The sequence below is a fragment of the Lycorma delicatula genome, chromosome 10 (genome assembly GCF_047948215.1).
Source record: "Lycorma delicatula isolate Av1 chromosome 10, ASM4794821v1, whole genome shotgun sequence".
NCBI lineage: Eukaryota > Metazoa > Arthropoda > Insecta > Hemiptera > Fulgoridae > Lycorma > Lycorma delicatula.
In genome coordinates, this window is record NC_134464.1 from 122,110,821 (window position 1) to 122,182,909 (window position 72,089).

General features: G+C 31.4%; 1 protein-coding gene and 1 long non-coding RNA gene across 5 annotated transcripts; one reads left to right on the plus strand and one right to left on the minus strand.

Moving 5' to 3' along the window:
- Positions 1-7,786: 7,786 nt before the first annotated feature.
- LOC142331151 (uncharacterized) lies at positions 7,787-18,159 on the plus strand. The gene is made up of 3 exons (XR_012757900.1): positions 7,787-7,950; positions 8,590-8,667; positions 17,067-18,159. It is a non-coding gene; the product is annotated as an uncharacterized LOC142331151 (long non-coding RNA).
- On the minus strand, positions 13,168-48,268 carry LOC142331150 (low-density lipoprotein receptor-related protein 5-like). Of its 4 annotated transcripts, none has more exons than XM_075376856.1 (5): positions 48,014-48,245; positions 33,471-33,671; positions 19,555-19,683; positions 18,994-19,128; positions 13,168-15,687 (listed from the first exon to the last, which is right to left on the minus strand). In XM_075376856.1, exons 2-5 carry the CDS (start codon positions 33,594-33,596, stop codon positions 14,716-14,718), a joined length of 1,362 nt encoding a protein of 453 aa, XP_075232971.1. In that variant the 5' UTR covers positions 33,597-33,671; positions 48,014-48,245; the 3' UTR covers positions 13,168-14,715. The 4 variants fall into 4 exon arrangements, 3 of the variants coding, with proteins under 3 accessions (XP_075232971.1, XP_075232970.1, XP_075232973.1); XM_075376855.1 differs by lacking the exon at positions 48,014-48,245 and adding an exon at positions 37,511-37,648; XR_012757899.1 differs by lacking the exons at positions 13,168-15,687; positions 33,471-33,671 and adding exons at positions 28,274-28,499; positions 37,511-37,725 and having other exon boundaries at positions 18,995-19,128; positions 48,014-48,247.
- Positions 48,269-72,089: the final 23,821 nt, after the last annotated feature.

Below are 72,089 nucleotides of genomic sequence, written 5' to 3' on the forward strand. Positions count from 1 at the left end.
TTGCCCTTGTAAGATCCGAATATTTTATTAATTAAAATTTTATTTGGCTATAACTCTGGAACCAATGAAAATATAAACTACTTATGATATATCATTGAAAAACTTTCATGAGGGCTTATTATTGCAGTTAAGAAAAATACACCATGATTGCAATCAAAATGGGAGGTGCATAACTAGATGTTATTGTAACATCTAGTCCTAAATCCAAAATTTCAACATCCTACGGCTAATTGTTTTTGAGTTATGCGAGATACATACATATGTACGTACAGACGTCATGCCAAAACTACTCAAAATGGATTCAGGGATGGATATTTCTGTGAAAATCTGAAAACCACAATTTTTTGCCATCGCAATACTTCCTTTACTTTGTACAAGGAAGTAAATATGCCATTTAAAAATTTTTCCCTTCCTTAAAAACCGAAATTTCTTTGAATAATTTTTAAAAGATTTCTTTTTAAATTATTGATTTAAATATAAGTTTTTGAATCTTTTTAACATTTTTCATATATTATTCATTATTAACAGATTTCAAAAAAGAAGGTTATGTATTTGACCTCTATATTTTTTTTGTGTTTGTTCACGTGTAACTTTCTTCCTTTTAATCTGATTCAAATAAATCTTGTTGCAATCAACACAGCTGCTTTTTGCGATTGTACTAAGATGATGGAAAAACTTTTTAGACCCAAAAAATTGGTTTGAAAATTGATAAAAATATTTTTTTTGCCATCTGGTGGACAAGTAGGAACAGTGGAAATCTTGATATTCTATATGTATGCATCACATTAGACGATGTTTTATGGTATTCTGTAGGCCAGGAAATGTGAGTTTCTAAACAAGATATGTAGCACCGTTAATAAAATTATCAAAAATCGACATGTCTTGACAAATCCTTTCAGATCCAATCAATATACATTATATATAATATACAGCATTGGTAGTGACAGGGGGAATCTTATAATTCTGTATACGTGCATCACAGTACATGAACTTTTACGGCCTCTCGCAAGGTTAGACATCTAAATTTCTTCATAATAATCATAACACTATTGACATATCATTAGTAATCAACATATCGATAGCATGAGTGAAGTGTAGATATTATTCAATCCTGTGCAAAGTTTCTAATGTTTCCATCTCAGCAAAAGCCTTTTCATCATGTGGGCTATTAAGGACTCTGATCTAAATCACTCAAAGTTAAACTATCTAAGCTTCTCTATTTAATTTTGTACCTTGCAATTTGTACACTGTTACAGTTAAACATAAAATTAAAGGCAGCATATGTCTTTCTACATCTCCCTATCCTTTAGTAGATTGAAATGTTGTACTTACTGGTGTAATAGGTACAATCCACCTACATCTTTTATATTTGTACCTACTGGTTCATCATTAAATTTTATTAGCATAGTTTTTGGTAACTCACCCCTTTCCAGTTGGTACCTCTATAGGGCAGGCCATTTGAATTTCTTCACAATTCCCATAGAGCTGTTAACTAAACCACAGTTTAACATAACTTTTGAACCCTCTACACTTGTACGTTATGCAACAGGCCACCATAATTATTGATGTCTACCGGAATAACATTCCCAGGGGAGTTTTCCTAATGTTTCAGCTTCTAGCGATTCATCAATAGCTTTTTAATCAGACACAGAAAACTACAAAATAATTATTTTTAAAAAAACTGAACCAACATCAAAATGTGCTAAAATGAAGAAACAGTTATGTCCAAATACTTAATTAATTCCTTGACACTTTTTTAAATTAGCGCCATAATACATACAAACCAAATGCCTTGTTCTGTTTGTCCAAACAGGTGCTGCATAAAGCATAATCACCTCGCATACACCTTTATAAAAATTTTCATTGTTTTAAAATCTAGACCCAACCGAGATGGATCACCCTTCTATTGCAGAAGAAGGCATCACAGGCCTTCTTAGTGACACTCTGAAATGGTCCTTGAATCTGAAATTCTCATCCGTGATTATACCAAAATATTATTGCAACGAAAGATAACGAATAGAGTGGCCGATCATCGAAACACGGGCTCGCTGCGTAACGACCAAACGGCCCTTTAGCAGCATCATGGTAATCTTCTCTGGGCTAAATACAATTTTGTGTTGATTGCTCCATACCTCTAGAACTCTACATGCTTGAGTTGCCCGGAATTCGATCCCGTTCCGTGAGTCTCCTTTAATCAGTAGAAGACCATCATCGGCATAAGCAATAATGACACGACATCCACTGGGCAACCTCAACCGCATGAGAGAGTCAAACTCCTCAACCCAAAGCAGAGGGTCCAGCACACTTCCTTGGGGACATCCTGTTGACAGCATCTTACTTGCCTCAGTGTCACAATCACAAAGCAATACATATCAGTTACAAAAGTAGTTTTGTAGCACCCCGATCTCGTCACGTGAACACGCCCACCGTTGTAATTTATACAAGGCCACCACAAGTTGTTAAATGCCCCGAATATATCCAGGACATACGGAGAATCGGAGTTGGTAATGATGTCAATCGCTTTTAAAACTGCATTCTCTGTACCTTTTCCCGGTCGAAAGCCATACTGGTCTTCCATCAAGAGATTTCGCGAAACCAACCCTCCACATACAGCACCTACTCAAACACCTTACCAAGCACTGGAAGAAGCATCAGAGATCTGTACGACAAACTGACAATAGGATCCTTGTCACCACCTTTAAAGTGAAGCTTAATAACACCTCTTATTGAACCAACAAACCGGAAAATAACCAGCAAAAAACATTCTATTCAGAACCTTCATCATTACATCTACACTTACACCCACTGTGGAACAAGGAGTTCCACAGTGATCCTGTCATAACCAGTAGCCTTATGACTTGCAAAATTGCAAACAACCTGCCTCACCAAAGGCTCAGTAATATTCAAAGAAGCTACACCCAAATGAAAAGAAGCGACCTCACGCAGATAATACTGACACTCACCTCCACATCATCATCTAGCAGTAAATCATTCAACTGAGTGCGCAATATTTTTGTCATGTCAGTCAGTGCCCCTTGCCAGGTCGAGGGAGCAAACCCAAAATCCGACAACCCAGGGAACCTTTTTTCTCTGATCCTGCACAAGAGAACACCAAGGACCACCCTATTTTGATGTTCGAATCATACGAAAATACTGGGTCCTCAAATCCCTACACTCAGAAGTGAGTTCTACTAGTCGCTCAGGTCACCCTGAGAAATTTCCTAAGACGATTCACAGACTGCTTCACATCAGAAAACTCTCTTGTCCACCACGGATTAATTCTCTCCCGCCCAGAACTTCGTGATGTGCAAGCTGAATTGGATAATTGTAGTGTTGAACATTCTGATCAGTTATGTGAATATGTTTTGGTTAATTACTACTATCTCGATTTAGCTAAATTTTAGTGAGTGATACCATTAAAGGTTTGTTTTGTCTAGCTTTGTGCAAAATTATCAAATTATTTTTTATTTTATACATCAAATGCTACTTTTTTATAAATTGGAGATATGAATAAAATGAAATATTATTACATTAAACATGAATTATGTGATAATTAATTTTCTTTAATTCTCCTTGTATATGACTTATTATTTGTAATGGGTGAAACATTTCAACAAGTTTTTATTACTTTTTAATATTAGAAATTAAATTTTTGCTGTTTTTTGAAAGATATTAAATATACTGTAGCAAATAAAAAAAAAAAATTCTTTAAAAATTACATCTTTTCTGAAAAACACATACCTACATTAAGGCACTGTAGAAAGCAATATTCATCACCTTCAATATGACATCCTCCATGTTCATGCCGAGCCAGAAGCCATATTGGCTGTCCATCAATAATTGATCAGTAGTTAACCTACTATGGAGATACAAAACTTTTTCAAAGACCTTTCCAATTACAGGCAAGAGTGTCAAAGGCCAATAAGAAGAACTAATAGGGTCCTTGTTGCCACCTTTAATAAACAATATCAATTCTTCATGCTTCCAACATGCTGGGACATATCCGGCAGAAACCATCCTATTAAAAACCCAATCATGGGACCAAGAATCATGGGCAACAAGCAAACATGGAGTTCCACCATGATACAATCACACCTGGGGGCTTTATATTTTGCCATATTACAGACCACCTTACAAACCTCCGCCACAGTAATCTCAAGAGACTGTACTTCAGTATGGAACTCAGCGATTTCTCGCTAGACATGTTGGTGATACAAAGTCTTACCAGCCTAAGTATCATCAGGAAGCTTATCATTTAACAAAATGTGGAGGACATGACCTTTGTCCATCACAACACTCTTTTTTCCTGTTTAACCTCCGGTAACTACCGTTTAGATAATTCTTCAGAGGATGAATGAGGATGATATGTATGAGTGTAAATGAAGTCTAGTCTTGTACATTCTCAGTTCGACCATTCCTGAGATGTGTGGTTAATTGAAACCCAACCACCAAAGAACATCGGTATCCACGATCTAGTATTCAAATCCGTGTAAAAATAACTGGCTTTACTAGGACGAACGCTGGAACTCTCGTCTTCCAAATCAGCTGATTTGGGAAGACGCGTTCACCACTAGACCAACCCGATGTGGGTTATCCATCACAACACTATTCTGAGCCAAAAGAGCTGATGATAAAAGGACTTCCTTCCTATGCTCATTCATGTCCAAGGACTCTGTACACAACACCCCAAGAGTAAGCTTTATTTCCTTGCTCCTGAACCAAATGAGCACCAGGAATTATGCTTAAAGGATCCAGTAAAAGGTAGATGAGCTAATTAAATATGTATAAGGCACTTCATTGGATGGTAATTTAATATTACTAGATTAGAATGTTATAGCAGAAAAAGTACAAGAGAAAATGCTTGGGGAGTATGGGTTAGATCAGAGAAATAAATGAGGATTTAAGTCTTCAGAATTTTGTATTAAAATAAACTAATGTTTTGAGCAGCATTTTTAAAAATCATAAAAGAAAAACATTTTTGAATCAAGAGATGTAGCAAGGGTTATGCAGGGATTTTGAAACTAAATCCCTAAGATTGTAAAGTGTACCCAAGAGCAGATATTGATTCTGACCATAATTTAATTATAAGAAACTGTAGACTACCAGTTTTTAGAAGATAAAAAAAGTGACTAAGAAATAGAATACAAAAAGACTAAAAGAGAATAACAAGAAGTGAAAATACAATCAAATCATGTATACAGAACTAAATACAAATGTTTATTCAACTAAAAATTAATTGATCAGTTTAAAACGAAATTAAAAGAGAAATTTTTAAGTAGAAATGTAACATTTTGTCAAAAACCTTGGCTAATAAAAGATACAGCATGCTATAAAAAGTATAAAAATGGAGGTAGGAAACTATATCAGCTCTTTAGAAATATAATTAATAAAATGAAAATAACAGCAAAGTAAAACTGGTTGATGTAAGGGTGTAGTAAAGTAGAAAATCTATGATTATTATTAAAGTAGATTCACCTTGTAGGAAAATAAAAAAAAACTGCAGGAAATTTTTTAAAACATTAAGATTATTCCTGGCTTAGAAAACAAAAGAGAAAGGGTGAAAACAAAGAATATATTCTTTGTTATATTTAAAAAAGAATATAGAATCAAAGTCAAGCACACCATCCTTAGATAAAAGGGGAGATATGATAACAGACAAACACATTAAAAGTGAAGCTGTTCATGATCTTCCCTAAGTATCAGTTAACCATAGATCGAGGCTTTAGCACCCTTGGGCATGAAGTTGTGAATTAAAGATAATAATTTAAGAAAAAAATTGGTACTTTTACTTCATTACATTTCTGTCACCATGGCAACAGAAATATAATGAAGTAACAGAATTATTTTTAAGGTAGATTTCATAAGAAAGTTACCTATTGTAATGGGTACCATAATTCGATTTCAGGAAACTTTCGACATATCTTTGCATTTCACATATCCGAGACCCCAGAACCACCGTCAGTTCAAACGTTTATATATACAGGTGATTCAAAGAAACGGGAATTTTGAAAGTTGTATTGGTAACCGTGGGCGATTGGTACCACTTGATAAGTGGCGCCAGCCTCTCTAACCTAATCTGCCATTTAGTTGTCATGGATCCTTGGAGTGGTGCGCAATGTGCATTTGCTATCAAAGCGTTTTACAAAAACAATGACAGTGTGGAGGGAGCGCGTAGAGAATTTCACCGCCATTTTAATCTGGGATGGCACGACCGTGTTCCATCAGCACATGAGAAAAGAAACCTCCAGGCCGTGAGTAAACCGTCCGTTCACCACAGAATTTTCAAGCTTTGCAAGATGCTGTCACACGAAGTCGGTGAATCCGTCGTCTCTCAGCATCTTTACAATTGCACAGTTCAAGTGTTCGAAGAATGTTAGTGAAGGACTTGCAATTACATTCATACAAGTTGCAGATCATTCAGGAACTGAAACCGAACGATGCAGTTGTGCGAGCACAATTCTGTAATGTAATGCTTCAGAAGATAAATGATAACCAAGAGTTTGTTCATGAACTGTGGATGTCAGACGAAGCGCATTTCCACCTCAGTGGATTTGTTAACAAGCAAAATTTCAGATACCGGGCACAAGAAAATCCTACGCAGCTACACCAGCGTCCGTTGCACAGCCAGAAAGTGACCGTGTGGTGTGCTATGTCATCTTACAGTGTTATAGGCCCTTATTTTTTTGAGGATGACAACGGTCTTGCGATTACAGTGACGTCGGCTCGTTACGTAGCCATGCTTGAAACCTTTGTTGTGGAACAACAAAAGAGACTTCTACCGATTCTTAACACAGCCTTGTTTCAACAAGACGGAGCAACATCACATACTGCATGAATATCGATGGCAGCTGTACGCCGATTGTTTGGACAACGTGTCACTTCACGAAACGGTGACATTAGATGGCCTCCCAGATCGCCTGATCTCTCAGCTTGCGATTACTTTTTGTGGGGTCACCTTAAAAGCAAAGTGTTCCACAGTAGATCTGCTACAACAGAAGAACTGAAGGCAAATTCCAGTTGAGATGTTACGTCAAACCACGAACAATTTAACGAAGAGACTTCGTGAGTGTTTACGTAGAAGAGGAGGTCACCTGGAAGATGTCATCTTAAAAAAATAAACTAAAATGTATGTATCCTAAAATGGCAACATTTGTACAATTACATGAAATAAAATTCATTTTCTAAAAAAAATTTTTCATTAACATTTAATTTGTAAATTTCCCGTTTGTTTGAATCACCTGTACAATAAAACTTTAAAGATAACTCATGAAAAGAGACATGGTAAAGAAAAATACCACCAAAATTGAAAATGTAGAAAATAAGAGTGATTATAGAGAAATATGATAAGCACAAGCATTTTAGAATGAATAAATATACTATTATATAATTAATATTTCAATTATACGTGAAATTGTTTGTTTTCAATCAAACTGTTTTGTGCACGTCATTATTCTACTGTAAAATCAACTAAATAGCAACATAATGTATTTGAGTACTACACATGAGCAGCTATTCATAACAATAACAAGGAAGACCTATAACAGTCAGCACTTTAGCTGAAAAAAGTATGTATTACACAACTTGTAAGAGATAAAATATCTAATCCCCATTTTTTATTTATTATTTTGATGTATTAAATTGTACAGATTATAAAATCTGAACATATAATTGGTATTTTATTAACACATGAGCTGAAAGTTTTTTCCTCACAAACTACTGTGACTACTAGTCACTGTACTGTACTGTCTGTTGTGTTTGCATTTTATATACAGATGTGTGATAGTAATCGGATGATGTCATCTAGTCAGATAGTACAACAAACCCCACTCGCCCATCCTGCCTAAACTGATAAACATATAGTATAAGATCTTATGGACAGTAGCGAGTCTGAACCTTCTATTCTTCAAGATTCTGGCTCAGAATATAAATAATCAGAAAATAACAATTCAGGTAAGTTTTTAATAAAATATTTTGACACTAACTTATTCACAAACTGTAAGCACTTTGCTTTACAATCCAATATGTTTTGTTATACAATGTGAGTAAAAAGTTTGTAGCTCTAAAATAATTATTTAACTTGTGAATGCGTTAATGCAGTCGACCTCAAAGATTTTCCTGGCTAATGTTAAACAAAATAGGTTAAATTACTACGCAACTGCACTTCAAATGGCAAAATAAACTGCAAAACAGATTCTCATAATGAACAGTATATTAATAAAGATAATAGTTTTACAGTAATATTATTATAACCATAAAAGTAGGCTATATTTCTGTAGACTAGGACAAATTGGCCCCACCCGTTTGTGTCAATGAAGATATGATAAGAGTTTAAAAGAAAAAAGTTTCAATAACATGCTAAAACTATTAATTTTAAAATATTTTTTTATTACACCAGTATTTTGAGCTAGTAACAGCTTTAAAATATTTTGAGCATCTGTGTACTGTCTTTATTATGGAATAAATCAAGTGCTAATGTGTCAATCTTATAAATTAATCTTTATACCCAAACTACTGTATTTTAATTTTACTAAAATTTATTTATTTAAATAAAAATTCTAACAGCCTTTATGTTAACAATTTTTGTTACAGATAATGTAGATTATCTGAATGTGAAGATCCAAAAGCAGCAAAGCGATATAAATGTCAAATAACAGCGTAAGCGAAAATGTAATTCTGATAAAGAGTATTTTACTTAAAGGAAAATTATTGTGATAAAATATTTTTTAATTCACCATGCCTGCATAAATTAAAGTATGGTGAGAAAATTACTGAAGTGCAGAGAAATTCCATGTTCAATGCATTTTACAAAATGAGAAATTTTCAAGCTCAAACTGCTTACATTACTGAAATTTGTCGTCAAACTGTGCCAAAAATGCATTGTCTAAGAGATGGTAGTAGAGGTACTAAACGGAATCTCCATGACAATATAAATTTTTGTAAAAAACATTTTTTAGAAGCATTTCAAATATCTGATGGCTGGTCACATTGCTTCTTTTTTTCCTTGTTTTCCGTCACACTATACGAGAGCTCATAATTCAAATAGACAATTCCAGCCAGACACTGAAAATTCAGTTGATGCATTATGTACACAAAGAACATATTACACTTGTAATATGCTCAGTGGCTTATACGCCACTGAGTGACACAGCACGTTGTCGTGGTGAAGAAGGAAGCCATTGGTCCATTTTTCTGGTCGCTTTCTTCATATGTCGTTTCGTAAACGTTGCAGTACACCCTTATAAAATTCAGAGTTTACAGTTGTTCCCCTTGGAACGAACTCTGATCGCACTATGCCCTCACCATCGAAAAAACAACGAGCATGACCTTGATGTTGAATTTTGACTGATGTGCATTTTTAGGGCAAGGAGATGAACTGGTTTTCTATTGGGAACTCTGCATTTTGGTCTCAGGGTCGTAGCCATAGACCCAACTTTCATCTCCAGTTACAATTTTGGCCATGAAGTCCGGATCTGCATGAAGATGACCCTTCAACTCCGTGCAAATTGACACATGATTTTCCTTCTGTTCATCACTCAGAAGTCTGGGAACAAATTTTGCACTCGCTCGTCTCATTTGCAATTCATTAGTTAAAATGCTTTGAACGGATCTGTACGAGATGTTAAGGTCTTCTGATAGCTCTCGAATAGTCATTTGTCTGTTTGAACGAACCATTGTTTCCACTTTTTGCACATTTTCAACTGTTTTTGAGGTTACTGGACGTCCTGCACGCTGCTCGTCTTCAACAGACTCATTTCCGTTTTTAAATCGGTCATACCACTTGTACACAGTTTTCAAAGTTACCACATTATCGCCGTACACTGACTCTTAACATTTCGTGAGCTTCTTCGGCACTCTTTTGCAACTTAAAACAAAACTTAATGTTAATGCGTTGTTCAAAATCCATGTTGCGTGACTGACACGATAAACACAACCTCACTCTAGCGGCTCTGGCAGCTGACTGGCAAGCTCGAATGTTACAACTTGTCCCTGCCTGTCTCAGTTGATCAAGCTATTGGACAAATTACAACATATGGATGTAGCGTCGGCAGTTGCCGCTATAAAAATTTATTCACCGTATTTTTTGATCACACCTCGTATGTCTGAGATGAACAAGTAGCCTCAAGAGGGTCTCAAGAAAATAGGTTCCTGCATCGTTAAACATTTACAATCATGTTTAGCGATTGTTGCCATTAAAACTGAAACATTAAAGATAGCACTAACTTAGAACTTAACATCGTCCCATCAGCAAGCAAAAAAAAAAGTTTACATTTCATACCACCAGTTCATGGCAGATTAGGACTGGGATACAGCAGAAGGTCCCCTTTTATGTTTAATTACTGATTAGAAGTATTTTATATTTGTTTACGTTAACTTTATTTGATTATAGTACATTATTCTAAAATTTAATATGTAAGTTATTTTTCCTGCAGTGTTGTTACACGTACATGTGTTGCACCACAAGTACATGTGGTGCAACTTAGTTTTACATTAAAGAAAATTCAAATTTAAAAAAATTAACAAGATAAAACCATTAGTTTGGAAATATTTAAAATAAATAACAATATTCCAAAACAATTTTTTTATTTATAGTATCATTTCTTATAAAGGACTATATATCTCAAAACCATGTAAGCATGACTTTCATCACTTTTCCTTTCACTGGCACATATAAACAGCTTCAGGTGAGGATTCAATAACTGTGCAGCTTATAAAGTATGATCTATTAGAAAAATTATTTGAAAACATTTACAAGACAGAAAAAAATCACACAAAAATGGCAGTCTGTCCTCCTAATTCATCCTCTACCCAAAAAAGGAGAAAATATTATTTAAATAAATACAGAGGAATTTCTTTTCTTTTAGTAACTTATATATCAGGGTGGTTTAGAAAGGGAAGATCTTGTGCGGAACAAATAGTTTGTGTAGAATTAATTATCTGAGATAGAATGGTGAAATGCAAGAATTATGCAATTCTTGCAAATTCAAAGAGGTATATGATTCTGCGGGTAGAAATGAGAATAAATGTTTTAACTGAACAATCAATTTCCAATGCCTTTTCTAAAATTAAATTTATTTGGAATTATTAGAGCCATTAAAATAAACAAAAAAAAAAACAAAAAACAAGGTAACAAGATTATTAAATGTGGTAGAAACAATAAGTTTAGGTTACAAGGAGTAGATTGTTTTGCCTTTATTACATTTCATACATTACAAATTTCCACTTTCATATTCCCATGCACAACCTTCTTTGTAAGCTTCTGTGGTGAATTAATTCATCAGTAAAAAAAAGAATTTGTGTTGGGTAAAGTTAACAAAAAACACACAGCTAGTATTTGCCAAAAGAGATTGGACTTTAATTGGAAATAAAACAAATGAACTTATGTTAAAATCATAACCTTAAAACATAAAGAGAAATTATGAAATTAACATAACTTAATGATACTTAAAATATCAGCTGAATCAACATGAACAATGATGTTAAATGCAAAAATACATGAATATACATTTTTTAAATACACAATGTAACAAAGCCTGAAAACAAGAGAACATAAAACACCTTATTTTCAACTATATACGTAGAAAAACAAAACATCAATAAACATAGTATGACTGGAAAACTATTACATTACTGTCATATGCTGTAATATTGAAAAATTAGCAATGAACAGATGTCATTAACGTAGAAAAATAAATTACAATAATTTCAGTATAAAAAAAGAGTTAATTACAATATAATCACATTAAAGTAAGTAATAATATAAATAGAGTTCATTTTGGTAAATAAGCATTCTTGAAAATATAAAATTACAAAGTCCTAAAACATAACTGCACATCATGAGTAATTTGCTTTAGGTTAATTTAGAGAAGTATTATGAATACAGTTCATGAATAGAAAAGGATTAATCTCGGTGATTAACAAGTTACAAGATTAAATTATACAGTTAATTACCATAACAACAAATTGAAATAATTAAGCACGTAAAGTAGGTTGCAGCTGAACAAGGACACAACCTTATATAAGTCACCTGTTGTGACTGCACTTAAGTGAATAAATGGGGTTTTAAACTAAACATGAAATACAAATTTGAATTTTTGTATGATGAACTGAATGTTCCACAAATTTTAATGATAAAAGAACTGTTTAACGTAATAAATAATGAAAATTGAACTTGCCTGTAGCATACAAATATTAGCAAGAGACGAACTCGTGAATGAAGGTAAATGAATACATACAGTAATCCTGGGCGTAGCCTGCAGTGGTGTATCAGGAATACAGGGGTGAGACGTGTTTTAGAGGTTGAGCAGGACGTGGCGTCCCAAATATGTAGCAGCGAGTTTGGAGAAATTCTGCATCGATGAAATGTAATCAGCAGCTCGAGTAGATTCGGCGTCGATAGAATTGGCAGCTTGTAGTGATTGAAACATTTTCCACAGAGACGTAATGTAGAATTTGAAGAAAAACTTAACGAAGAAACGAGGCAAAAACAAATCATAGAGATCGGTGAAATTACGAGACACTGCCGAGTAGAGCTAGAGAATATTTTGACAGAGAAATACTGCAACGTTTATGCGGGTATGAATGCGATGAAAAATATTATCATAAAGTTTGAGAGAGAATGGCCATAGGCGACTGTACAGGAGGAATGTTGGATCTACTCTGCCGAAAAGATGGCGTGAAAGAAAAGAGGGGGAAACCAAACCTAGGTAGTGGACAGGAGAGAGTGTGTGTAAAAAACAAGAGATGTGTGCATGTATTAGTATGGGAACGAATGAATAACGGGTGTGTGAAAAGTAGCCATAAATAATTCGAGAAATGAATACACACGGTCACTAAGGATGACAGAAGCAGACAGTCTGGCCGGCACCAGAAGTGTCAAACACGAGAACAAATAATCAAACAGGTACAAATGACAAGCCCAAAATACGAAACATAGTAAAATTTATCATGCCTGTAACAAACAACATGACCCAACCCTAGCTTTGAATTCATTGGAAATAACAGAACTTTATGCATGGCGTAAACAATATGAATCTTTTTATTTATATATATATAGAATCTTTTTATTTATATATAAAAATAAAAAGATTGATTTAAAAAATCTATCACAAATACAAGTGACAACAAAGTAGATTTTTCATTTAAAAGATTCTTAATTTTTTTAGAGGCTTTTACCTTCGCAAGTAAAAAAAAGTTTTTTTTTACATTTTGGCGGTATATATTTTCAAAAATATCTTTGTAAATTTTCAAGCATAAATTATATTTGCTCAGTTATAACAACTTAAAGTAGTACAGAATTTCAGAGCACAGTGAGAGACCTGGCATCTCAAGTCGCTGCCCTATATTGTTTAAGGTTTGCAACTCTTACACTTTCCAAAACCTTTTTCTATTGCGAACAGAATATATTACAGAATATATACAGAAAATGTAATAGGACTATTTAAATAATTTGAGACATAAATTTCAAAATATTTACTTTATTTTCAAGTGTATTTGTAAAAAATTAAAAACTAATACAGATTTTGAGGTTAATATTGATAACAGGCACAAATATCAGATTATATATTTCTTGTCTGGTTTTAATATTTGAAAACATTACTAAAATGGTTAGACATGTGATGTTAAGTAAACTTTAACACAAAATCAGAATGTGCTTTAGATTCAAGATCAGCGTTATTTGTGAAAATGTATTTGAGAATCTGACTGAGAAAACCATGTTCAGGAAAAACACATGCAACTTAAGATTTTTACAACATGTCTCACTTGTGAACTTTACACACATTTCTATATAGCACTTTTTCTGAACTCGTGGAATTTCTCACCGCCTACAAATTATCATATTGGCATGGTTGCAAGATAAGATATTTTTGGTTCATAAATATCACCTGCATATTATAACTAGAATAATATATAAATCTAATTTTTTTTTAATGTAGTAATACAAATTAAAAAATTCTATTCAAGTAGTTTGTAGCCTTGACCGGCCTCTGTGGCTTGGGGTGGTAGTGTCTTGGCCTTTCATCTGGATTCCTGGGTTTGAAACCCAATCAGGCGTAATATTTTTCACACGTTACACAAAATTGCCATTTCATCTCATCCTCTGATGCAATACCTAACAATGGTCCTACAGGTTAAAATCACTATAAGCCAAAAAATAGTTTTTTTTATTCCATTCTAATGTATTTTATTTGTTGATGTTTACCTGTTCGATTTTTAATCGAAAAGGTAAACATTACATACAAAAGGTAAATCGATTTTTAATGCAAAACTGCTCGATTTTTAATTTCAGATAATACTTCAATAATTATCCCTTACACCACTGACTACCTACCATTATCACGTTTAGCGATACCTTGACTGATCAGTTTTCCTTACCTTTTTGTGTTGGTCAAAAAACTTAATAGTATTATTTTTACTCAATAAATATATATATCAATTAGATATAAAATTAATTGCACATTTTTATTACTTTTTTAATATATTTTTTTTTAAATTGTCTTCGAGGCGTACAAGGTAGAAACCTCCTTGCAAAGTTGTAATATATACAAAAATGAGATAACGTTAAATTAAAAACATTATATAAATTTGGTTATACTTGTTTTAGTTTATGCATATTTTACACTTTTTTAAAGGTCACGATTTTCTAATATGATATCATTAAGATGTCTTTTTACGATGTAACTCTCGTTAAAAGATTTTTTAAAAAGATTACAAACATTAATTTTTTTCTTTAGTGTGGATATTAATGTGTTTTTTTAAATCATAGATGCGACTAAAAGACTTTTGACAAAATTTACATACATAATTTCTCTCTTTGGTGTGTAAATTAATATGCAACCTTAAACTTGAACGATGATTAAAAACCTTTTGGCAGAAATTACAAACATATTCTCTTTCTTTTGTATGAATATTCAAATGTGATTTCAAAGTAGAACTTTGATTAAAGGACTTCTGACAAAAGTTACAAATGTAACTTTTTTCTTTTGAATGGATATTAAGATGTCTCTTTAAATGGTTTTTACAATTAAATGATTTTTGACAAAAGTTACAAATAAAATTATCCTCCTTAGTATGAATATTTAAATGTACTTTTAAAGTATAATTTTCATTAAAAGATTTCTGACAAAAGTTACAAACATAATTTTTCTCGTTTTTATGAGTCTTAAAATGTCTCTCTAAATCATATTTACGATTATATGACTTTTGACAGAGGTTACAAACATGATTTTTCTCTTTGGTGTGTAAATTAATATGAACCTTTAAATTAGAATAACAGTTAAAAATCTTTTGACAGAAGTTACAAACATAATTTTTCTCCTTAGTATGAATATTTAAATGCATTTTTAAATCAGAACTTTGTTTAAAAGACTTCTGACAAAAATTACAAACATAATTTTTGTCATCTGAATCAATAATAAGATGTCTGATTAAACCGCTTCTGAAATTAAATGACTTCTGACAAAAGTCGCAAATATAATTTTTCTCCTTAGTATGAATATTTAAATGTACTTTTAATGTAGAACTTAGATTAAATGACTTCAGACAAATGTTACAAACATAATTTTTCTCTTTTGAATGAATAATAAGATGTCTCTTTAAACCGCTTTTGAAATTAAATGACTTTTGACAAAAGTTACAAATATAATTTTTCTTGGTACTTCCCTTGATGATTTCTTCATCAATAGTAACCTGTAAAAATTAAAAATAACTAATAATTAAAAGATAATTATGAATTAATGTAATATATCAATTACAACATTAAGTGTTATATCTTGTAAAAAGCCACTAATAAACTATAAGCAACTAAATATACTATATTCATAATCAACATGGTTTTGAATATTAATCATCATTAAAATAAGGAACTTTACATCTCTTGTAGTATGTTTATACACTTGGCTGAAATTATTATCATATCCTTATTTTAAGAAAACCAGCAAAACTATTTAGCAAATTATAACAGCACATAAATATATTTATTAGTTCTATATCCATGTTGATCAGATTTACAAACCCACATATTTTTAAATATGTACATTTTCCATACATATGTACATGTACATTTTCTGGTCTAAAGGTATCCAAAACTAATGGTTTATATTTAGTCATTGTAATTTCTTAAATGTACGCTCAAATGACAGGATATCTCCAAGATTTGTTCAGTATTCTCTTTCAGCTGAATATGCATGTGCAGACATGCTGACTCCAATCCAATTATAATCAGTTAAGGTGTGGACCCCTTAATAAAAAGTTTAGTATGCGTTTTGGTCAGTGGCGTTTCACTTGGTTACACATGTTCAACGCCTTGACGCAGTCTCCTACATCCAAGATTATTCATATTCCAAGGAACACAGATATGTTATCCGTGTTCCTTGGAATCAGTCCTTTTAACCTTGGAACGTCAGCGAGACGTTCTCACTGACATCATCATGGGTTCAGCTACAGGGCTGAACAAACACCAATACTTATCAGCAACAATTAATTCATTATTACCTCAAGGAAGGTTTGACTTGCGTATTCACGGCTTAGTTTACAATTCCTTTCTTAAATAAGGTTTTTTACAGATCTTTAAATTTTCTAACCATTTTTGTTATAGTTTTTACTTTTTTAATTTTTTTCTATTAGAATTTAATATAAGTAGAACATAGGAATATTGAATATAATAAGCTCTTCATTGAAAATCACCCCAGCAATAACATCAAAAAGGGTAAGTTCATCTCCTGATTGTATTTTTTCAATGTTTATTTTAGTATTAATACTAAACAATTTTAATACATAACTCCACATAATCACATATACACTGTTTTGAAACTAATAAAAAATTAAATTTAAAAAATCTGTCACATAATGAGAATAGTTCTTATTTTTATATCACATAAGCATGTACATGATTTCAATTTCTTTGAAAATATTCCTTTATGTTAATTGATTTATCACTTTTACATATTTTTCTTTGAATTCATAAAATGCTTTTTTTTATAAAATCATTTTTTGTAATCATTTCTTATAAAAATATATAAGATTATTTCCTTGTTAACATTCCTGATTATTTCAACTTCTTTTTTTAGAAATATGATGACAATTCTGAGCTCCCAGGCCCTTCAGGAATAAATAAAAGAAACCTGTCCATTACCGCACAAGAAAAAATCTTGTAATCAGAAGAAGTGTTTAATTTCCTAATGAATTCAGGTATCAAAGATAACAGGTGATAAGGGCCATGTAGAAAAGGTAGAGTAAAACACCTGCTCCAGGATTATTTAGATGTAGGGCACAGTGTATAAACGAATAATTTTTATAATAGTGTACCTCTGATGAATTGTTGGGAAGAAAACTTTAAATAACGGGGACCCTGAAGCCAAACCGTAAAGGAAATCCAGTTCATATTAATAAAAAAATTTCAAGGAGAGAAACTGAGCAAGGTTACACCAAAAAAGCTATCTGTGTATTTAAGTGGTTCGACAATGCCAGATAATAATGATTTCTTTTCAACACAGTACACAAATAACAACAGTCAAAATCAGATCTGGAAAACAAAAAGCTAAGCCCAAGGCTATCGCAAAATATAACAAAGTATGGACAGAATTGATCAAGCAGATCAACTCGTGGCTTACTAGTCCCTGGAAAGAAAAACTTTGTGATGGTATGCAAAAGTTGCTATTCATGTGATTATGAATAACGCATATCTACTGTATAAAACATATAGGCCTAACAAGAAAATGACATTGTTAAAATTTTGGGACGTTTTAATGAAAAATTAATTTACATTAACCAACAGAAAATAAAGCCAGAAACAGCAGTTTTAGAGGGACTGGCAAGACCCAAATTCATATTCCACAGAAAATAAAAAAGAATGAATCTGATAGAAAACCACAGAGAATCCCAATGTTATTGTTCGTTGTGTCCTTCGCAATCAGCTTTTTGTTTTGAAATCTCCTTATTTGAAATCTACTATATGTAAACTAGCCTAATTGGCTAGTTTACATTTAATTAAAATTTCTTATTGTTATTATTTCCATTTTAGTATTGTATTATATTTACTACTGTTTATGTTATTCCTTTGGACTGCTTTTTCAGTACTGTGCTGTATTATAATTGCATTTGATAAAATATTAATACTGTTTGATTATAATAAAATTAATAACAATCAATTCTGATATTTGTGTTTTTAATTTACATCTCACCCAGTATAACAATTTACACTCAGTTTTGTCTATAAAATTCATATCTAATATGCTTTTATTACTGTAGATTGTGCAGTATGAATAAAACAAATGAAAATATAACAATAATTTATATTTAATAAACAGGCCTATTATTTTGATAAAGAATATAAATTATTTCAATGCAATAAATATTATTTACAAATAATAGCAGACTATATAACAGAAGAAAGGATGATGTTAGGTCTGTATTCTGTGGCGGGCAACTTCACTACGGTGTCTTAAATATTTCGTCATTTTCTGGCCAAAAAAGCATTACTAAATTTAAAAAAAACCAATATTAGCATTGATAAAGGTCTGAAAGAAGTGAATTTAAAAAAAAAGAGCCACATTGATCGGTTTCTTGATACCCCATTAGCACTGAACGGACGTGTTAATGGAGACTGAAGCTTGGTTTCACAAATTGGAAATCATCCAAACATTTCAGTTAGTGACAGAGACTTAGAGTCTCTGTCACTAACTGAGACTTAGAGTCTCTGTCACTAACTGAAGATGTTTAGTATGTATCGGGGTCTGTTTTAAATTGCTTAACAAATTTTTAATAAATATTCAAATACAATAACCAAATGCAATTAACAACAAATCACCCAAAGCTTATTAAAATGTTAATTCGATGAACAAGATAAAAATGCACACATTTTAGTTATCACTGAAGTTTCAAAACAACACTTTTGCTCTCACACATTGACCATTTATTATTCACACACCTTAGTTAAGTATGAATTAATTAAACAGAACTAAATAGAATTAAAAAAAAAAATTCTTAAACACTTACATGACCTGGATCAAATCTGATCTGTTCTTCTGTGTTCACCGTGTGTAAATGCTTATCATTTATTTGAAGTTCATTCGTTTTCATATTAAAATTAAACGGTGTTGAAACTTCATTATTCAATGAGATCTCAGATTCCTTGAAAAATGTGAAAATTATATACAGTTAATAATTTTTTTTTTTTTATTCTGATAAACTTAATAATACCATTATATAAAAATCACACATCACAAAATAAATTAATAATAGAAACATGCATGCAATTGCGCACACGCACGATTCTGCTGGAACTTTCAAAACCTATTCTATTCTAGTTTGATTCTACATTTATTTATGTATGTATGTTCTTTTTAATTATGTAATGTATATGTTTGTAATATGTACGTTTCTTTTTAAATTTACTGAAATATTTTATTTTTTTTTTTACTTAGAATGTTACCCATTAAAAAATAGAATGATTAGTTCAATATATATGATAAAACCTTTCTAAATTATCCAGATTTTGCCTTGCAAAGGTCCATCTGGATAATTGGGTTCCACTGTATGAAAAATCTAAACCCTTACCTCGTCATTTTCAACTTTTAAATTTTCTGATTTAACTAAATTGGTCTCTTCAATTGCTAAAGGATCTTTTGGAATATCATCATTAATAACATCAAGCGGTTCCTCTTTAAGTTGTACTAAATCTTTTTGCTGCAACACAAAAACAAAAAATGAATCTTTTTGCTGCAACACAAAAACAAAAAATGAATGCTACAAAGTAATTATGTTTATGATTTTTGGATAATTTATGTTACAAAGATAAATTGTATTTCCAATTCACTTACCACATATATTAACAGTACAGCCATAGTTAAATTATTACTATTATTAGGTGACTAATGTGTCAGGTTTTGTATAGGAAAACCTAGAAAATGTTTCTTTTGCTTAATGTTATCCAAATTTAAAAATACTGCTATTCACCTCAAATTTTTCTACAAATTGTTATCTTTTACAATCAAATAAGCTGTTAAACTGTCGCGGTAATTCTCTTGATTTAATCTTACTGACATTAGTGTTAATATTGCTTATGATGAAATTTTTTATCACGATAAATATCATTTACCTTTAGAGATAACATTACCTAAGATTTTGAATTCTACTCTTACATCGGATAAATACATGCCAGACAATAAAAATATTAATTTTGTAAGATTCAGGATTTACTAAAAGAAAGTTTGATTCCAAATAATAGTTATTTATTGGTGGTGACATTCAGATATCAATAATTATTGTCCTATCAGCAAATGGAATGTTTTTGCCAAACTCTTAGATAAGTTAAGTTTGTATGAAAATTAGATCTTGCGTACAGAAATTTATAGTTCTAAAAGAAATGGTTTTTTACAAAGTAAATCTACGCAAATAGAATTTATGTGCACATATGGAAGATATTGTTGATGCGCTAAATGATCTTATATTCATGCAATCTATAAAGATTTTCATTATGCGTTTGATATAGTTAATATAAAATTAATTAGAAAACTTGCAGCGTGTGGATTTAATAATAAATTATTGTCTTAGATACATTCATTTTGTACAAACAGAATTCTCTGAGTTAAAATTGATAATTTCATTTCTAAGCCTATTTATGTTAGATCTGGAGTAAGACAAGGCATGCATTTGGCTTCAACAAATTTCCTACTATTTATAAATGAGTTTAGTCTTGGATGCTGGTTATAAGTCGGTTAAGTGGACTGTATAATAAAATACACATTTTGAATGAAACTGACACTGATTGACATTTTGATTGTATAGACTGACACTATTGTACACCATTACACAAAAGAAACTGTGATTATAACCAATGATGTTATGTCCACTACATGAATCCAACTCAACTACACTGAGCGAGCAACACACATAAACAAGGGAGGGGGAGAACGCCCACCACACCACACACATAAGAAAAATATCTAACAAATTTAATTATAAGCTATTTGCAATTTTTTTATTATTTGCGGATGATATGAAATTGTTTAAGCTTATTACAAATCTAGCTGATATTCAGTTACTTCAAATCGACTTGAGCTCTGTGTATAGAGATAGAAGCAGGAGCTACTATTGGGAGTAATAATGATGATGATATTAAACATGCCCGACTAGTATGGATTTGTTGAGCTGAATTATGCGTTGAACAGAATGGCGGTCACATTAAACAACTGCTTTGAAGAAACGTTGGCAAATTTAGCAAGTTTTCAATAATTTTTAGAAAAAAACCAAAAAATATGTGGTTTTTATTTTTTGAAATCTATTTTTTATTCTTTTTTTCTGTTATTGATAAGTTTTCTATTTGTTTTCATTTACATTATGTTGTCCAAACATTGCTGAAAATTGTTCTATTTAACATCAAATCACTTTCCCAATCAAGACTGTGTGTTTTGTTTCTAATTAAAGTTGAACTTTTCAGATTTGTATTTAAATTTAATAGACATTATTTACATAAATTTTCTCAGACGCAAATTCTCTGCAAAGTTAACTAGAAATCTTTCTTTATTTATTGGTAAATTAACAAAGTTATTTTATTCCAAACCTAAAACAAGTGTACTTTCTGATAAAAATGTTTCATGTTTTACCGCATTCTTCTTAAAAACTAAGTGAAAGAGAGGTGTATTACAATTACCTAATTTCTTACATCAAACACCATAAGGAAGCACAAAAATTTTTGTACAGTTTAATTTCACAAAGGAAGCAGAAAGTACAGCAAAATGTTTGTGAGGCAAATCTCACAAATGAACAGTTTTGTGACCTATGTTTTTATGAACTTTTTTCATATTTTTGGCGATATAATCATCTTCCAAGAGATTGCTGTGCAATTTGTAATCACCTTGCGTATTAAGTGATTTATTTTTAAATGATTTTAGTGATAATACTAATTTGGCACCGATTCTGATGAAAACTCTGAATACGGATCAAAATTTGACAAACCAGATATAAATGAAAGGACAAACAATTAGAGTGATTCAGAGGAAAGTTATGATAGAAATATGAATTTGTCTGATTCTGTTGGTAATTCAGCTGATATAAGTAATGGCAGCAATACTCAAGATTTATTGTATTCCTGATCAAATAGAGTATTTTGAAGTAGACAAGTATGCATCATTGGAGCCTCCAACGCTCCAATGTTTTCAACAATGCACTAGACAATGATAACAGTGAGACAATTAATCTAATCTAACTGCAGTTAATAACTTATATATAAGATGACATTTTATGGGGACCTGCTGCTGAAAACCAGTTATTTTTCCAAATGCCTTTTCATTGTTAGTTAATGATGAAATAACAGCAAAAGTACAGACGCAAACCCCCAAGAATAGTGTAATACACTTTCATCAATTATACCATTTACAATTTATTAGTCAACAAAACAAATTGTTATGCAGACCAAAAGATTCAATACAACCAATATAAATAAAATGAAAATTTCTTTGGGATAATTTTTTGGATGGGTCTTGATAAAAAGGTCTGTTATATTCTACAAGTCTGTTATATTCTAACCAGGATAGTAAGCTAATGCCTCACAACAGATTCGAGATTCTTCTGAGAGTACTTCATGGTTCAAATAATGAGAATGCACCAGAAGGTGACAGACTGTACAAAGTTCAACAACTCATTGACTAGCTTCTCCCAAACATTCAAAATGTAATGAATTCCCAGGAAGAGATGTGAAAATAATTCCTTTCACAGTACAGCTTGTTTTAATCAATACAAGCAAAAGACATCACCATGGGGTGAAACTTTTCAAATTATGCCTTGTCTGTAGCTACACATGGAATCTCATGATAAATGCTGGAAAAGAAGCAATTTCAGGCAAAGGGAATGCAGAAAATTATGTGTTGAAGCTTGCTAGACCATTACTTGAGCTGGAGGAACAATTTATCGTTAACAATTTTTACATAAGTGTATTGTTGGCTTCTCAGGTACTTGACTGATGTACACATGTTGGTACCTTAAGGGTCAATGAAAATGCTAAATCCAAAACAAGTAACAGACCAAACTGAAAAAAGGTAAAGTAGTTACAGTCCAATGTTCAATAGCAAGCCGGCCTCTGTGGAGTGAGTGGTAGCATCTCGGCCTTTCATCCAGAGGTCCCGGGTTCAAATCCCGTCAAGCATGGTATTTTCATACACAATATAAATCATTCATCTCATACTCTGAAGTAATGCCTAACAGTAGACCCGGAGGTTAAAAAAGAAAAAAAATATATATATATATATAGTTTTGAAATGGAAAAAAACAGGGATAACACATCCCTGTTATGATTTCAACATGACAAAGATGAAACAGTAACAAAACAGAAGAGAGGGTTCATTTCCTACAGATGTTTGATCATGGTGTACAGGTAACTGGATCAGTCAAGTTGGATGTACAAAAGACTGCATCAGTACCTAGGCTGATCAATGAAGAGCTAAGAAGTCAACAGCAAGACGGAGGTGCAGTGGCTGCTGTAAAGTAAAGAGGCAAAGATAAAAAAAGCTCAGCAAAAACTGTCAGTGTGACAACAAAGTGTTCTGTGTGCGATGCCTTCTTTCGTCTTGACTGCTTCAGCACAGCACACTCACACTCAAGTTTTGTGAAATGAGATGACTAATTTTGTTATCTCATAAACCTTTGATAGAAACTTCATTATCATGATTTTTCATGATCAATGGTTGCTTCTATTAGCACCATTATTGGTTATGTACATTATAACACGAATCTACTGTTGTCAGTTTTAAACTGTTCATTCTTTGGTTCATTAAGTTTCCTTCCCTGTGTTGTGTTTTTCTAAAATGCCTTGATGGAATGGGTTACTGTAGTGAAAGATTTTTTGTTTTCTGGAATCCTTTCCATTTTCTTTTTTCCTGGGCACACAACAAAGTGTAATTTTCATTCCCTGTTAGGAAATTCATATAGTATGTAAATAAATATTAAAAACCCAAAAGTAAAATAAAACCAGCAGTAGATCTCGACTGTTCCTCGTATTGATTCAGATGTGTGTGTTAGAGAACACTGCATCAAAAGTTAGATGACTTCATTGCTACGTAAGTGTAGATCATTTGGTTTGTCTTCCAAAGTCATCTCACCATTTTCCACAGGGTTTGAATAAAATGCACCTGTAGCAAGACAGATGAATGAATGATAAACTACATCTAGCATTCTAACAGCGGTGGATCAAGTGTATGAATAAGCAACACTGCCGTACTCCAAGCAGGAATGGACTAGAACACAGTAGAAGCGCAACATGCATACTCAATCAACTCCCCATTGAGTATTAGATAAAACTCTCTCTGCATGTCTATCATTTTTTTAAATTCTACTTTCAGCTCCTTTAAATATATTACACGCATTAGTCATTGGTCAAACCACATTCCTAAAAATCTAACCTCTGTATATATTTCAACTGGTTCACCATGCAAACAGTTGAGAGTCAGTATTTTTCCTCAAACATGAAAAGCAGATGTATTTCATCTTCTCCAGAGAAAACGCAAATCCAGTCATTTTACGCCACGATTCTAAATGGGTTATTTTATTTTAAGAGCAGTCTCTCACTAGTACCCATTGGGTTGGTCTAGTGATGAACATGTCTTCCCAATTCAGCTGATTTGGGACAGCTCCAGCATTCAAGCCCTAGTAAAGGCAGTTACTTTTATACAGATTTGAATACTAGATCATGGATACGAGTGTTCTTTGGTGGTTGGGTTTCAATTAACCGCACAACTCAGGAATGGTCAAACTGAGACTACCCACTTCATTTACCCTCATACATATCATCCTCTGAAGTAATACCTGTACAGTAATTCCCAGAGGCTAAACAGGAAAAGAAAGTCTCTCGCTAATAGATAAAAAGTTCTAGATGCTATGTAAACTGAAAAATCATCAACAAATAAAGAACACATGACTAGTTTTCATACTTTTTGTTTTAATATTTATAGCTACGGCAAATAAAAGTAACACTTCGGACACTTCCCTGTAGTATTCAGTTTTCTAGTGTGAAACTTTCGGATATCATATTTCAACTCAAAAGGGCTGACTACTGATGAAACCACTGATAAATTCAAGATTTCCTTGTATACTTCATTCACACAATGTATTTAGGATTCCTCTCCTCCAAGCCATGTCATACTTCTTTTGGACATCAAAAAATACAGCAACCAGGTGATGGCAAAGTAGAAAGATGTTTTGAATAACAGATTCCTGGGCAACTAAATGATCGATAGCTACCTTGCCGGAAACTACATTGTTCAGGGGCAATTAGGGTGTTTATCTCAAGGTACCAGACTAGATGTTGGTTTATTGTTCATCAACTTGCACAGGGTACTGGTCAAGGATATAAGATGGCAACCTGAAAAACAAAATTTATCTTTACCAGGTTTTAGTACAGGAATCACCAATGCTTCTGATCAAGAAGTGGGAAACACCTGGTCAGAGAATATTTTATTGTAAATAGACAAATAGTAAACAGGAGGTTAGATAAGTTATACTAAACATGATATTACCATTTGCAGTGGAAGTATCATGAAAAATATTCAAGGCATACCTCAGGTATTGAAAAGAAAAAGGACATTTAACACATTATGCGATTCTCCGATAATAAAAGGCACACTTTTTACCTGCAACTTATACCTCATAAACTCAGGACAGTATGATGATGTTAAGTGAAACTGACCTAAAAGAGTAATTAAAAATGTCACCACATCAATTGATGCTATAACGAGGATGCCATTGCTTTTCAGTTCAACAGTGGTGACTGTCCTGACCCACACATGGCCTATACTTTTCTCCAAACAACAATGATTGAGTTGTCCGAAAAATGGTATTGACATAATTTAGCCATGATTTCTATTTAGCACACTGCAACATTCGATAGCGCACAGCTTTCACACTGTGGTAGGCGCAAAGCACTTCTATCATAGGCCATGATTGAAATTACATAAAGCCCTGCAACGATCCTTTAATGCACTTCTGCATTCTTTGTTCCACCAATTTCTGTTCTTCTACCATCTGGAAAGTCAAGGCACCTGCTATTATATTCACTTGCACTGTCAAATATCAGGTGTGCAAAATTGGAAAGTTGGTGGATCGCATCACCACTTCAACTGAAATGGCTAATTGTATCTTTGTATCCGATCCAGTCTGCTTACCCAACCACCCATCTGAGGCAAATCCTTACTATCAACCAAGATAACAACCAGTCTGTGATCGCTTCCAAAAATGTTTTTGGAAACATGCCGTTTACGACAGTAAGAATGCTGAACACGACAGATCGATGCACGAATGTGTACCTATTTGCAGAATGCAATCACAGTTTGGTGCCAATTAATGACATAAGAGTATTTAGTAGCTCCAAGCTAAAATTTTGATGCTGTACAAATATCAGGAAATACAATTTTAAAAGATGCACAAATATCTTCACACGAATTTAAGGATAACTTATTTTATACAACATTGAGAACCCACTTAATCTAGGCCTTAGAAACATAGTCTTTTTAAGAAAAAAAAGTAACTTTGTTGTCATTTTGTGTATATGAAATCTAAGATTCAAATATATAATTTGCTGCTGAAATGCTATAACTCTGATCAGAAGATCCAGGCAAAGGACACACAGATGTATCACGACCACTGTTCTCACAACAGATGATCAAAATTTTAGTCCACCGAGTTGAAGTACCACTGGGAGATAAAAATGTTTTCAGTGAAGGCTGGAATTCCTTATCTTAATTATTTCATTATACTGCTTTTCTTTATTGTGCGAAGACAATGCCTTTTGGCCCATATTGCCCAGTCCGAAGATGTTTTTTACACACATTGCAGAAAGCATGATACATATGTCTACCTCTTCTCAACCGACTGAATTCTAGGTGTAAGTTTATATCTAACCACTGTTGATTAAATAGTCTTTTAAGATAAAATTTATAAGCAATTAATAACCAAAACACAAAAAAATTTCAGGGTGGTTTGGGAGAAATTCAAGAAAACAACATATAAATTTTTCAATAACTTTTTGTTAAAATTTCACTGCTGAAAAAATTAACTGCAATTTGGAATATTCCACCTTTAATATAAAGGATAATTGGGGTATGAAAGTAAGAGAACAGAACATGTTAATGGTTGCTTGAAGCATGTAGTTGCAATGTGCTGGGCGATGGGATCACCACTTCCCAATGCCAGGAAAGTATATCAAATATATTTTGGCATAACTAAAAATTAAATTAAAATTTAAATAAAATTAAGATTGTGTTAATTATCAATAGATAATTAACACAATCTTAATTTGGTAACAAAAATCCAATTCTCTGAAATTTTTTCCTGATATTTTTCTAAAAATTCTTGAGTATTCCTGACTAATTTTATATTTCCTGCCTGTGGGAAGCATGTATAAGTTATCTTACATCATGTTTTTTAGAATTAAATTCTCTACAAGTTTTGTTTCAAAGTTTTTTGTGTTAACTAACTATTGTATGTCAAACATAAAAAAAAAGTTTTTTTTTTACCAGAATTTATTGATTTTCACTGTAGATTTCTCAAAAGCTACTGAAGATACAATTCTAGAACCGATTTTATTTGATTTTTCAGATGATTTCAAAAGAAATCTTTAATGTTTTTATCTAAGTTTTATTGGTTGTATTTACATTAATTCACTCAAAATTAAATCTCTACAAGTTTTGTTACTAAATATTCTGCATTTATAAGTCATTTAACAAAGCTTTACTACAAACGTAAAAAAAACTTGTTTTTCAACACCAAATTTTGTGTCTGAATCTTAAAAAGTAATGGAGTTGCAGTTCTCGGACTTATTTTACATTTCCAATTCCCCAGCTGAAATTACTTAAGAAACCAGCAACTTTACTCCTTATTTAGGGTCCTAAAAATTACAGTAGCGCTTCTTTTTATTAGAAGAGCTGAAATCCAAGTGAAATCTTTCCCTAGCCGTAACTCGAAAACAAAATGTCTCCAAACCTATGTTTATATGAATCTTTTTTCATTATTTTCACCATTAGAATATGTCCTGAAAGTTTCTCCATTTCTTCCTGGGACACTTATATAAGTTATTAATGACTTATTAATATTACACAGAATTTCACGCAGTTCTCGAACCTTTACTTTTATGTTAGTATAAGAGCTTCTATTACTTACTTTGTGAGCAATTTAGATTCTCTATTAAATAAATACTTCTTTTAATCAGACATCAGGTATATTTTAAGTATATATAAAAATAAAAAATATAATATTTAAGAGCTATAAAACAGTTGACAGATTTAATTACCTAATCGTCTGTATGGATTATTTTCATCAGTTGGTTGATTACTAATGTCATAAATTGCAATATCACGAAGACGTTGTAATCCTGATCTTACTTGTGTTGGTAAAGTTGCATTTTCTTCTATTATTTTAGATGCTTTAAACACAGTCTGTAGATTTCTATCAACCCAGTATACTTCACCTCTATGAACTGCTACCCCCATACGATTTGGGAGATTTCTTCTAATTATCTAAAATATAAACAAAGACTCAAATTTAAAAAATATATCACTACTTCAAATTTCCTTCTATCAGTAAACAAATTTTACATATATTTACTTAAATATTAGGTCTAGAATCACAATAACATTATATAATTAGGTTTTTAAAAGAGCTGTAGACAATAACAGCTAATTTATTTTATTTTTTTCTTTTAAATTAAATTCTCAAAGGATTGTAAATTTAAATAGCCTGATTTTACCTTAGATAGTACCGTGAAGAGAATCCATTGAACACTGGTAACAAGGGAAATTAAAACCAATTAAAAGGAATAGTATTTTTAACTTGTACCTTAAAGGATCAGCAGACATAAATAAACAAAAACTTTAGTCAGGTCATAACATAATTAAACATCACATAAATTACATCAGGTATAGTATTTTTGCATTTCAATATCAAAAAGGAACTGCTTTATCATTTGTTAAAGGAAATCAGATGGAAAAATCTGAAAGCACCATCACACAGTTCAAAATTATAGACAAAAAACAGAGGTAGTAATAATCCACATTAGTGGATAAAAATAATAAATATTAATAAATTTTATTAAATATTAATAAAATATTAATTTTATAAATTAATAGTGAGCAGCTATGAAAAAATAATAAATAAGTATAATCAGCAAATAATAATAATAAAAAATTCATGCATTTTTTTTCTAAATATTTGAAAATGTATAATAAATATGAAATGAATATCCAACAAATTTAGCTTTTTCAAAATACTCTTAAAACCTCATCAGTGCATTAATATTGTTTGAATAAAAGGGAATTTTTAATTTATTTTTAACACAATTATAACTGCTAATAACGCAATAATCCTCCTCTATGAATCATGAGACCTTGCCGTTGGTGAGGGGGCTTGAGTGCTCAGGGATACAGAGTAGCTGGACCGAAGGTGCAACCATATCGGAGAGGTATCTGTTGAGAGCCAGACTAAGGAATGATTCCTGAAAGAGGTCAGCAGCTCTTTCAGTAGTTGTTAGGGGCGTGAGTCCGGACGACTTAAACGGCCGTATCAACATCACTCAGTCCTCTGAGTACTGCGCAGCTGAAAGCAATGGAAAACTACAGCTGCTTTTTTTCCAAGAAAATGTGGCTCTCTGCATTTTCACATAACAATAATGGAGGCGCCTTCCTTGGTAAAATATTCCGGAGGTAAAATAGTCCCCCGTTCGGATCTCCGGGTGGGGACTACTAAGGAAGGGGTCACCAGAAAATTAAAAAATAACATTCTACGAGTCGGAGCGTGGAATGTTAGAAGCTTAAAAAAGGTTGGTAGGCTAGAAAATTTAAAAAGGGAAATGGGTAGGACAAATGTGGATATAGTAGGAGATTAGTGAGGTTCGGTGGGAAGAGGAAGGCGACTTTTGGTCAGGTGATTTTAGAGTAATTAACTCAGCTTCAAATAATGGGCAGGCAGGAGTAGGTTTCGTGATGAACAAGAAGATAGGGAGGAGAGTGGAGTATTTCAAAACCCATAGCGATAGAATCATTGTAATAAGGATAAAATCAAAACCTAAACCGACAACGATTGTTAACGTCTATATGCCTACAAGCGCCCATGATGATGATGAGGTAGAGTGTGTATACGAAGAGATTGATGAAGCAATTAAACACGTAAAAGGAGATGAAAATTTAATAATAGTTGGAGATTGGAATGCAAGCATTGGAGAAGGCAAGGAAGGAAATATAGTGGGTGAATACGGGCTGGGCAAAAGGAATGAAAGAGGGGACAGACTTATAGAGTTTTGCACGAAGTATAATTTAGTAATTGCCAACACCCAATTTAAAAATCATAATAGAAGAATATACACTTGGAAAAAGCCAGACGATACTGCAAGGTATCAGATAGATTATATCATGGTTAAGCAAAGATTTAGAAATCAACTCCTGGACTGCAAAACTTACCCTGGAGCAGACATTGATAGCGACCATAATTTGGTGATAATGAAATGTAGATTGGGGTTTAAAAACCTGAAGAAAAGGTGTCAGATGAATCGGTGGAATTTAGAGAAGCTTGAGGAAGAGAAGGTAAAGAAGATTTTTGAGGAGGACATCGCAAGAGGTCTGAGTAAAAAAGATAAGGTAGAAAATGTAGAAGAAGAATGGGAGAATGTTAAAAAGGAAATTCTTAAATCAGCAGAAGCAAACTTAGGCGGAATAAAGAGAACTGGTAGAAAACCTTGGGTTTCAGACGATATATTGCAGCTGATGGATGAACGTAGAAAATATAAGAATGCTAGTGATGAAGAAAGTAAAAGGAACTATCGGCAATTAAGAAATGCTATAAACAGGAAGTGCAAACTGGCGAAAGAAGAGTGGATTAAAGAAAAGTGTTCAGAAGTGGAAAGAGAAATGAACATTGGTAAAATAGACGGAGCATACAGGAAAGTTAAGGAAAATTTTGGGGTACATAAATTAAAATGTAATAATGTGTTAAACAAAGATGGTACACCAATATATAATACGAAAGGTAAAGTCGATAGATGGGTGGAATATATTGAAGAGTTATACGGAGGAAATGAATTAGAAAATGGTGTTATAGAGGAAGAAGAGGAAGTTGAGGAGGATGAAATGGGAGAAACAATACTGAGATCTGAATTTAAGAGAGCATTAAAAGATTTAAATGGCAGAAAGGCTCCTGGAATAGACGGAATACCTGTAGAATTACTGCGCAGTGCAGGTGAGGAAGCGATTGATAGATTATACAAACTGGTGTGTAATATTTATGAAAATGGGGAATTTCCATCAGACTTCAAAAAAAGTGTTATAGTTATGATACCAAAGAAAGCAGGGGCAGATAAATGTGAAGAATACAGAACAATTAGTTTAACTAGTCATGCATCAAAAATCTTAACTAGAATTTTATACAGAAGAATTGAGAGGAGAGTGGAATAAGTGTTAGGAGAAGACCAATTTGGTTTCAGGAAAAGTATAGGGACAAGGGAAGCAATTTTAGGCCTCAGATTAATAGTAGAAGGAAGATTAAAGAAAAACAAACCAACATACTTGGCGTTTATAGACCTAGAAAAGGCTTTCGATAACGTAGACTGGAATAAAATGTTCAGCATTTTAAAAAAATTAGGGTTCAAATACAGAGATAGAAGAACAATTGCTAACATGTACAGGAACCAAATAGCAACAATAACAATTGAAGAACATAAGAAAGAAGCCCTAATAAGAAAGGGAGTCCGACAAGGATGTTCCCTATCGCCGTTACTTTTTAATCTTTACATGGAACTAGCAGTTAATGATGTTAAAGAACAATTTAGATTCGGAGTAACAGTACAAGGTGAAAAGATAAAGATGCTACGATTTGCCGATGTTATAGTAATTCTAGCCGAGAGTAAAAAGGATTTAGAAGAAACAATGAACGGCATAGATGAAGTCCTACGCAAAAACTATCGCATGAAAATAAACAAGAACAAAACAAAAGTAATGAAATGTAGTAGAAATAACAAAGATGGACCACTGAATGTGAAAATAGGAGGAGAAAAGATTATGGAGGTAGAAGAATTTTGTTATTTGGGAAGTAAAATTACTAAAGATGGACGAAGCAGGAGCGATATAAAATGCCGAATAGCACAAGCTAAACGAGCCTTCAGTAAGAAATATAATTTGTTTACATCAAAAATGAATTTAAATGTCAGGAAAAGATTTTTGAAAGTGTATGTTTGGAGTGTCGCTTTATATGGAAGTGAAACTTGGACAATCGGAGTATCTGAGAAGAAAAGATTAGAAGCTTTTGAAATGTGGTGCTATAGGAGAATGTTAAAAATCAGATGGGTGGATAAAGTGACAAATGAAGAGGTATTGCGGCAAATAGATGAAGAAAGTAGCATTTGGAAAAATATAGTTAAAAGAAGAAACAGACTTATAGGCCTCATACTAAGGCATCCTGGAATAGTCGCTTTAATATTGGAAGGACAGGTAGAAGGGAAAAATTGTGTAGGCAGGCCACATTTGGAGTATGTAAAACAAATTGTTGGGGATGTAGGATGTAGAGGGTATACTGAAATGAAACGACTAGCACTAGATAGGGAATCTTGGAGAGCTGCATCAAACCAGTCAAATGACTGAAGACAAAAAAAAAAAAGAAAATAACGCAAACTCTCATCTTCCAATATAAAAGATTAGGTAACAGAAGTAGTTCTTTTTTTCTTTTTTCTGTTTAACCTCCGGAACCACCGTAAGGTATTACTTCAGAGGATGAATGAGGATGATATGTATGAATATAAATGAAGTGTAGTCTTGTACAGTCTTAGGTCGATTGTTCCTGAGATGTGTGGTTAATTGAAACCCAACCACCAAAGAACACTGATATCCACGATCTAGTATTCAAATCTGTATAAAAGTAACTGCCTTTATTAGGATTTGAATCTTAGAACTCTTGACTTTGAAATCAGCTGATTTGCGATGATTTGAACCACTAGTCCAACCCGGTGGCTTAAGTAATAGTAGTAATAGTAGTGTAGGTATAAATTGTTCATTGTTTCAACAGTTTATGATTATTACAATACCAGAAAGTGTGTAGAACATCAAATTATATAAGGCATTTAAACAGAAAGAGTAAAAATTTGAAATAATAATTATCATTATATGATGATATAATTTCTTACCTAAATTTTAAAAATGAAAAATATTAAAAACTGTTTCAAAGAACCATTTTTTGTAAATATTTATAAAAAGGTAAACATTTACTAGATAATATGTGTATCTCCACATAATGACTATAGAATACCAGATATTCTTTTATATAAAATCTTTTGATAAAATTGCCATTCTAAAATATAATGGTCAGTACTTTGCTTTTAGTCTGATGGGATTTTTTTGCTGTATTTTTACTGGGAACCATGTACAACATCTTTTGTGAACTGTTTCAAACAACTTGTAATTTTGGATTCAATAGGTTATTAGCATAGATCTTTCTTTATATTATATTACCTGTCTATTTTGTCCATTGAATGAAACTTTTTGTATGTTATCCAGTTTTACATCAACCCAGTAAACATCATGTGTTAACATATCAACAGTTAAATCACGAGGTGTACCAATACCAGATGTAACCATAGGTTGCCAGTGACTGCCATCAAGATATGCTTTACCGATACGTGGATATGACCATAATCAATCCAGTATAATAACCTAAAAACCATTGTTTAGTTTCATTAATAATTCATGCTTTTAATTCAAGTTATCTAATTCAAATACTTATAAAATATTACAGAACGAATAGATATATAAATCTAAATAAAAATTTCTAAACTGAATGCAAAAGCTTATATAATTTTTGTATGATAGATATGACCATTTTGTAAATATTTCATAAATAATTATCCAAAACACATTTCATGCAACTTGGACAAACTTTGAATTACTTATAAAAACGTTTATATGTATTTTAATATTTATTTTTATTACTATTTACGTGTACTAAAGCTGCACTTTTTGCAGTTGATAAAGGTTTATCATTTTTTTCGTCTCACATGAAATTTCAGTCAAAGTACCGGCTACCTCCAAACTTTCTTTGTCAAAGACAGACACTTCTCATGTTCTGAAAATCGATGATGGCATCCTTCCAGTTGTTAAATTTCTCACTACAAAGTTTACCTAAGGGTTGCATGCTAGATGCAACACCATTTCTTGGAGCAAAAAGTGCACAAAATTTACAAAAACTCCCTCCCTTAAATTCAGAATATGTAAGACACTTCCAGCAGTAAAGCCATTTAAACAAAAATCGCAGATTTCTCTTTCCTTTTGTTGGAAAAACAAACCCTGGATTTGGTTCCCAGATATTGCTCAAACATCCAGTTTCTTGTTCATTAGACAAGAAACACGTAAACACTAATATCATAAGTGTGTAGTCCACTGGAACTTGAAGATGTTGAAGCTTCCAGAACCAGAACAATACACTTATCACTTCTAAATGATTCAGCGAGCATTTTAACATTATTGAGTGATGTCAATGTACATTCAATACCAGCCAAGTTTACACAAGAGGGTGTGAAACTAGTTTTGAGAAGAATGTTTGCGACAGCATCGACATGTTGCGTCAGCGAAGAAATATTTGGCAATGTGAAATTTTCACTAACATTACAAGAATCACTACTGGCATGCCACTTTTCCTAAAAAATTGTAAAATTGAACTTTGAGGTCACTTAAATATATTAAAGAACACGGAACGATAATGTGAAGTTTCTATTTAAAAATATGAAGTGTGAAATGCACACAATGTTAAACAAACATTCCACAACAAAATTTGAACTCAAACTAATGAGTGAATACCATTTGACAATGCACAATATTTCATATATGCACTGCTGCCACTGCAGAGCTGTCCTAACAATATGTTTTACAAGTAAGTTTATATGGTGTCAGCCTAATTTTAATACAAGGTTGGTATTATAATCATACCTTCTTATTAATCTTCCCTCTCTTTGATGATCTTCCCTCTCTTTCAGTAGACCAGGAGGGGTATACGCTTTGACACCAACCATGCCAGTGACAGCACTGCCGCCTTTTCAGAATGCTGAATGACGGCTACTGTGTCATATGTTAAGTGATGTACTGTATGTGACGCAGCTCCAAGTACAGGGATTACATTATTGAAGAAGGAATGGGATCTTATGTTAATAGATTTTGTTACTCTGACAGTGAGAAATTAGAGGAGAGAATGCAATGGATTTTTAAAAAGATGTTCCAATATATATGTGTAAGTTTATAGTATTTTTATTTTATATAGGCATAATATTGAAAAGTACTTGAACCTTCAAGGGGGCGGGTTCAAACCTGGTAACTCCCCCTTGTGTATTCCACTGACTGGGGCTGATCATGGGAGACTAAGCGCATATAGCTTCATACTCCCAGAATGATTCCCCTTTAGTTCATCCCTTGAAGTCCTTTTGGTGCTATCGTCTTTTAGCCTAACAGGAATACATCTTCCAGGAACCCTAATGTTTGGAGGAAGCAAAGCACTCTCCCTTCTGGAGGGAGTCACATGAGCTGGCTGATTACAACTGTTCCATTTACCGAACTACAACAACTAAAATATTAAAGAGTGCTAACAATGGCATCCAGATTCAATTAAAATTAATATTGGCGAATTGGATTTAAAATTCAACATAGAAATCAGAATGATTTCTATTGTACAAGACTCCATCCAATCAAGACTGATTGATTTGTATGCTATATTGTTAGCATCCAGATACCTTGTACATTTTTCTTGATTGGGCCTATAAGAAGCATCAGCCCTTGTTCATGTAGCTTTTTACATCTATGAGTCACCAGATAAGAATTTAAGAATTTATTATTAATTAGAACCCAAGAAAATAATGTTGGTTGGATACAAAAACAATGAATCATTAGTGTTTAGATACACCTGATTCAACCAAGCCTCAAACTCCTACTAGAGAAGGATAGTCACGTAGCTCTATTTTCTTCTCTTCTATTTTCATGACAACATTAGCTTGTTATCTAATTTGTAGCTATCTTTGGCATTCTTAGCAGTCAGTAGCCTTACTTTAATAGTGAAAATAAAAATGTATAAAAACCAAATTTATTCTTATTTTAAATTAACCAATGTAAAGAAAGTTACATATTTTTTTTTTTTCATGAAAATATTGTCGCGTGTTTATGGTTCATCAAGGATAGAGTAACAATGTAAAATTTTTTGCAAATACAATTTATTATCCAAAAAACAAATAAATAATAATAAATAAATACCAAAATAAAGTCAAATTTACTACATATGTTATAATGACTGCTAGAAGCTAATATTGCATTAACAACTAGAAAACAATAGAAAAGTCTAAAGTTCATACCATTCACTTTCAGCAACCATTATTACTTTTACCCTTAATAAAAAAACTACCCTATATGAATGAATATAATACTGTCATTTTCATTTCTGTTACCAATAACACAACGAACAACTCCTGCGCACATTGGAATACTGTCAGTGTTATCACAACTGCACCGAATGTGGCCTCACAGTACTACTGATTCTATCTGCTGATCCCTGGCAGTATTTATATTCCCTGGCCTACAAAATCAGTACCTGACTCGTCCCTTTAATTGTTGTAGTGTAATAATTTTCATTGTCCGTGCCCTTACATTTTTCTATAAATTCTTTTCCCGATCTGGTAATTCTTCTGGTCGAACAAAAGCTTTTGGTGATGCCATTGTCTGTATTACAAGGAACAAATTGTTAAATGGACCTGCTATTCTAAGAAAAGAATCCCTTTTAGTTCCTTCTAGATTTTTCTTTTTCAATATTATTAATAGTACAATTTTTATTACCTTAGGTTAACAACACAGTGTACTGAGGTGGTGAAATGGATTAACTTGTCTTCCTTCCAGGAGGTAGAATGTTTGAGACTTGGCTGGACCAGTTATATTTTAACACTAATGACTTGTCAATACTGTCTTTTAGTGTACATCTGTTGCCAGATGTTAATTAACACACCTTTGCTTGGTGATCCATAAATATAACAAGTAAAATAATATTTATGACACAACCAAGGGATCCAGCTGCCTGTGAGCTTTGTATCAACAATGCAACATTAGATATTTAGAAAATTCCAGAATATCAGGCAAATAAATCAACCATTCAATAGAAGAATTTCAATTATTGTACTCAAATGCAATAAGACCATCTATGGTAAGAAACATGTACAAGAGATTTTTATCCAAATTGATCCATTGGTTCCTAGAACTAAGAACCAAAAATTTATTATTATGCATGAATAATTGTTTTTTTTTTTAATTTAATTGAAAAGATTTAGGGATGACAAAACTGCATAAACCATGCAAAATGTCAATACCAGAAATGTTTATGATTATATTACTCTTTCCTTTAAACAAAGCATGAAAAAGTTATATGGAAAATGTTACAACCTGAAGTAAACAAAATTAATTGAAAATGACAAATAAAAATAGTAACAATTTATAAACATCAATCTCAAAAATGAATAAAATATACTTACAACTGGTCTGATAGGTACACTAGTTGATTTTGGATCCAGATTTATAGCACGTATTTCAGTTCTAGTGGTGAATAACAAATATTCATCAACGTTTTCACATTTATGTCCAACATTATTTACTAACTGTCCGATAGCGCAATCACATTTGAATTGGAATGTACTTAATGAATAATCAGGTGGGAATGAAAAGCAGAGTTGATCACAACCTCCATTACCTATACAAAAATGAATAGTTATGTTAAAAGTTAGGTCATTTAATTATTATTTTTTGAGAGTTAAAACCTGTGAATAAAGAGAGTGGTGTTTCATTCTTCCAAAATAGAACTTAAACGAATATGAAATTCAGGATGAATGGTATTTATTACAGCATGATTAATTTTTAGAACGTTTAAAAGAATTTCTTTTAAAATAAATCTATTTTATACAGAATTCCCACAAAGAAATGGAGAAACTTAAGGACATGTTCTACTGGTGAAACTAATGAAAAAAGTTCATATAAACATAGGTTTGGAAATGCTTTGTTTTCGAGTTATGGCTAGCAAAAAATTTCACCCGGATTTCAACTCTTCTAATAAAGGTCCTACTGTAATTTCTGGAATCCAAATTAAGGAAAAATGTTGGTGGTTTTATATCTAATTTAAGCTGGGAAATAGGATACAATACTTCCCAGAACTGTAACTGCAAGTGTAAAAGTTTTCTGTCTATTTCCAAAGACAATTTAGTCTAACCACACTGACATGAAAATAAATATTCGCTGTTTTTACAATATTTTTATAAAATATGATTTTATCAGACGTTCAAAATTTACAGATTCTGGCTTTTTCTGTGGGTGACTTCAAACAATGAGTATGCATTTACAACACATATTCCAATTATCATATCGAAGGCTACCTTTCTGTACAATTAACTGAGCAGCACAGATAATGAGAAAATTCTGCCATTTGAAAATTACTGAAATTTGAAATTTCTGCTTTGAAAATTTTCAAAATTCTGAATTAAAATTTTTGCTTCATTAAAATTTGAGCAACAACTTCTATCGCTGGACCCATAATTTTCTTATACATCAAACTTTTGAGGATATTAATATTTGAAAATCCTGCCCCTTTGTTGTAAATAACAAATATACAACAAATTCAGGTTCACGGTTTTTCATACTACCACCACGCTTAATTACATCAAATATTTCTTCTCCATGCTTTGTAGATGGTACTGGAAGGTTTGTTGTACGACCTTTTTTGCAGCCTTCCATTTCAAGGCTACCACATGTGTACAAATTTACAGTGCAAATACTTCGGTAATATCTGTACAACATAACTACCCTATTACTTCTCAGATTCCTGCAGTGTGTACATTCCTTAATTTTTCTGCCTGACCTACGCTATTATACTGGTTGTCTGCTGCTAATGTGTGACCAAAATTTAAATATGGTTCTATGAGTTTCTTAAATGTCTCCTTTCATAAGTGTCTCCTTACAAGCATATATATAATAGCTCAATGTATAGAAATCTTTGGCACATTTTATATATTTTAATTGAATTGACAAAAAATTATGCGTCTAAATTGTACGATGATGAATTTTGCAGTCTGTTCCCAGTTTTGTCATTTGTAGAACCCATCATTAGTGGAAGATAATTCACATGGGTCATTTTTTGTTCCAATAGTTTCTTAATTTGGTTACTGTGTGAAGGCCTATGAACAAAAAATTGCCTGTGGTATCAGCCAAATTTTAACACGAGCAAAAAAAATATCATAACTATAATACCACATAACTGAATTAAGTTATTTTATATAAGTTATAAAATTCATCAAGGATAATTTGTAATTTATTTCAACTTCATAAAGAAGGTAAAACTACATATATAATCTTTGTAGGAAAATTTCCCGGGTTAAGCAGCCTAACTGGTCCCTTGGATTACTTACTTTCATTTCATCATAACAAAGCCATTATTCAACCATATGGTCTAACGGGCTGAATAAGACTCAAAACCTACTGAACTAATTCACAGTTGAGGGATACAAATATCCTCAAAACTGCTACTGAATACTTCACTACTTAAAACACACACAAACTTAAAATTAACAAGAGTTGTTCTGTCATTAGTTTTGAATTATTTATTGACTCTGACATACATGTCTGGCTTACAATGAAATGACATTCAACTTGTGTATCAAATATACAGATGAACTAACTAGTATTATTTGTTCCACGAACAATGAAACAAATCTAAGAGGTGTAAGTTAATCGTGACCGATTATTTCGGAATACATACTCAGAAACTTTCAGTTTACCACTGAAATGTTAGGTTATGCACAATTTTTATTTATTTTTTATTAAAAAGACTCATTTCATTTGGGCTCCGAGTTTAATGAAGCAAATATCCTCAAGAGATTAGGATTAACTAGATTATGAAAAGTAAAATGCCTCATACTCATTACTGCAGCAGGCAGAAGAAAATGTTCATAGTTTGTCATGACGTTCACTGGTTTGTCTTTGATTGAACAGAGATGAAGATATTCTGTTTCGATCCTAAAGATGTGAAACCAACTAACTAGATAGTTTGCTTAGAGCAATGTTTAATTCTTGTTTGTAAATATTGCCTAAGCGGATTTACTACTTGATTTGGCCTAGCTGTTTCATTTAAAATTTTGTGCAAAAATTGTGGTACACAAACTGTTTTGTAATTTTGAGAGTAAAAATATTATAAAACTAGTGTTACAATTAGCATATACCCTGCATATTAATAGAAGAGTAGTAGCTCTGCAAGTAGAATGTTGTATGATTGGTTTAGCACCTCCTGAAATTATGGGTCCAGCCATAGAAAGTGTTTCTCAAATTTGAATGAAGCAGGCTGCTGCTGAAGCTATTGAAGAAGGTGGATACAATGAAATTTCTACTGCATTTGATGGAAAACGGGAGGTCATACTCAGTTTTTGTAGTGATATATTGAAAATGGTGTTGGGAGTCTGTCTATATATAAACTGTATATCTTGGGACTACATCCCCACGTCTCCGGGTGGGGACTACTAAGGAAGGGGTCACCAGAAAATTAAAAAATAACATTCTAGGAGTCGGAGCGTAGAATGTTAGAAGTTTGAAAAAGGTTGGTAGGCTAGAAAATTTAAAAAGGGAAATGGATAGGATAAATGTGGATGTAGTAGGAATTAGTGAGATTCAGTGGGAAGAGAAAGGCGACTTTTGGCCAGGTGATTTCAGAATAATTAACTCAGCTTCAAATAATGGGAAGGCAGGAGTAGGTTTCATAATGAACAAGAAGATAGGGAAGAGAGTAGAGTATTTCAAAACGCATTGCGATAGAATCATTGTAATAAGGATAAAATCAAAACCTAAGCCAACAACGATTGTTAACGTCTATATGCCTACAAGCGCCCATGATGATGATGAGGTAGTGAGTATACAAAGAGATTGATGAAGCAATTAAACACGTAAAAGGAGATGAAAATTTAATAATAGTTGGAGACTGGAATGCAAGCATTGGAAAAGGCAAAAAAGGAAATATAGTGGGTGAATACGGGCTAGGCAAAAGTAATGAAAGAGGGGACAGACTTATAGAGTTTTGCACGAAGTATAATTTAGTAATTGCCAACACCCAATTTAAAAATCATAATAGAAGAATATACACATGGAAAAAGCCAGGCGATACTGCAAGGTATCAGATAGATTATATCATGGTTAAGCAAATATTTAGAAATCAACTTATTGACTGCAAGACTTACCCTGGAGCAGACATTGATAGCGACCATAATTTGGTGATAATGAAATGTAGATTGGGGTTTAAAAGCCTGAAGAAAAGGTGTCAGATGAATCGGTGGAATTTAGAGAAGCTTGAGGAAGAGGAGGTAAACAAGATATTTGAGGAGGACTTCGCAAGAGGTCTGAGTAAAAAAGATAAGGTAGAAAATGAAGAAGAAGAATCAGAGAATGTTAAAAAGGAAATTCTTAAATCAGCAGAAGCGAACTTAGGTGGAACAAAGAGAACTGGTAGAAAACCTTGGATTTCAGACGATATATTGCAGCTGATGGATGAACGTACGAAATATAAGAATGCTAGTGATGAAGAAAGTAAAAGGAACTATCGACAATTAAGAAATGCTATAAACAGCAAGTGCAAACTAGCGAAAGAAGAATGGATTAAAGAAAAGCGTTCAGAAATGGAAAGAGAAATGAACATTGGTAAAATAGACGGAGCATACAGGAAAGTTAATGAAAATTTTGGGATACATAAATTAAAATCTAATAATGTGTTAAACAAAGATGGTAAACCAATATATAATACGAAAGATAAAGTCGATAGATGGGTGGAATATATTGAAGAGTTATACGGATGAAATGAATTAGAAAATGGTGTTATAGAGGAAGAAGAGGAAGTTGAGGAGGATGAAATGGGAGAAACATTACTGAGATCTGAATTTAAGAGAGCATTAAAAGATTTAAATGGCAGAAACGCTCCTGGAATAGACGGAATACCTGTAGAACTACTTCACAGTGCAGGTGAGGAAGCGATTGATAGATTATACAAACTGGTGTGTAATATTTATGAAAAAGGTGAAGTTCCGTCAGACTTCAAAAAAAGTGTTATAGTCATGATACCAAAGAAAGCAGGGGCGCAGATAAATGTGAAGAATACAGAACAATTAGTTTAGTTAGTCTAGTTTAGTTAGTCATGCATCAAAAATCTTAACTAGAATTCTATACAGAAGAATTGAGAGGAGAGTGGAAGAAGTGTTAGGAGAAGACCAATTTGGTTTCAGGAAAAGTATAGGGAAAAGGGAAGCAATTTTAGGCCTCAGATTAATAGTAGAAGGAAGATTAAAGAAAAACAAACCAACATACTTGGCGTTTATAGACCTAGAAAAGGCATCCGATAACGTAGACTGGAATAAAATGTTCAGCATTTTAAAAATATTGCTAACATGTACAGGAACCAAACAGCAACAGTAATAATTGAAGACCATAAGAAAGAAGCTGTAATAAGAAAGGGAGTCTGACAAGGATGTTCCCTATCCCCATTACTTTTTAATCTTTACATGGAACTAGCAGTTAATGACGTTAAAGAACAATTTAGATTCGGAGTAACAGTACAAGGTGAAAAGATAAAGATGCTACGATTTGCTGATGATATAGTAATTCTAGCCGAGAGTAAAAAGGATTTAGAAGAAACAATGAATGGCATAGATGAAGTCCTATGCAAGAACTATCGCATGAAAATAAACAAGAACAAAGCAAAAGTAATGAAATGTATTAGAAATTACAAAGATGGACCACTGAATGTGAAAATAGGAGGAGAAAAGATTATGAAGGTAGAAGAATTTTGTTATTTGGGAAGTAGAATTACTAAAGATGGACGAAGCAGGAACGATATAAAATGCCGAATAGCACAAGCGAAACGAGCCTTCAGTCAGAAATATAATTTGTTTACATCAAAAATTTATTTAAATGTCAGGAAAAAAATGTTGGAAGTATATGTTTGGAGTGTTGCTTTATATGGAAGTGAAGCTTGGACAATCGAAGTATCTGAGAAGAAAAAATTAGAAGCTTTTGAAATGCGGTGCTATAGGATAATTTTAAAAATCAGATGGGTGGATAAAGTGACAAATGAAGAGGTATTGCGGCAAATAGATGAAGAAAGAAGCATTTGGAAAAAATATAGTTAAAAGAAGAGAAAGAGTTATAGGCCACATACTAAGGCATCCTGGAATAGTCGCTATAACAGTGGAAGGACAGGTAGAAGGAAAAAATTGTTTAGGCAGGCCATGTTTGGAATATGTAAAACAAATTAAATAAAATAAAATAAGTAAAACAAATTGTTAGGGATGTAGGATGTAAGGGGTATACTGAGATTCCACTAGATAGGGAATCTTGGAGAGCTGCATCAAACCAGTCAAATGACTGAAGACAAAAAAAATCTTGGGACTGAAAAAATAGATCAACTGAGAATTGCACTTCGGTGTATGCGGTGTGCATTAGACTACTCTCTAGTGAAAGAAACTATAAAAGGAAATGTAAAAAGAGGCCTTTTTAATGAAGTGTTAGTAGACCTGAGTATGATGAAGGTCTTCATTTGAATTGTAAATTTAATAATGATATCATGCTTCACTCAAATCAGTAACAGATTTTTCAAATTACTGTAAATTTGCATTACCGTAAATTTAAGGTATCTTTTTCTCAAACTATTCCAGATAAACTGGATGAAATTTGTCACATAGCTCTTCCTGATCTATATGTTAAGACTTTCATAAAAAATCAGTAATAAATGTACCTTTTAAAAAACTTTCATGTTGAATATATCAAACTCAAAGACCAATTAGCACTACCTTGTAGAAAAAAGGCTGCTGAATCAACATTTTGTTTATTCGAAAGTTCTACCTAGTAAATGGAACTGAAAAATCACTAAATTGTTATGCTAAATAAGTGACCTGTTAACTTGTTAAATATTTCATATTTAAAAAATATCAATAAGTAATATTAAATAATCATAAAGCATATGATGTTTTAGCAAAATTCTTCATCAGGCCTAGTTTTATGAGTAGAGATGGTAAAAACATTTTTTGGCCAGTGTAACATTTTGTAAAGCCACTTTGGTGACCCGAGAATAAATCCCTTTTTTGACATAGTATTTGTTGAAACGTGCAAATTCCTGGGTTCACAACTCACAAATTAGGTCGCCTCAGTTCTGCTTGAGTAATGTTGAGGGTCAGTATTTGATTCTTCTGTAATGTAATTTCATTTTGTCATTTAGAACGTCATTTATTTATTTCACATCTGGTTCAATATGAAATGACATTCGTCTTAGGTATCAAATACAGGTCCAACAACTTATTTCTTAATTGTTCCGTGAATGATGAAAAAAAATTAAGTGGTTGTAATTTAAAAACGTTACACGATGGGTTCTATCATCAGGTTAGCGGATTTGAGGGTCATCTGTACCCTCACCTATACTTATGGATAAAGTATTATTTACTATTTTATACTATCTTGACCCAAATTGGGAATTTTTTCAAAATACTATCAAGTATTGTTTATGCTAGGTCATGTTGTTCAAAAGAAAAGGGTTAATATTTTATATTACATTAGGGTTAATGTTTACAGAGATAACAATAAACATGGCCGCCATTTTGTAATTTGCGAAGGTATTTAGAATCCTAATTTTTAAAAAGTTTTAACAAGACGTTTTCAAAATATTAATGTGATTTAACTAAATTGCAGACAGTGCTAGTCCGACACTCTCCTATTTATGGTGGATATGTAAATGGTATTTCTTAGAGTCATCGACAGTGAGAATGAAGGCGAAATTGCAACGTTTCTGCCACTTTTCCTAAGTATATATTTTGTTTAATTTTGCAAGTAGAATCTGAAAAATTATAGCCACCCCCAAAACACCAAGTATTTAGTGCAAATACATGATTCATTAAAAATTGCAGGTAGTAAAATAAGGCTTTGTTAAAACTCATCCAGACCTTTAGTATGTTAATTTCTATATTTATTATTTTATGCTTTCGCCCCATAAGCATGAAGCTTATATGTGGGATATGAAAATGGTATGTAACAGCGAATAAAAATTGACATGCCTAACCGGAATTCAAACCTTGGACCTACAACGGCTGAAATAATACCAATCATAAAGAATAAACTGATAGTCAAAAAGAATATCTGAGAGATAATATCAAGAACCAAATGAAAAACCAACAATCAAGTATAGAATCAATAAGGTCAGACCTTTCACAGAAACTAATATGGCCCGTATACGAAAAGAAGTCCTCAATATAGAAAAATTACACTACAACATAGTACCATGACCAGAAATCGTATGACAGACTCCTACCTACATTAAGACAAGGGGAGGAGGTATGGTGACTGGAATTGTAACAAGATGGGCGTCTTCCCCTACAGGGGTTGGGATGTAAATCTGTTTTATGATTTCTAGTTATTATCTCACTGCCAGAGTCAATTTTCTAATCATTCAGGAAACAATTTCACCAACTGTCTCCAAATAATGCAGTGCTGCAGGTAACCTTATTCCTATTGTCCTCTTATCCAGAAAAAAAATTAATTAAACGCTACAAATGAAGAAAAGAAATGATCAACCCACAAAGGTATTTCCTTACAAGGTCTGGATATTTTATCGTCTTAGCCAGGACTGTTTGTCATCTTCCCTTACAGGAATCCTAACAGTAAAAATGTTTTAACTTATTCCCACTATTCCTTCATTGCAGAACTTAAACAGAATCAAAATGGATTAAGTTAAATTTACTCTTTTTTACACATATGTTTTTCAAGATCAATTACATTTCTTCAGTCGATCAAAACCACTTTAGTAAAGTTTACAAAAAGTTAACATATAATATTCACTATTTCTACAAGGGGTATCTGATGTAGAGTTGTTGACACTGCTAACAGAACTTTCGAGGGGATAGAGTACTGTGACTGGACACCATAGGTAGCAAGAAGTTTGAAACCATCCATCTATAATCCCTCAAAAATGAGCTTTCTAAACGTTGATAAATAATATTATTTACCACCAACCATACAGTCGATCAAACAAATAGTTTTTATTTATTTCCTTAAGCTTACAGAATGTCTTCCTACTACAGCTACAAATGAGAAAATTTGAATATGAAAAATTCCAATTCTGACCAAGATAAAATTTCAAGAATTTTTTTCCTATTCCAAAATTGATTTTTAACACTAGCCCTCTGATTTTGAAAAAAAGCAAAAGTTTACTTTTGATACCTTCCTTATGTCATTCCACTTTTGAAATTTTACTTAACAAAAGAATATTTAATTCTAATTTAGTAAAGTTGAGTTTGTTTAGCTTAGGTTTTCCATCTCAACCCACTGGGTTGGTCTAATGGTGAACGAGTCTTCCCAAATCAGCTGATTTGGCAATTCCACAGTTCCAGCGATCAAGTCCTAGTAAAGGCAGTTACTTTTATAGGGATTTGAATACTAGACCGTGGATAGCAGTGTTGGTGGTCCAAAGTTAGGGTCTAATGGGTACAACATTAGGTATTTCTTCAGAGGATGAGATAAATGATTTGTAGCGTGTGTGAAAATGCCATACCTGACCGGGACGGACCTCTGTACAAAAGGTCAAAACGCTACCACTTTTGGTGGTAGGGTTTCAACTAACCACACATCTCAGGAATCGTAGAACTGAGACTGCATAAAATTACATTTCATTTACACTCATACATACATCATCTGAAGTAATACTTGAAAGGTAATTCCCAGATGCGACAAAATTTCAAGAATTATTTTCCTATTTTCCATAATTATGCGCGACAGTGTGAGCAATAACTTTCAGGTTAATTGAATATTCCCCAGGGCCCAGTTATTAAGAACCTATTCTATTTATAATTTGTTAATGACCTATTTCACATAAATTTTATGGTAAGAGAAAGCTAATATTTATTGCAGATGTTAAGAATAGTGATAGGTTGTAGATTGATCTGGAATGCGTTAAAAATCAAATATCTAATTTCTTCTTTATAATATGCTTCCAGGTTATTAGCTCCATTAACATACCAGTGTTGACTGTGCTCTTATACAACTACAATGCCAGTTTCAGTAATATCTTGGGTAAATTCTATTAAATACTAGGGGTTGATGGTTGATAGTAGTTTATAAGAAATATTTGTTTACATATATTAAAAAATATTTTTTCTATGGATGTTTGACAAATCATTTCTCTAATTCATTCAAAATTAAACTATGGGTTGGATTGCATTGCTACAGATCAACATTTTGGCTCTCTTGATTTGATTATAATTTTACAAAATGCTAGTGTACTGGTAATGTGTGGTGCAAGTAGGTAAACATTCTTTCCCTTTATTTTCAGTAAATATCTGTATTTTGCATTGGATTTCTTTGTTTATAAGATCTTCTAACCTTTTTCAATGAAGTGGTAAAAACAGGGTGGTGATAGCTAAAGGGGAACGCTATTATATAACTAGGCAGACATGTGCTGTAAATGTTACTCTTCCAAGGCCTTATTGTGCACCGTTTCAAAAATCTTTAACACCTAAGTTCTTTAACTCCCTGCTAAGTAGTGTAAGAAGTACCTGTAACTTTAATTTAAATTTAACTTAAAAAGAATGGATTTCCTACTTTAGAGATGGAAGCACTGTATTCAATGGTGATTTAGTTTAAATGATAGAGTAGTCAATATTAAATATTATGATAATATACATGATTGGTGTAAATATTGTGTTCTGTAGGTATCTGTGTGGGGGGAGTACTGGAAGAGATAACTGAAGAAATCTGGGTGTGCAAGAAGATAGTTTTTATTCTTTTTTTCTCTAAATACAATGTGATAACCCTACCTACGATCAAGCTTTTGGTTTGTAGGTAAAATATTCTTATATACAACTACAGTAATATCAAAAACAGTGGGTTAAACTTATCGACATATTAATATGATTAAATGTGTGTATGTTAAATTAGAAAAACATTGTTTGAAATTTGGCATAACCTACAAATGTTACCTGAACTTAAAAATAAACCAGCACTTCCTTCTATATTAGCACGTGCTTTTTTCATATCTTCCTGGACGAGTTGCAGTTTTTAAACTAAATATTTGGTGTTTGAGGACTTTTTGTAGTTAACAAAATAAGCAAAATAACAAGCGAACGATAAACTCAAACTATCACTAAACATTCACATCCAGTGCTCACTTGAAGCTGCAATAATAATTCTAGCTGCAAATTCAAAAAATGAAATATTAATTCTTTTTAACGTAAAATAGCTCTCTGGAAGTCAGTATTAGAAATTATAAAAATATTGTATATTATTCAGAGATAATACTAAAATACGCGCAAGATAATCTTTCGGAGGAATAAAAATCAGTAACTGTGATACCAAAGCTGTAATTTAGGTATATCTGAAAAATTATACTTAAATTTGGAAAAAAAAATTAAATTAAAATTAAAATAAGTTACTAAATTTGCCACCACTAAACATACCATTAAACTACTATCAATTACGAAGCATAAGATAAATTTGGAAAGATACATTGGCAATACCTAACGGTGGTTAAAATTAAATTATTCAAAAATAAACTTCCTCTGAATTATTTGCAGTACCAAAAATATTAAATAAAACGATTGTTCAAAAAAAACAACTAACAATTCTTCAATATAGGTTAATTAAAGAGCGTGTGAATGATAATTTTGTATATAGTATAATTTTTTGAAACGTGTGTATATATATAACCTATGACTCCTGGTAAAATGATTCCAACTTGGGGTCATACATCTAAATTGGTTCAATTTTTCAGCTGCTACTGTGGAACAAACATACATGGATCCTATATAAATTACACTCCTATTAACCCTATTACACACTATTAACCCACTGTGTTGGTCTAGTGGTTAACGCGTCTTCCCAAATCAGCTGATTTGGAAGTCGAGAGTTACAGCATTCAAGTCCTAGTAAAGCCAGTTATTTTTACATGGATTTGAATACTAGATCGTGGATACCGGTGTTCTTTGGTGGTTGGGTTTCAATTAACCACACATCTCACGAATGGTCGAACTGAGATTGTACAAGACTACACTTCATTTACACTCATACATATCATCCTCTGAAGAATTATCTAAACGGTAGTTACCGGAGGCTAAACAGAAAAAAAAAAGAAGAGGATGATATATATTAGTGTAGTCTTGTATGGTCTCAGTTCAACCATTTCAAAGCTGTGTGGTTAATTGAAACCCAACCACCAAAGAACACTGGTATCCATGATCAAGTATTCAAGCCGTATAAAAGTAACTGCATTTACTAGTTTCAGTGTTGGAACTCTTAACTTCCAAACTAGCTAATTTTGGAAGACACATTTACCACTAGACTAACCCGGTGAATTAAGCTCCAGTAAGTCTATAGCCTCCTTCCTGCACCCTTAATAAAAATCAGAGTATTGCTGTGTTATAGCTTTGTTTTTCCAAAACACTATCTGCCTTCTAAAAAAAAAGTCAACCAAAAGGGAAGGGCTTATGTTTCCATAAAACTGAAGGAGTTTGGGGATAGCGGTGATAGGAGAGGAGAAACAGAGGAAAAGTAATCACCTTTCTGAATGGACGAGGGCTTAGAAAAATTTCTTCAATTTTTCTATTATAAGAGGCGAGTGATTTTTCTAAGTGTTTGTTTACCGTCCAGACTACTTGTCTGTGTCTGCACAGCAAAGTAATGTCAACTATCGTCCTTATTGCCTATGGCAATAAGATCAAACACAAAAAATTTGTCCGTAAACTAAAACACAATAATCATATAGAGATAACCAATAAAATTACCACCTTCAGTTCTCATCCTACAAAAAGAAAAAAAAAGCACCAACACAGCGGAGCAATAAGTTACATCCTTTATCGCCACGAGAGTTCTTACTCCACTAAAATATGTAAGATTATGTCACATAACTGAAAAGTAATATTCATGAAGTTTAAACAAATTTTAATACATCTGATTGTGAAAATTTATGAATTATCATTCTCATTTTTGTAATTATCTCATTTTGTAAATCTGGCAGTAATTTAATTATATCTTCACTTGAATTTAAAGTGCCATGTATTTCATAAAAAATGCAATTACTTTTATAACGGTTTCGTTTACTACTTTATGAAATTCTTGTTCTTTTATTTATAGTCGTCCATAATACTGCACATATACCATTACTTTCCTTTTGTTTTACTGAAAAACATGCCTGACACATGTAGTATAAGTAGATGGTAAAGTTTATGTAGGCATACATAAATGTGTTGTTTACTTTTATTTTACTCAAGAATAAGACTTAAGTTAAAAAGTGCTGATACTACTAATAATATTCCCTTCTGACATTAATCTGTTGGCATCCTTTTAATAATACCACTGATTCCAACTGGTGTATCTTTGCCATGTCCAGCCAGCTTCATACTGGTTTCAGATTGGAGTATTCCAAAGTAGGAATATAATTAGATGATTGTGGGAGGGACAATCCAGAAATTAAATGAAATGACAATTCCAAAAATAAATGTGTTAATATTGTTATGCAGTTTTATTTATTACCTAAAATCACACAGGTAAAACTATAAAAAAAAAAAAAAAAAAATGCATTAAAATGTATTTGAAGTTGACAAATAGGACATGTGAATGAGTTGTTTGGTGTGTTTTTAAACCAATTTTTTTCTTCTAAATTTATTTGTATTATTTTCATTCCGTTTTAATTATGAATTGTCATTATTTAACAGATACTGAAGTTTAACCCTGATATTGGCCTATTTTCTGTCGTCATCAGAAATGATCTATTTTTTTATCAGATTATATGAAGATATTCTTCCTTCTTGGCTAACTGAGACAGTCATTAATAGAATATTATCTAAAAAAAGTAAACAATAGATTTTAATTTGTATGAGATCGAGATAAAGTAACTCGCTATGATTAATTCTTATTGCTCATTAATTTTTTCAATAGTTATTTGTGATCAATGTTAATGTTTACAGGGTAATTTTTTCTTACTGACAGGTAAAAGTGTGTTGACTGAAAGATATATCCTTTTTGGTGTCGCTTGGGATTTTTAATGTTTTAAAAATCACTTGTTGAGTAGCTGTCTTAACTTTATTTTAATACAATTTTAGAGAAATTTGACGGCCAAAAAGTGACAGTTATTTCTCCTACAACCCTCTGTACTGAGTTGTAATAATGCAATTTCAAATATTTTTTTTTTTGTAACTCCAGAAAACTCTTAACAGTAGTGAGTTCTTTTTAAATAAATTAAGTTGCATCTTATTGTCATTAGCCACTAATAAATGCTAACAACATGCAGGAAAAGTGTACTCTGTGTTTTAATTTTTTAGTAAAAATTTGATTATTAATTCCTTTCCAGTTTTCATTTTATTTCACTCAAAATTTCAATTTTTCCATAAATTATTAATTAAAAAATTTTCTATATCTAAAACAAATGTAAACACTATAAGTCCACAAATATTGGTTTCTGGTAATTTTAGTTTACAAAATATAACAAACTACTTTTTCACTAAATGTAAGATAAACAGAACATTTCTTTTTAAAATAAAAATTTATCAAAACATAAAAATAGAAGTCAAAGTTATTTTTTAACAATTGTGGTATCACATTTTATCCTATTATGAAAGTGGCACGCGTTTTAAAACGTTTAATATGTCAACACTATTTTACTGTAATGATGTAAAATTTAAAAAAATATTATTTCTGTTGATAGTCAATACATCACTTCTGAACAGTGATTAAGAGGAACTATGAACACACAGCCTGATGTCATTTTTGAGAGAAACAATTTGGCCAAAAGGTAACAGCTTAATACTATATTGGAACATTTTATGACAGCATGATTATATCAGAGGCTGGGAAGCGGTTAAATGTGGCTTAGGGCATTGACTTTTAACTTGCTTTACACCTTTCAATTTCCAGAATGCTAATCCCTGAGACATCCACTCATTACAGAACTATCAGGTTGTAAGCTGATGCAGTTTATTGTCTTAAGAATCTGTTAGTGAGGTTAGATGTATGTTAAGCATAAGTAACTGTATCAGCAATTATGGTTAAAAGAAAGAATATCAATTTCCAGTGCAATCTACTTCATTTCATCTTATCTTTTAATTTAACTGTTATTTAATTTGTCATTTTTACATTATTGTTTTTTAGTAATCTTTTTTCCCTAGAGAAGCCATTTTCCTTATTTCTGATTGTGTTTATACCAAATCTTATTCTCCTCTTTTTAGTTCTTTGCTCTTTACCATGTCAGATTATGTAAGTCTCAATTAATTTTGTCATCTGTAAATAATGGACAGTATTATTTTTAAATGTTATGAATGAGATAATTACTAAATTGAGTTTTTTTTAAATTTCTGCATTTAATTTCTTTTTAAGTCGTATTTATATGTAATAATTGAATAAAATCATTGTAATTTAAACAATGTTATTTAATTAATTTTCTGAATGTGTCAATTAATAATAGATTTTATTGACTGTTATAAAAAAAATAATAAACATTAAATAATTGAATAATTTTGAAAATAAATATATTTATACCAAATGGTTATATTAGTGAACAATAAAGGGTTTTATTAAATGCATCTAAAATTAATTGTCATTTCTATAAATTATTATATTTTGTTTTCAGGTACTGAACTACTAGTTTTCACAATTAATAAGCTTGAGTGATTGCTTTTTCTGATGCTTATTTTGGTTGTAATGATTATGAACATTATATTAATGCTATATTTCTAAACATGCAGGCATCCCCTGATTTATGTGTTTTTAATTACTTGATAATTTTCCTATGAGAGACCTAATTTTTAATATTCGACGTCAGTTTGGTTCATAGGAAACAAGAATTTTAGGATGTTATTTAGAATGTGATGTGCTAATCATTTAGTTTATTTATTATAACTGAATAAAGTTAATAATACAAAATACTAAATTATATTGAGTTAAATATTGCTGAATAATAAAATTATTACTTTTATTAGAATTGAAATTATAAAAAAACTTTCGGGTTTTAAAATAAATGGTCTGGTTTTTAATGCTCTACTGTTTGTTGTAGTTCACAAAGTTTAATTTTATATCATTTTAAAATAGTCTATTATTTTTCATACTTGGATCATGTGCAGGATTATTTGGAACAACAGTTACAAACTTTTTAATGAGTCTCAAAACTTCTGATAATTCTTTCACTGTTAATCGTGGCGTAGAAGGTAGTTTTACAGTCATGCAGTATTTATAAACTTGCCCATCGGGCTGGTCTAGTGGTGAATGCATCTTCCCAAATCAGCTGATTTGGAAATCGAGAGTTCCAGTGTTCAAGTCCATCTAAAGGTTTTGAATTTTACACGGATTTGAATACTAGATCGTGGATACTGGTGTTCTTTGGTGGTTGGGTTTCAATTAACCACACATCTCAGAAATGGTCGACCTGAGACTGTACAAAACTACACTTCATTTACACTCGTACATATTATCCTCATCCATCCTCTGAAGTAATATTTGAACAATAATTCCCAGAGGCTAAACAGGAAAAAGAAAGGTATTTATAAAATTTTATCAAGTGGATCATTACTATTTAAACCAACATCTTGTGATTCTTTGACTGATTCTGCTAATATTGACATGCTTCATTTTTATAAGTTATTTCCACCATCTGAATTTATCTCTTGGAGGTGGAAAGGTAGTCAGTCATATTACAGGTCTCTATTTATGTTTTTAATTCTTTATTCAGATTCCTCAAATGTTATTGATTCTGCTATATTCTGACCACATTATTAGTTCTGCTATATTCCTGACCACATACTCTCTTGTAATTTGTTTTCTGGTTTCTCCTATGTTGAAGTCTGAAGGGTTTCTTACTTAAAATATTTTGAAAACCACAGAATCCAATAAAAATGATATCACCATTGAATAAGTTGTTGCGATGCTTAGGTTTCTTTCCCATGACAACTATAACATTATTTAAAAATTTTTTAGATTTATTAAATTTACAATATGTGTTGAGAATCATACTTTACTTATTATGAAAAGTTTTGATCATCAGCATGGTTTATATTGGATGTAGAAACTGGTGCTAGTTTAATATATTTTATAAATTAAAAAAATATGTAGTACAGATATGTTTTTGAGTACCACCTTCTTTAAAGATGTTCAATATTTTCTAATAAATTTTATAAAATTTTGAAAGTAGCATTTTTCTGCAAAAATTAAAAATTGAGTTGGTTTTTTATTGTTGTACTAGTTAAATTTTACAAGCCCCCAATTCATTTGCTACATCATTTTTTGTATATATTGTTTCTATCTTCTCTAATTTTGTTTTAATAGTGATTATTTTCTTTTTTTTTACCACAGATTTGTAATCAGTCATCTTATACCTCTATTATAAAATGTACAAAAATAATCATTAACACTATCAAATTACAAAAATAACAATAAAATTGGGTCTCCACCTTTTTAGTTTCAACCATTTGGATTTACATAATTAAATTATACTGTCTTTATTTTAAGCACATTTAATTGGCATACAGTAAGAAAATATGTACTGCAGAGTAGTTCTATAAGCAAAAAATTCTAATTTCCTTATTTATTAAAGCAGTATGTTTAATTATTTAAGTCTTTATCAGAGTTTTTGTCTATATAATTAATCTGTTTTCTCAGTTAATTTGAGTAATAAAGAGTTATCACTATATACAGTTAAACTGATTACATAAATTCCTTTATTATATCATTTTATATATGTATGCATTTAATATTAACTTGGAACCTATATCTTCCTTTGTAAATCCTGTCCAATTATATGTTAACTTTAAGTATTGTTTTACCATATATGCGACGTAATTCACCTGTATGTTGTTTATTGTAAAATGTATTATTTTATGTTTTTTAACTGTACATGAATAATGTTAGCATTCATAGAAGAGCTGTTGGCAATACCATTTGAAACCATAAACTAAGTTTGATTTTCTAGCTGTATTCTCTTCAGATAGTATAATCTGGCAAGGAGTATTGTATAGAAAAAACAAAGTGATTGGAATTGGATAAAAACTCAAAATAACTCCATTATATATTCTTTTACTAAACATAGTGGCGTTTATGAAGATATATTGAATAAGTTTGAGTCAGATCCACCTTCAGAATTAAAAATTTTTTCAGAATATATGGAACCTTTGTTTAATAAAATTTGTGACGAAGCTAAATATGCTACGAAGCAACTGAACAATCACATTAAGAAACAGAAAGATGATAATAAATGGTTTCAAACTATGATATATGTTATTTTGATGTTGTAAGTGTAAAAATCGCATATCCAATTGTTTCGTAGTAAAAATAGATGCATTGACACACCCATATTTCGCGAAACAATGAGCAGAGAGAGATTCAATCTATTTTCAAGTTTTTTGCATTTCACTAGCAACAACAATGAAAATTATAAACTAAAAAAAAATTAAGCCTACCATACAAAATTTTCCAAATTACATCTCCCTTCTCAGAAAATAGGTTTGGATGAAAGTCTAATGAAATTCAGAGGTCGCCTTTCATTTTTGCAATGTAGTAGATCTAAACGACAAGATTTGGAATAAAATTTTACAAAATTTGTGAATCTAGTTTAAGCTATTGTTTATGTTTCAAAATTTATTTAGGTGATGATATGCTAGTACTACCTCAGTACCTCTTCCTGCCAGTACTAACGTTGTGAATGACATGTGTGAACCATTGTTGGACCAAGGTCACACACTGTTTTAAGATAATTGGAATTTTTTCCATATTTATATAGAAGGCTAACAGAGAGAAAAACAAATATAATTGAAACTGTGGGACATTTTCAGAGAAAAATATTTATTGGTTGATTTTTTATGTATTACTGTGTTCTCCAACATACTGCCAGGGAATTTAAATATGACATCATTGGGTTAAGATGTATCTTATACAAATAAGACATCAATTTATGTTCTAAAAAAACTTCCAGGATCATCTCTTGTGAAGTTCTTGCTTAGACTATGCCACTTATTCATTATTAAGCAGTTTATTAACATTAATGTAGCTGTGAAGTCCATAATAAAAGTAGGGCTATCTAGAACTTTTTAATTAAATAAAAAAATCAGTAGGAATTATATTAATGGATAATCCATAATAATTGACATCTCTGTTATAAAAATAATGAACTTTATCATTAATTATTATAATTTGAAATTTAAAACTGGAAATTTTAATTTAGTACATGAGAACCAATTATGGAAACCAGTAATGTCAAGGTAGACTGATTGATGAATGTAATACAGTAGTTAATTACAATATAGACTTCTCTTTATACTGGGTGATCAAGTTAGAGGTATCCAAAAATAACAGCTTATATTAAGAGATCAGTTAATATAATTTTTGCGGCTTGGCAGACTAGACGATAATCTAATTCTTTCAAGTTGTTAAGAAGCATCTGTGGCATTATTACAGCTTCAACAATTCTCTATAAAAGATTTGAAGAATTCTCTTTAAATCGTTCAAATCTCAAACTTTTCTTTGGCACACACAACTTTTAATAAATCTCTAAGCAACAAAATCCAAAGAAGTGTTACCGGAGATCTAGGTGGCCATGCAGTTTGACCTCCTCATCTGATCCAACATACAGAGAAAGTGTTGTTGAAGAACATAGTAAAATCTTGATGAAACTGGTGGAACACCATCTTGTTGGAAACTGAAGTCTGCAGGAATCTGAGGGACAGTAAAGTTCTCAAGCATATCGAGGTACATGTGTCCTGTCACAGAGGGCTTCATGAAAAAAAAAATGGACCAATAACACCATTTTTGTGCAGTCCTAACCAGACATTGACTTCTGTAATCTCCTTTTCATTTTCAGTTACTGTATGGTGGTTTTTATAACACAAATTTGACAACTGTGCCTGTTAACTTCCCCTCACGTATGAAAGGCCACTAAATAACCACTTATAAAGATAATTAGGATTGTCTTCGACAGTGGATTACCTCTGCAGCAAACTGATAGCGTCACAACTGGAACTGCTGATGATAATGTTGTGAACAATGGAATGAGGAATTTTCAGTTTGTAAGTAACCTGCCTAATTGACTTTCTAGGACTGGCAGTGAATGCAATGCAACACAATCTACAGTCTTACCACTTACTGAAACTTTTGTATGATTTCCGGTTTGTGAAACGAAGGCTTCAATCTCTCTTAAAGTTGTATCCCACTAATGAATAGACTTGGTTGGATGTTGGAAGGTTGATGATATTCCATTCAGTTTGTACACATCATTGCACACGTAACTGATTGAGACTCCAGTAACCAAAGGGTGCACTGAAGCTTCTGTTGTGGGCTCTACTTCTCAACTGACTACAACTGCATTGTGTCAGCTTGCCTGTTCATGTGTTACATTTACTGTACTCATGTACTATTGTACATGTGCTATTCCACTTCTGAGTTTACAGAAGAAATCTTGGAGATATTTTCTGTTAAGAGATTATGGCAACTGGTTTTCTAAATATAAGCCATTACTTTTAGATACCTTTAGCCCTGACACTCTGAATAAAATAAATGAAGTTATTATCTCAACACCTTATTAATCTAAAGACCATGACCAAAATAACCTTTTATATGCTTGTTTGTTACTCAGGTGCCATATCAAACCTAAAATTGATATTTCAACTCATAATGTGAATCAGTCTTCTAATCTAGTGTCTGGTTTTTGCTACTCAAGTAAAATCAAATGTTATCAGTTGCATATGACTTTTGTGTTCAATCATTTACTAGTCGGTCTAAAAAAAAAATTAATGACTAGAATTAGATTACAAAATACAAGCGATTTGAATGCTTGTTACACTGACATATTGTATTATTTTATTTATAAAAATGATCATGAGTCTAGAAGTTAAATATTCATCTCTTAGTAATTCTACAGAATTCATTTCAATATTAAAAGATCACTATTTGTTACATTAAATTGCAGCTTATGAACAGTTACTTGATAGAAAGCATTCAGTGTAAACGATAAATACATATTTTTTTATCAGACATTAGGTAATATTAAGAGTACGTTTTGGTTACTTTTAACTAAAAGAGCCGAGTGAATTGAATCAAGTTATAAAGCCAGTTAAAAATGTTTAACAATAAAATGTAAACTATAATTGTGAACGTATTAGAAATCTATATGGTTGAATTTAACGCCATATGCATATGAATTAATTTTGTTTACTAATACACAAAATGAGTACATTAGAAAGAAAAGTTAGTTGATTATGTAGTGAAGTTTTATAGAAAGAAAATAAGAATATCTAGCTAAGATATCACATAATGCAATATCAATAAATAATCAAATTATGCATTACTAAGTTATTACATTTTTTAAAAGATGAAATATTAATCTTAAATTTTGTTGTGCGTTTTAAAAGTATATTTATTAGAATATATTAACAATCCAGAAATGTAAAAATACTGGACATCAACAACTTTAAAAAAAAAAAGTAGCAACTGGCATGCTATAATGAAGCAAGAAACACTGTTACAGATTTATCTGTGATGATAATTTCATTGGTGTATATTTAATGCATTTGTAAATGCAACTAATTCTACTTATTGTTTTAACCCTTTCCAGAATGAATAATCTATTTATTTTGCCCTAAATAAACCTAGTTTTTATTCTGAGATTTTCTTTTTGTAATAAAAGATAAAATTAGTAATTCAAATTAGAATCATTGGGAGTTTGGATACTGGGATCCAAAAATCACTTAAATGTTAATAAAATATTTCTTTTATAAAGGATAAGTCAGTGTTGCAGGAGAATTTAAAACTTCTGTAGTTAAGTAAGGTTTTATTTTAACGTGAATATTTCTTACAATCTAGCAGGCATTGTCCCTATTTTTGAAGATATGATTTGAAAAAATTTTCTTAAAACAGTGCTATGACTTGTGGCATCATCTTTCTGGAACCAGGTAATTTGTGGAAACTGAACTAATTCTTACCTCAAAAATGTTGTGACCATGCTTGTGTAATGTGTTGCAGTGTTTCTCTAATAGTTTATTTTTCAAGGAAAAAGAGATGGTCCAATAATGCCAGAAAACAAAAGTGCACATCACTGTGACCTTTGTACTACTCAACAGTTTCTTATGTATCTGAAGTGGGTTTTCAGTGCTCCAATATCAACAATTCTGCTTATTTACAAAGCCATTCAAGTGAAAATGAGCTTCATATGACAGAATGGTGGATTAAGATTTCTTCATCTAAATGCTGCAGCATTTCTTGACAAAACATTTACGAGCAACCAAATCAAGAATTAAAAGATGCTTCTTTTAATCTCTGAGTAATGAATTTCATAGGAATGAAAAATTAAGTCCTTATGTAAGATTCGATGATTCACTGATATAATGCATGTTTAATCAGAACATTTTGCATACATATCACAACATTCAAACTCTTATCAATGTTTTCTGACATTCCAACTTTTTTTGCTACTTTTATGTTTTAAATTTGATGTGGACTAGTTTCCTCAAACTTTTTAACCCATAAGTTAATTACTTGAACAGACAATATCCACCCATTATGCAGATTATTGATCCTATTTTGAGGTCATTATTTTTATAAAGTGATTTAGCACAGAAAGCATGATGTGCACCTGAACACTGCTTAGTGGATGACATTTATTGGCTGATAATATATCATCAAATTTTCACTACTCTCTCCTTAATATCAAATGAATAACTAAGCTTTTAAATTTTTTCACCAAATTGCTCTTTTTTCCTTGAAAAAATGAATTGTAATTTAAATAACTTTTGATCCAAAATTAATACCAACAGTATATATATATATATAAAACCAACAATAGCCATGTTATTACTTTCCCACCTTTATAGTTTATAATGTACTACAAAAAGGAAAGTATTCTAATTGGGTCAATTTTCTGCATGTCAGGTTAATTTGCAGACAATTCATGATCCCTTCTAATCAAAAAACACAATTTTAACAGAAAAATTACATTTCTGAATTCCAGAAATGTATATTTATCGACCTGGTTTTGGTTGATATCTCGAGACTGGATGAAACGATTTAAATGAAATTTGGGATGGTTTGTGTATATATATATATATATATATATATATATATATATATATATACGGGGGGGGGGGGGGAGGTGATTGAAAGTGCTCAGACAAGTTTATCTGAAGAAACACATGCACAATATATAAACTTAATATAGTTTACCATTGCATTTAATCAGACATTTTTCAAACAAATTTTAAAGTTGTAACTTTCTTCGAGACTCAACCTGATAACAACTGGTAATTTCAGACTCCCACACAGGAAATAGATTGTCATGTATCAGAAATAAGTTTTCAGGGCACTAATATCAATTATTCTGTACATTTGTATAGCCATTCAAGTGAAAATAAGCTTCATCCAACAGAAACATATGGATTAAGTTTTCATCACCATTTAAATTCTGCAACATTTCTTGACAAAAATTCATATGAGCAATCAAATCAGCATCTTCTAATTCCTGAAAAATGAATTTTATTGGCAACTGCTAAATTATACTTTGTTCGAAACTCAATAAGTTGGTCCCCTCTTTCATTCCTTTTGCCCAGCCCGTATTCACCCACAATATTTTCTTCCTTATCTTTTCCAATGCTTGCATTCCAATCTCCAATTATTATTAAATTTTCTTTCATTCCCTTTTATGTATTTAACTGGTCTATCAATTTCTTCATATACACACTCTACCTCATCATTATGGGCACTTGTAGGCATATAGATGTTAACAATCATTGTCGGCTTAGGTTTTGATTTTATCCTTATTACAATGAGTCTTAACGCTAAGCTTTTTGAAATACTACACTCTTTTCTCTATCTTCTTGTTCATTACAAAAACCTACTCTTGCCTGCCCATTATTTGATACTGAGTTAATTATTCTAAAATCAACTGACCAAAAGTCATTTTCTTATTCCCACCAAACCTCACTAATTTACATTTAACCTATCCATTTCCCTCTTTAAATATTCTAACCTACCAATCTTTCTAACATTCCATGCTCCAACTCGTAGAATGTTATTTTTTAATTTTCCGGTGATCCCTTCCTTAGTAGTCCTCACCCGGAGATCCAAACAGGGGACTAGTTTACCTCTGGAATATTTTACCAAGGAAGGCTCCTCTATTTTTGGTACATGAAGATGCAGAAAGCTAGATTTTCTTGGAAAAAAAACAGCCGTAGTTTTTTATTGCTTTGAGCTGCGCAGTACTCGAAAGATTGAGTGATATTGATATGGCCGTTTAAGTCCTCCTAACCTATGTCCTTAATAACTACTGAAAGAACTGCTGCCCTCTTTCAGGAATCATTCCTTAGTCTGGCTCTCAACAGAAACCTCTCCGATATGGTTGCACCTTAAGTCCAGCTGCTCTGTATCACTGAGCACTCAAGCCCCCTCTCCACCAGCAAGGTCTCATGATTCATAGAGGGAGAAATGATAATTAGACATAAAAAATAGAATTTATTTTAAATTTACTGAAATGTAATATTATAACATAAAAATTATTCATTCATAAATACAGTTGTAGTGTATAATTATTTAAGAATCAGGTAATGCACCACTTGTGTCCTGATGTGTATAAATGTACAAATTTTTTTTCTCTAGAGCAAACTTCAAAAATTAAAAAAATTTTTAAGTTTCAATACAGTCATCTTACAATTTTGTACATTTAGATAGACTATCAATGTTTTAATACTCTCAGTATAATATGATTTACTCTTGAAAAATCATTATTTCAAATTATCAGGCAAAAAATTTTTTTCTTTATACTTATGAAGAGCCAAGAAAATTAACCATTATTTTTAGTGATGGCATTCTTTTAAAATTAAAAATATTTTACAGCAAACTACAGTTCAGTTTTTTTTATTATTATAAATTACAATCTACCACAAATTTAAAATTGTTTTTAATTTAACTATTTTTCTAAAAATGACAGAGGAACTATTACATGTAAATAAAATAAATCCTCAAATTCCTAATACAAATCTAATAGTATGAGTTGTAGCTGGTGCCTGATGATTCCAGTTGAAATCACAAAAATGTTTTTTGTTTGTAATAAGTATATATCGTTAAACTTATTCAAGTAATGGCCAAAATAAATTATTGTAACAAGAAAAAATTGTTTCATGCTATATATGATATTTCAATACTGGCAAAACATACCTACAACAGACAGAAATTAACCTTTAGACACAGATGTTCTAGGCTAGAAAAATTTTAAAGCTAGTGAATGTTATTTCACTAGTGGAGGGAATGACAGAGTATCCAACAAATTATCATTACTAACAGAGATATTAATTCAAAAAGCAATAATTCCAATTTGAATCATTGGGCTGAATAAGTATGTTCAATTTTAAGTAACTTTTTATTTTAAATAATTATGTATTCATTTTTAATTTGAAAATCGTTGGGATGGTAAACACACAATGGGCCAAACAGTGTATTAATTTCATCTAGAAATGAAATTAAAATTAGTTTAAAATAAACTGGTATTATTTAATATTGAGTAATTTATATGCAAATTATGAAAGTTAATTTATTAAAAAGTATTTGTTGTATAAATGAATACTATATCATTTAGTAACTTAGTAAAATTTGTAAATTATTTAAAATATTGTGCATATTCTTATAATATAATTTATTAATGTTGCCTGCACATAGAAAACATTTTTGTATTTTAGTAATTCCTGATAAATATGCCATTTCAATTTTTGTTTACCTTTCTTATCTGTTCAGATTTGACAAATAATTTCAAAAATCGATTATATAAAACTTACAAGATGTCTTTAACCTTGAATTAGGTTATAGGTTATAGTTTATTTTAAAATTTTCTACTGGACTTTATTGCTATTGTAGAAAAGTTACAATCCTTCTTAACAGATCCATGAAATAAACTGCACTTTTAATCTTACTGTGATTATTTACGAATTGGCCATGTGTTAAGAATTTAGTTGATAGAATTGTAGATAAAGTGTAGTGTGTTTCTCACAAACGTTGGTAATATATTGTAACAATTGTACCACTGCTTAGTGGTTGTTAACATTTGATTCATGAATTTCCTGCCATAAGTAGTGGTTTTTATATGAAAAAAGGTTTTTTTTTAACATTTTAGGAGGTCCTGAGATCTTTATAAGAAATAAAATAACACAATATACTGAATAAAACATGAGGGGCTCTTTCTTCAGTAGTCACTTTTAAGTTTTTTCCCAATTTACTCTTGGGATCAAGATAATGAATTTGTTTATATCAGTTGTCAGGTAATGGGCATACTAATTACAGTTAGGTGCTCTTTATGATCAACTTATAATAAATACTTGCCAATTGTAAAATCTAAAGCTCTTAATTTGGCTTTTGATGACAAAATAGTAACATAAGTTTATTTAACATGACATTGGTTTTCAGAATGCTACTACCTGAGATGTTCATTCAACTAGTTACAAAGGCCATTTGGAAAGTTCTCGACCCGACAAAGAAAACACAAGATTTTTCAGAATTGTTTAAAATTTCAATATAGTCATCTTGCAATTCTATACATTTAGATTGACTATCTATGTTTTAATACTCTCAGTATAATATGATTTCTTCAACACTGCAAACTAAGACAAAAATAACTGAGAAGAGAAAATAATCACTGGGAAAGCACTTGCAGCAACAACCCAACACCTGTGTGTGCATTATTACAGTGAAAGAGCATTTTCTTTTTGCCCAGATCTGGACTTAGCCTGAATAGGACAATTTAATTGGTCCAGAACTGAAGTGAAATACTCCCTGGTGATGGACCTGCCTTTTCCAGCACCATGAGATCCAAAAAGAAAACATGTAGTCATGATTTTTCCTGCAGATGGAACAGTTTTGCTTTCTTTGGTGCACTAACACCTGCTCCCATCCAGTGTTTGGTCTCTGGCATTTGATGGTGAGTCCATCTTTCATCTACTGTTATAAAAAAATTTTTGATTTCATTGGTTATAGCAGTTTTTGGGCACCCCAAGCATTCATTATGTTGAACGGATTTATGACCATGTTTAAATTCAGCAGCCCACTTTTTACTGTAAAAAAAGCAGAAGAATCCTTTAAAGTACTATCACAATTTTTGTATGTCTGTTGGGATTCAACTTTTCAAAAGAAAGTACTTTATAACAGCTCAAACTTCAATTTATCCATTTTTCAGAAAATTCAATACTTTGAATTACTCAATTGCCACAAACAAGTAACTAAATGTACAAGTCTGAAACTTCACAAGAAGCCTTAATCATTCAATACTGATATATGATACATATTGTATGAATGCATGCAAAGTATGTTTTTTAAGTAAGTACCATTTCGATATAAAACTGCTGCAGCACAGCTGTTGCTGTTTCAAGCATGTGCCTTGAGTAACTACATCTGTTGGCTTGCTATACATGCCATTATGTGATTGTTAGTATTTATTTACTGTTTACTGTTTGTTTAAAATGTGTATACTATACACAATGCCACTGATTGTAAAATGCTTGTTGATTTTTTGCCTTCGGGTAAAATGATAAATAATGATAATACATATTGTGAGACCTGGATAAACCGAAATATATGGGAATCGTGGTGCTTCATGACAATACTCAGCCACATGTGGCTTATGTCATCCAAGATCTCACTGCATCATTTGACTGGCAACAAACTAATCACCCATATATAGTCCTGACCTGGTGCCCAGTGACTATCACTAGTTCCTGCATTTAAAGCAGCACCTCAGCAGTCAATGACACGACGATGATTAGTGTCAAAACAGCCGTTCAGCAGTAGTTATCTTCTCAGGTGGTAGATTACTATAAAGCTGGAAAGCAGAAATTGATCACTCAACACAAGTGCCTTAATGTAGGCAGAAATTATGTAGAATTGTAGATACTTCAGGTGAATATGAATATTTTCAAAAAAAATTTGCTTGTTATTTTTTTTATCAAAACTGTACTTACTGAAAATACATGCCTCATGTGTATACAGGTGATATTTAAGTATGGAAACAGCTTTATACTGCATGTCTGAGAGGTATTTGAAGGCAGAAAGAAATTGAAATTGGGTTCTACCTAGTTAAAAAAACCATTATGGTGGGTTTTTAATTTTTATCAGCCTAATTGAATCGAACTTAATTTTTTTTTTAAATATGACATAAGACATGATTTTCATTAAACATTTTAAAAGAAAAACTGGTAAAACCCATTTTTCTTTTAATGCCTTTATTATTGAGTTATAAGCATTCAAAGTTGCATTGATGGAAAAATCATGTAATCAAAAAAACCAAGTAAAATGCATTGCATGAACAATTTTATTGCATTTTACATTCATAATGCATACAGTAACGAACTTTAAACATTGCTGCAACATTGATAATAATAAACAATAACTAATAATTAAAAACAGTTAAATATTTAAAGTAAATAATATCAGTTGATATAACCATTATATATATATATATAAAACAATATATGTTGTACATAAATAAATAATAATGTATGTATATAAAATTCAAATTATTTGCCAATATAGTAGACTTGATGGAAGATATTCTTATCTTATTGAATCATTCTTGTTTATGCATTTCAGAGGTACTTCCACTGTTAGCAGTTCGTTCAATATAATAAAGATATTAATTTAAAAAAATCCTGTGTAATGTAAAATAAGAACTTATCTACAACTTTTGGTCTAATGTGTCATGACAGGATTAATGTAACACACCTGTGATGTTTAGTTGATCACACCACTTTCATAATTATTATCAGAAATCAATAAAATAAAATCCATACCATAAGTAAAGAATTTTCCTCCTATTCTTAATATTTTGGAATATCTTTATTATCTTTTTAATAATAAAAATGTACAAAAATGAATTTCAAAAATATAAATGGAGAGAAATAATAAAAAAAATGAATTTTAAATTGTTTCACTTCCTGAAATCTCACTAGCACTTATTTTATAAGGGCATGAAGTTTGTGGTAATTCGGGTGAAAAAATGACATGTAAAGCTCTGTTGTCAGTTTCACCTTGAATTACTAAATTGAACCATGCAAGTCCTAATGCTGGTACTAATATTGATCTACAATTGTTGTCTTGTTGGATGAGAGAACTAACCTGTGAAATAAACAATTTTTATTATCAATTTATTTTAAAAAGGAGATCCACTGAAGAGCATGATGAAATGAAATAAGACTAAAATTATAAAATATTCTATAACTTGCTTCCAAAATACTGGAAATTATCTTTTAAAGCCTTTTCAAATCTAATTAGAAACATCTTCACTGAAATTACTACTGGTATAGTAAATAGTATCTAGTTTAAAGGGATTAGAAAGCACATCTGAATGTAACTGAATAATGTATTTGATCTATCTTAAGTTCACTTTATTTCAGTTTATTTCAGATCTTGTGGCTTTGTAAATTTCATATTGCTATAGTATAAGGGCCATTCAATTATTAGAAATAAATGGCAACAGCAGAAAAACTGTAACAGAATTAATTGCAATTTGATATAAACAGATATTTTCTATGTCAGTGGGGCCAACTTTGATGTAAAAGTTGGCCACGCTGATGTAGAAAATACTGGCTGTTAGAAAAGGATATTTATTATTATAACCTCTTTTGCTTTCTTGAAAATGTCTGCTTCATTTGAAGCTGAAACAAACAGAAATTCACTTATAGATAATAAAAAGAGTATTAACTGTTAAACATTTTTAATAAGAGGATTGAACAGTTTAAATCTTGTAGACAGATATAACCGATTTCATCATAGTGGAAGTTTTACTGATGTTTTACAAAAATTCTAATAATGATCTTATTCGCAAGGACAAACTCATAAAAATTTGGGAAATTGTTGAAATTTTTAATGTAATTATCACCACTATCCACTTCATTATCCATAATAAGCTGAATTTACCCCAAACTATGTTCAAGGTGGATTTTAGGACAGTTGACTCAAAATCATAGCGATATCTGAATTCACATTTATGTCTTAAATGTCTTTAGAGCAAGGTAATTCTTTCTTAAATCCCACAATAATTTATCTTGAAACTTAGATTCATCATTTTGCATCAGAGTTTGTCTGCCAGGAAAAAATTCAAAACCAACATATCACCCAGTTAAATTATGCTAATGGTGCTTTGGGAGTATGAAGAGGTCCAATTTATTGTGATTATTTGGCAGAAAAGTGAGAACTACTGTGACACTATAAAGTAAAGTGAATCTGCAACATGGAGAAAATGTCTTGGTTCTCTCTCAAAAGGCATAATTACGCCCATTCCCAAACCACTGAACAGACATGGGAAGCTCAAAAGTTGGATGGGGAGGTGTTGCCACATCTTTACAGTTCCATGATATAAGAACAGTTTATACACCAAGGTGAACAATTCTTTACAACTGGAATAAGAAAGTTCACATAAAGATGGGACAAGTGTCTAAGTGTAGTCAGATATGCTGAAAAGAAATATTAGTTTCATTGTCATTGACAAATAATAGCTTTTCTAGTCATTTGTCTCTTTAATTATTGAATGATCCATATATATTGAGATCTATCTTAGTTTCTATGTGTTATTTGTAAAATTTGCATGTTGTTTATTGCCTGTACTTGTGATTACACAGACTATTGTGTACAGGCATCTAGAGTAAAAACTTGTATAAAATTACCTTTGCGATCCAGGTGATTTTCATAAAATAAAACTACATGCCTGGTCGAAGGAAAATACATTATTTATGATGATTGAATTCCTACAGCGTCATAAAAATATTTCCTTTTAATCAAAATGCATTTATTTATTTCTTTAGAAGCTTACTGAACTTTATAATCAATCTTGACTCTTTCTTGTTGGGGATATAAATCAAACTCGTTGGGTTGAAGGGAGTAAAATACGATTTGATTGCAATATTATCAAAATTTTTCATTGTTCAATATTGCTAATCAATTTCTTAAATTCAGTGGTAAGTAGCCCTGTAAAGGCGTAGAATTATTTGACAGCTTTACTGCACTTGCAGGTGGTTGTACTACTTTTAAGCTCATTTAGATTTTTCTTCCGTCATTATTTTTTACTTATTTAACCAAGTAGTGATAAACATATATTTTTCCTGTGTAAATAATTAAGATGTTGGTGATGTATAATTATAATTCTATTATGTAATCTATTTTCAATTTTAAATCTGATACAACAGAGTATTTTTCAAGTCTTTATTTTATTTGTTAACTAGTCTTATAATTCAGGTTTAAATATGACCTAATATACACAAGAAACCAAGCAGGTTTTCTTACTTAATAAAACTGAAAATATTACGATTATTATACTTGAAGTATAGCCATTTAGCATAAAAGTCACCTGATCTGACTAATATTCACAATAGCAACAATCAACATTATTGGCTTTTACAACTGCTTGTATATTCATCACTGTTATAACTTACAGTGATAAATATTTCCTTCACTTTATTTGTAAAAAAAAGTGAAGGAAAAGGAAATTTTAGTAATTTATGTCCTCAGTATAAACATTGTACTTTTAATCATGCCTCATTCTACATGTGTGAAATCTCCTGCTGTCTTCTTAATCTATGCTATTGGTCATGAAAAATCCACACTAAAAACTAAATGTGAAAAGCTGTTTAAGCAATTTAATTTATACCTTTAATCAAATTAAAAGATGAGTTACTATTATTAAGTTAAGTAGCAGAAAATCTGTTTCCTTTTAGTATTTTAGAAAAAGTAAAAGGAATCTTTTCATAAATATCCAGCTAAAACTTTAGAGAAAATTAAATTTCTATCAATATCATTCATTTAACTGCAAATGCCAACTGTCAGGAAGCTAAGATCTACAGAACCATGGATTTCTTGAAATTCTATGACTGGTCAGGTAGCAAAGTATTTATCTTGGAGATGATTAAAATTATGAATTATACATCATAATCTATCCAGGTTTAGCCTACAGATCGGACATGTTACTGAAGTATTCCCATTAACTAAATCATTTCTTTTTATTCTCAAATGATTTAGATTTCTACATTCTTATTCCAAATCGGTCAAAAAAATTGATAAACTGACAAGCTTGAGAACTATTAGTAAAAAATCTAATATTTATCTGACAAGTTAAACACATTGCAGCCCAATTGTACAGTTTATTCTTAATGATTTAAGGAGCAGAATATGCAATGTGGTTTCATGAAAATTGATTAGAAGTAAAAGAGGAATGAGTAAATTGTTTGATATTTATAACAGAATAATTAAAATAACGTTTGAAAAAAGTATGTAGAAATGCATATAAATTCACGTGAAGCACTGACATATTATATATTGAGCTCAGTTATGGTGACTGAGAAGAATGCTAATAGTGAATTATAAACAGATTAAGAAATTACAATATTCTAAGGAAATTATTTTATAATGTTACTACAGAAATTTTATATGTTTTGATCATCTGGTCATTAAAAGCTGTTAGTAGCTTTAAATATACATATTTTTAGCAATCTTACCTGGTTAACACATAATACAGATACATGGAATTGATTTGCCAATGAATGGAGCTGCAGACCGACAGTACGAAGATCTTTTGCCCTTGTAGCATATCATGTTGATCATAATCAGCACGAAATACAGCTGTAATTGAATCAATTACTACAAGACCAATAGATTGCCGAGTAAGTAAATGTGGCAACTGAGTCATTACACACTGTTTTAAACCATCCTGGTAACAATATTGAAAAAATTGATCTAATAACATTCATTATAAAATGAAAATTCTAGTCTAATTATAGATTTATACTATATATATATATGTATCTATTTATAAAATTGTAATACAGCTAAATTGTGTTTTAAAGAATTTATAATACTTTAAGCAGATATATATATTTTATGGGTAGCATACTCTCTGAGAATACATTTCTCAGAAGATTAAGAGATATAAAAGTTAAATACATAAAAATTTTATGTAATGTTTGGACAACATCTTACAATGAAGACAAGGAGTTCTACTCCTCTTTTGACTACTATATTTTTATATTACTTAATCATTCCACAAGCAATTAAATAAAACTTTCAGTTTTTTTTTTACTTCTAACAAGAGTTCAGTAACTTTGACTGCAACTATTGGGATGTAAAGTTAAATCTTTTGTGATACTGTGATTTACTGTTAGGGAATACAGTTTAGGAAACATTTTAGTGTAAGAACTTATTACAGAATATAAAAATAATGTTATCTATGTATTACTAATGGATTTGAAACATAAATATACTAACAACGTCTGCAATGTGTTCTATGAAAACATTATCACCCAATTTTGTTTTATCTTCATGTGTACTTAATGGAAATGTAGTAAACAACTGTTGTAGTCTTGGAGAAGGAAATTTGTCTTCGGTACATATATAAACAGCACCTATAATAATCAAAACAATTACATTTTTTTGACACCATCATAAACAACAGCCAAATAAAAATATGTTCTATTAATGAGAACTGGTCAGTTATATATATATAGTATTTAAAAACTACATATAAAGCATGACTGATCTTACCTTCAATCTAATAAGGCCTTTTCAAATCCTTTAGATTCATCATCAGTTATTAAAAATACCAACATTAGTATTGAAATACTTTGTCAACCATGTCAAGATTGATTAAAATTATTAGTCTGATGTTAAAATTCTAATTTTTATATTTATAAATATATTTCTTCAAATGTTCCAATTTGTTTTTAACATTACGAATTTCTAATATTTTAAGATTATTTACTAACTCTAATTTTATGTCAATTTGAAATCAAGTGATCTGCCATATTTGAAAAATTTTGTTTTTATTTTTAAATGGTCTTACATGTTCTGAAAATCTTGCTTTAAATGATCTATCAGTTTTACCTATATCAATTTTGAGCAGATAATTTGTTAAATTGGTAGGCCTGTATAATAGAATTTTAACTTCTGACTAATAATTTTAATTAATCATGACATATTGACAAAGTATCTCAATGCTAATGTTAATTATAGTATTTCTAATAACTGATGATGAATCTAAAGGATTAGTAAAGGCTTTATATGTGTATATCTGGTGATTTGTAAATGCTAATTCAACTCACAGGATAACATGTTTAAAAAATTAATATATATATATATATTTATTACTATTTTACTGAAATTAATCTTTTTAAGATACATATTGTTAAATAACATTTAAATTTGATTAAATACACCACCTAGTAATGAGCATACTTTCATGAAGAATTAAGGTAAGATGCATCTCATCTTAATATTCTGTACTAGGTGGTTTTTTAATAGAATTTCAGTATATATAGTGTAGTTAAATTTTTATATAAAAATATTTCATATGAATATATTAATGGAATATTTATAATTTTAAAAGTTAATAATTTATAGTGAAGTAAAGCTGAGTATGAAACAGCAAACGGAGGGAGTTAGTCTAGAATATACATCGACAATCGACAAAGTAACGACTCAATACAATGCTAAACTCATACCGTTCAAAATGTGTTATACGTAACAACAAATTCAGACCTACATCCCATCACCTACAATAAACATCATACCTGAAGACCGCCCTTGGCAAGACAATGCCACACCTCACAGCTGCTTGCTGTGAGGTGTGGCATACCATACCCTCGGTAGCGCAGTCACCCCCGCCCACCAACGACAGTGGCACTACCACCCAACTTTAACAACTATTGCTCTAAATTAACTGTGTGACATTTGAAGAGTGCTATTGGCAAGAGAGTACCACATCTCAGGACTGCAACCATACCCTCAGTAGTGTAGTCACCCCCCCCCCCTCATACTGACAGTGGCTTCACCACTCAACTTCAATAATCACTGCTTTTGAATTAACCAAGGCTCGTTGCCAAAATGCCTACCTCCGGCCAATCAAATGTCTCAGCCGTAACCCTAGCCATTCAGGATCCTACTCCCTTCAAACAACTTCAGCTGATTTATGTAATAGAAGGAAACCAACCTCTATTGACCATTCTCCACGAACCTTCCAATTAACTCGGAGATCCAGAAAGAAATTCACTCTCAAGTTCTCTAACTACTATGGTA

Coding starts and splice junctions, on each gene's coding strand:
- LOC142331150 (XM_075376856.1), bottom strand. CDS start 33,596: ATGGTTACATCTGGTATTGGTACACCTCGTGATTTAACTGTTGATATG. Junction 19,684..33,470: donor TCAATGGACAAAATAGACAG/GTAATATAATAT, acceptor TTTGTGTTGCAG/CAAAAAGATTTAGTACAACT. Junction 19,129..19,554: donor TAAAAGTTGAAAATGACGAG/GTAAGGGTTTAG, acceptor ACATTTTTCAAG/GAATCTGAGATCTCATTGAA.